Below are 50,486 nucleotides of genomic sequence, written 5' to 3'. Positions count from 1 at the left end.
TCCGTTCAATGGACACTCATTCTTCTTTCTACAGTTGCACAATTTTTTGTTTTCATTATTTGTATCTACTTGATGATTTAAAACTTTCTTATTGTGTGCTGATATAATTACTGAAACATTTGGAAGGCAGCTATAACTAACTTTCAGGTTGTTGCGATTAAAGATCTTGTGGAGACGGTGGTTCTTCGGGAAGTTTTTGTCTACAATACTCAGAAACCTTTTTGCTACATTTTTTACGTTGGTGCTGAACGGGGGGGTTGAACCATATAATTTTTCTGGGTCTGGTTTTCGTTCGTTTTGTGTTTGGTGTTTTGTAAGTTAATTTTTCTTTGTGGCCACTTAACTGAAAAACTGAAAAACTGAAAGAAAAAAAAGTCAGTTTTTTGGAAATAACTTTCGAACTAATTTTTCAAGTTTAATGTATGATAGCTCAAAATTTAAGTTAGAGCATCCTCTATACCAGGGGGGGTCTTGCAGTTACTCCTTGACACTATGTGGAGTAACTGCAATTTTGGACATTTTTTACAGACACCACCACCCTTGCAGTTATTCCATAGTGTACTAACTGATTTTACCCTCCAAATTGGTGTATACCACCCCGAAAAATGCCAAATTTGGCAATTTTTTCACTGAATTCCTCATTTTTGATACCATTTTACTGGGTACGTCTTATTAATGACCATTCAAGGGTCAAATATCTCAATCATTTTCCAAGTTTGTTAAAATATCTCTCATGCCTTGATTGAAGAAAAAATTTTGAGATTTTTGAATTTTTTTGCTTCCGGAATTTTTAAAAACCTAAAGTTTTTAGTGAAAAATTGAAAAATGTGCTCACTTAGTACACCATATCCCTGCATATCCTACCAAAATCGACAATTTTGGGCTTAGGCACCACCCATGTGGCAGTTAGTCCACTGGTGGAGTAACTGTTTTCCCAAATTTTGGTTTATATACCACCACGGTAGTAATTGTCATAGTATTTATGTAATAACTGCCCCCTCCTGTCTATACAATAAAAAAAGAATGAACAAAAAATATAAATCCTGAAGCTCACAATATCTCGACAAACCTGTATACTTTTTTATGGTGCACCTGGTATAAGTATTTACAAATTTTGTGTTCTGCTGTGCGAGTTTGGCTCAACGGATAGCGCACTGGGTTTCTGATCAGAGATTCTTTCATTTGGTGGGTTTGAATCCCGGTCAGGTCAATATTTGGAGAAAGTTTGAAATATCAAATTCATAGAAGAGTTAGTAGAAATCAGAAAACAAGTCTCAGAAGGTCAGAAAAAAGAAAAGTAGATCGAGAGATAGGAAGTGGAAAAACAGAAGGGGGATGTTCGATTGACGGTCAATTTCTATCACCCGCCCAAAATTTTAAGTAAAGCTCATACTCAAAAGCTTATGTTGACATCGTCAACCTTCTCTTATGAAGTCAAAATTGTTGTGTGTGTTGTGTCAAAAAAATCAATAAGCCTATTTCTATAAAATATAATTTCTTCTTTGTGCATACCAATTATAACGTCACATAATTTGTCTCTTGTGAATTGCGTGTTTCATAAAAGTGACAGTCATTAAAGCAATCACGCGACACTCCCCACTCCCCACCATGAAATAATCGTCATTCAAGGGCATGTCTGTCAAAGGTTTATCAAATGTATCATCGAACGTAGTATATAGTAAGTACCATGAAACAATCGTCATTCAAGGGCGTGTCTGTCAAAGGTTCATCAAATGTATCATCGAACGTAGTATATAGTACGTATCAGTTCATAATTTGTAAATCAACACTGAGGCGTTGAGCTCAGGTATCAGTTCATGTGCGTAATCAGTTTATCCTCATACTCAGCTCATAGTATGTAATCAAACACTCAACATAAGATTTAAGAAGGCACATTGCTACGGATTCACGTAACAACTCAATCACGTATTGTTGATCATCACGGATTGTTGGACATCACAAATTGTTGGAAATCACGAATTGTCGGACATCACGAATTGTTGGATATCACAAATTGTTTCTAGAGAGACTCATCTCAAACAAGTCATCATAAGTTCAAAATGATGGACAATGCTGGCTGATCACAGTCAACATTTGCTTGACATCATCAAGCTTGAATTGATTGGGAAACGCTGATTCCAAGTGTCAACGTCAATTGAAAGATTCAGGAACACGAAATTTGAAGAAGAAAATGAAAGAAAAGATCACCTGGAACTGCAGCATTGTCAATTGCTCAGGTGAATTGTTGAGTCTGTAAGCGAAGCCATTGTTCCGAGCGCTGTCAGGATGTCAACTTTCATTCCAAACCAGGATCAGAAAAGATGAACCCAACTAGTGAATATTAGCTGAAAATGATATGCTTTTTAGGGTATCTGAATTTCAGTCCCCAACTCCTTATTGGCTTAGATGCTCTTTAGAAATCTATAGGGGGGGGCTGAAACCATGTTTATAATTTTTTTTCTTTCTCCTTTTTGGGTTTTTGGCAACTTGAAGTTTGCATGTAATACTTGCTATGCTATGACATCTCAAACATTACTAACTATGGTAGCTGTCTGTATTCTCATTTTCTTGTGTTTTTTTTTAACTTGCTTATAAAATAAAAAGGAATGATTAAAGAATAACAAAATGATAGTTCAAGGAAAAATCTATGTAGCATTATTGGTGCTTTGTTGCTTTTGTGGAGCCGTTTCATCAAATGCCTGTTCACCAGGGTTTCAAAAAGATGCTTTAACAGAGAAATGTAGAGAATGTGTTGAAGGTACCTTCAGCATTGATGGAGGAGCTTGTCAGAAATGCTTACCAGGTGAAAAAGTTTGTTTATTTTTTAACTTATGCTAAGTTCAGATGGACTAGAATATACCCTTGCCAAACTTTATCATCACTGTAGATTGTAATTATCTGGTTGGAGATAAATGTTATTATTATCCGCAGAAAGTATTGACGTGTAATGTTGCATGGACAAGGAAATTCGTGATAAACCTGGGTAAACTCTACACCAGTCTTCTCACACTTTCTGAAAGGTTGATGTATGTGTGTGTATTATTTGTGGATAACGTTATTTTTTGTTTCTACAATTAATATTGATCTTTTTGATGGTTGTACATGTTTAAAAAAAAAAAAAATTAGACAAAAATTCATGTTTTATAATTCGATACGGTCACATATTTCTTTTAATAATTCATTTAAACATCTAGATATTTTTACTATACTATTTTTGTAGGTACTTTTGCAAATAAGACGGGGTCAATCAAATGCAAGCCATGTGCAAATGGAACGATATCTAGAACGGAAGCCAGCACGAGTTGTCAGAAATGTCAACAAATAGACTGGTTACCAAACAAAGACCAAACAGAATGCATCCAAAATGAATTTGTATACAAACTAAATGACGCTTTGGTATACGATTTTTCGAAATTAGCAGAAAAACAGGATCAGAGGTATACTATTAATGGTAAAACGTATCCAAACGAAGATCCCTCTAAAGATGATATAAATATGTTTATTAACATCAATATCTCGTTTTGTACGCCTCAGTTCCACCATCAGTGTAAAGATACAATGAATGTGAGTATAAAGACTTCATTTCACAAAATAAATGAACTAAATCAGCTTAACATCCGAGAATCTAATATTTTTGTTCGGTAACCTTAATTGATTTGACTATTTGTCAAAGCCTTCTTCAGTAGAAATCCGCTTTACTGAAATAGTGACTTAAAACTTGCGGATCTGAACCTTTATCCAACAGAATTGATAAACGGCTATTTATAGATAGTATTTCAAATGAAATTCTTCTTTTCAGGGACAATTTCAAATTGAAGTTACAAAGAATATTTCGGCTCTCTGGGCCGACATTCATACTCGAGCCAGCATGGGAAAGAAATTTACCGCCCGTCGTGGCGTAGACCCTCCAGCCAAAGGTTTTATCCTCGAATCAACAGATGGCACGTGCATTGATCGTTTTGGTAGACCATTAAATCGAACTCAACGAACGACCATTAATATGGAATGTAATATTCAAGCTCGATCAAAACCTGGCGAAGACAAAACATTAATTTTTGTGAATAATAGTAAGTCAACGAAATTTCTATTTCCCACTAGATATTTTTTGGGGTTCCCCTCGTGTCCAGCCTTTTCAGATAAATTTTTATAATATCCTAGTATTTGTATGAAATTGCGGTCTTTAAAATCGTAAAAACAATGGAGGAACCAAAAATTCAGCCATAATTTTCATTTAACTCTCAAATGTAACTTTCTCTCAATTTCGTCTCTCACTGTATAATCACCAACATTTGAAAGTGCTTTTTCTTAAGGTTAAGCATAGCTGAATGTACTGTTGTTCCGAGATAGATTGACCCTACCTTCAAAGTTTACTGTACAAAACTTCGACATGGAGTTGTATAAAGCTTTATTTCCTGTTCAAAGGTACCGACGAATGTTTATTGGATCTGACTTTACATACGCGTTACGCATGTCCAAGATGCACTTGTGACAATTATCTTGACTCAACAGAAGATAACAAATGTTGGACAGAACAAATTGGTTTTTGTAATTTCGATTACGTTGTTAACAAGAAGATGGAAAGAAAATGCTCGCACGTCAACCAGGTAACTCTCCCTCGCTATCTGGTTTAGGTTGCAACCAAAATAATGTCTCGTAGACTGGAATCGAAGTGTTTTAAATCCAATAAATTTCAAGCTGTAGAATCGATTCGATTCAGTTTCAGCTGAAATTTTGGCCGTCAGTCATATATATACGTCATAGGAATAGGAAAAATTTCTCCAAACGAAGACTTTCCCTTTAGGAAGAGTGATCATAAGTTCCAGTGTATTATGCCCTAAAGTGGACGGGATCAGTCTTTGTTATGAGTCAACTGGACCGGACTCATTCTTCTGATTCGAAGCTTCTTTGGAGGTTTTTTATGTTTTTTAAGTTCCATAACTTCCGCCTTTATTAAAGCAAACGTTCGATTTGTGTAAATGATCGCCTCTACAGATTCGAACGTTTTCTTCCATAATGGCGGGAAAACGTAACTTATCAAAACATGGAAAACCTCTATTGTAGTAGGGAGCCAGCCCCTTGGTGAGTGATACTATAATCGGATTGATTTTCGCGAAATTTACCTTAACGACAAACCAATGACAAAATAAATTTACTATCAATTTGTAAAGACGATCTTATGTTAAAAAAGTCAATGAATTTTCTGACCATTTTCAGATTTTCAGAGTCCATGATCCCATTCGATTTTTTTGAGATTTTTTCTTGCAAAAATGGCAAAAGTTCGAGAAAATGCAAAATTAAATCTCGCCTAAAATTCATCCGGTTAAAGTATACGTGGGACTTTATAAATATATCTCTTTAAAATTTTTAGTGTGACAAGTCAAACATTGTGGATTTTGACTTTCCACACAAAGAAAAGCACGGTACGCCAGCTTGGGTGTATGTAATCGGTGCTATCGTAGCATTTTTATTTATATGCGGTGGTATTTTTATGCTGATACGTTACTTGAAGCAACAACATTCACCTCAAAATGCTACTGCATGGACATCACTTCAAAATGAATTGTAATTTATACAATCCAGGTGAAGTCGTCATCGGGTTTTGCTGAAGTTATGCAATTAACCAAAAATACGACATTTATGGAATCGGATGTTCGAATTTGTAGAGTCGATTTCACTTCCATCAAGGCAGAAGCTATGTAACTTAGTCAAAACCAAGTGCAGTTATTGGATTAAATGAATTATTTATTTAGTAGAAAATTAGCGAGTATTAGGGTATTAGCGATGACTTTAAATCACAAGATAATGATCTGTTAATTTTTGTAACGTTTTTGCATACTGTACATACTGTATATGTAAACCAAAACTTTATTTTATTCTGTATTATATCGAAACCCGGACGTCTTTTATCCTCTTTTATCAATCTTTTACCTTCTATCATACATTTACTATTTATTTTACAATTTCTTTCATTTTGTTTAGACATGTCTCTTAACCTTTTAGTTTGATAGTTTTTATGCGAACTTAGAAGAGATGGTCGTCTTCTGTAACAGAAGTGACAATCATCATCAAACCAAAACTATTTTCATTTGACCACTACATTAGTTTTTATAAGTTAAAATAATGTAATATAATACAACCAGTAATCAGTAATAACGTTGTATGTAGAGTGAATTGTACATAACTTTTGATAACATACTATATAATAATTATATTAGAATATTTATACTATTTTACCTACTCTTGTGTACTTAAATGTTAAAATCTTTAAAAAAATCTTGATCTAATTGTTAAAATCTTAAAAAAAATTACCAAGCGTAGCATTTGAAGACACAGAGATTTTTGTCCAAATATTTCCAATGTTTTTTCTTAGCGCGAGTATTCTCCTTTCCTCATATTGTATTACACACACGAGAACATATATATTTATATTTAGTCTTGTATTAACTATTACACGGACAATGCATTTATAAATTGTACAAAATATCAAAGATCCTCTCGTTTTTCTCCATACAATTCTTCATCTTGAATACATGTTTCTTTTTACAGGGGCCGCGGCTCCACTTTAAAAGTGGTAGGGCCATGGTTTACCACCCATGGTTGGCGCCGACGGGAGAAATTTTTGAAAATTAGCCCTTCTACACTGCCTAAAACAGGTCTTTTTCAAGGTTTTTGGTCGGGCCAATGCCCGGGTGCCCCCCCTCGCTGCCGCGGCCCCTGTTTTATAAGCAAGTGTCTGCCTCTTGGTCAGGCTCAAGTATGCTTGAGCTTTCAAATCATCCAGGAATTGCATATTCTTACGAATTATTATGCTTTTAATTCGTCCAACCCAATTTTTTTATAAAATTTTGTTGACATTCGATCCAAAAAGCCTTTCGATTTTTGGAGCGGTGGAATGTGGCTAGTTATATGGAATGTCTTTTTTTTACTTGACCACTTCCAAACCTTTTCGAATCGAACAGATAAAAATGACCACATGAACAATATTTTAGGCTGGCATATACTTCTGCTATGTTATGCAAACCTGAGCCTTCATATGCTTATAAGCGTTATGGGATGCTTATAAAAAAAACAGCATGTATAATGCTTCCTCTAGGCTGCACGCATTCCCTCCGATATGTTTTGATATGCCTATCGTGTATAAAATTCCCGTCCGAGTGGGACAAGCTGGAGTTTTTACAAGCTCTTATTTGATTTGGTTGGTCGTTAAGATGTAATAAAAGAATCTTATTACTTTTTCTAAAGAACGCATCATCTCTATCACTTTAAATGACCAATCAGTGAAGTATCTTGTAAAAACTCCAAGGCATCTCGTCCGAGTGTTACCCTAAATTAGGGGTGGCCTGCTTCAACCACCTCGAGCCTTAGACGATCCTATCGTCTACACAAGATCACTAAAAAGGGAATAGTTTAGGAGAGACGTGATAAATTCGGGTGGAGTAAGCAGTGGCGGAGATGTTTACAGTGTTCCAAAACTCTACCGCCACTTTTTTCCCGTAAACCGCCCTGACGCCCTAACTCTTTCTCGCATTTACTTTAAACGGACGACAGCATCGTCTACTCGAGCCTTTCAAATTATCTAATAAACACTCGACAAAAGTACCTGCAACTCTTTTATCGAATCTCCTGGCGAGATTCCCGGTATAATTGAAATGAAAAAAGACAATGTTTAGTTAGTTGAAAATAAAGCCAGAAGAGGCAGAGGGGGGGGGGTACTTAGGCAAAATGGGTGCCGGGTATGTGCGAGCCATAAGGGTACCTTTTCTCATTCCTCAAAAGTCTCTCAAAGGGGTACAAATTCAAAAGTTAGTCACTGAAAGGGTCCCAAAATCACAAAAATCAAAAATTTCTCTCTCAAAGGGTCACGATTTCCAAGAATTTTTTGACTCAAATTTGGTGATCTGATAGATAATCAAACCAAAATTTGGAAAAAATAGACCAAAATTTATAGGAAAAAGTCTCTCAAAGGGTCCCAAAATCACCAAAACTTTGTCTCTCAAAGGGTCGATTTTCGATTTTCGGCTCGGACATACCCGTCTCGACCTTGCAAACCTAGTACCCCCCCCCCCGAGTGTTTTACCAACTCTTCGGTATTTCGAAATCCGGTTTGCCCATCCTCTGCTCCTGCTGCTCGAACCGCTGACCGCTAAGGTGGAGACAGGTCGACCGCTGACCAACTACAAGTTTGTTGAGTCACGTGATTTCAATGTTTTTATTTTGCAGACGCCATCTTTAATTTTAGCAAAACGACTTGAAAATTTTTTCCAGAGGCAAGCACAAAAAACAGAAACCTAAACCAACCAAAAAATATTTACGACCACCGATCAACCTTGAGTTTTTCATCTTGGTACGAGGCATTATGAGGTGGGAGTATAAAGAAGAACACGCCTTTGAAAGAAGAAGATCAGAGGGAGAGAAAATTAGAAGGAAGTATCCAGATAGAGTTCCAGTAAGTTTTATTACATTTATTTTGCTGTCTACATAGTGTGCAGAGGCAGAGGGGACTGAACCCCCCTCATTTTTATTTTATGCCCCCTATATGTGTATCCTCCTGTTTAAAAAAAATCGAACACAGGCTATTTAGCTACAGCATCAACAGTCCACCAGTCAATTCAAAACCAAAAGTATTGAAATTTGTATTAAAATATTATATGAAAAGAGATAAACATGGCGCCCATGCAGTGTAGACCTAAAGCTCCAAACCAGCATCTAATAACATGAAAACCAGAATATGATTCTTCAATGGGAATCAAAACTATAAAGTGCACTTACAAACATCAATTTGTCAGATCTAACAAAATTAATAACCGCACTGTCATCATTGACAATAAAACAAACGATTTTCTGTCAAGAGTCTTGTAAACATTCCAACAACTTCCATCGAAATTATCTATCACAGCTCAGTCTACCATTTTTAGCGCTGGCCGAGGATTGAACCGAGAACGCTCCGCGAACTCCTGCGCAGGTGAAAAACTTCAATCTGTCAATCATTTTCTCAAGCGAAGAGTACGCGAAGCAATTCTAGCTTTACGATAGTGCCGCGGGTCATCAATGGATAGTATTCGATTATCATTATCCCTTTATTTTCATTCCTAGAACTTTTGCAAAAAAAAGGAAAAATTGAAAAGTTGTATTTTCTACTGCTCTATTCACATAATGAATTTGAAAGATCTTCTATGTGGCGTATTTTTACAAACTTCAAAAAACTGAATTTTGTCCTGCCTTTGCGGGACTTTGGCTTAAGTGCTTGAGTGCAGCATAGGGTACAAAGTCCAAACATGCGTTTCCCGTAATTTTTGTGCGAAGAGTTAGGTCTACACTGCCATGTCCCACACCAAATACTGTCAACTGCTCTAGCTTGGGACGATTGGTCGAAACATGGGACTGTTTGATACCGTCAACTGCTCCAACTTGGGACTTATCTTACGCAACATGGGACGGCCACCAGTGTGGCGGAATCCATGCAAAAGCCACGCCAAAGATATTTTGAGGATCAAGAAGATTACACCCAATTGACAGTGAGGCTGGAACTTCGATTTTTGAGGATTACGATTTTACCAGCTTTTTAGCAATTTTTGCCTTGCTAACCCAAATCTCGCAACCTCTTTACCTTAAAGGAAGATCGAAGTTAGAGTTTTTCAGCGTTCCGAAAAAAACGCAAAGCAGAAATTTTTTCATCTTCACAGGATCGATTCTCAACAACAAAATACATTATTTGGTCTTTGGGTTTGTGTCTGACGTTTTTCCTTCAAAGAATAGCGATCACTTTCCTTTTCCCCTTGAGTGCGCCAGAAAAAAATGATTAGCTCGCATTCTCGATCGCGGGGGCGAATAAAGATGAGGCGGCAATCTTGCACTGAGGGTGCTACTTAGTTTCCGCCCTATTTTGCGCCAACAATAGAATGGTCCAAATAAGGGGGTATTCCCAGGTATTCCAAATGATAAACGATGTCGTTCTGTAAGTGTTTATTTTCTGAGAAATACAAATATATTTAATATTATTAACTTATTTATTTTTAAGTATTTTTGAGCCCGAATTTAAATATCTGGTTAAATAACAAACAAATGATAGCAGTTCTGTTGTTCCTCAAACCGCCGTGAAAAGTTTTTTTGCCGACTTAGCTATTTTACAAATTTCAGGAAAGAACTCCCATAGGAATTCCGATACATAACCCGATTGGTTCATTTCGAAACGGCTTCAAGAAAGTCATAATGGCAGATAATTTTAAAAGTTTCTGAGTAAATGTGTGTAATTTATTGATGTTGATGGTTTGTTGATTCTTTAAAGAAAAAAGATAACAGGTATAGCTTTTTCTAATCCTGGAATATCGAGGTTCCAGCTACACTGATTGAGGACATTCTCACGCCGAATATATTTGGCGTACTGTGCATGAATTCCAGACTGGGACGGCCATTCCACCACCATTTCACCGAACCTCCAAAGTCATTTGATTTGAGTTTAATGAACCGCGTATTAAAAAATACACAATTTCTCTTTCGCACCAAGTAGGCTTTTAAATCGAAATATGAAAAATATCCGTAATGGAACACACGTGAGTGTCCAGGAGTGTCTGTCAGTCAGGCACATCCTGGCAAATACCCCGTTCATTTGCCAGGATGTGCCTGACTGTCTGTGGTGCACTCTTAGAGGATAAAATATGATAGATATTTTGACCAAAAGTTGTTATTCCCCTATTTTTACTTATTGACCCCCCCTAAAATATCTAAAAGTCCAAAAAAGAGGGGAAATTGAGGCACTGCTTATATTGAAATCTTAAATGAAAAATCCACAAACATAATGATTGGGTGTATCTACAAAAAACATAATCATTGGGTGTGTTTACAAACACCCTCAATGAATATCAAAGAAACTATTCAATTTCATGTATGAAAATTTACTACAAAAAATCACAAAAGAACAAAAACAAGAATACCTACAAAATCCTAGCAGAAATTCTATCTAAATTTCCCCAACCACAGTGTAGACCTAAAGCTCTAAACCAGCATCTAATAACATGAAAACCAGAACATGATTCTTCAATGGGAATCAAAACTATAAAGTGCACTTACAAACATCAATTTGTCAGATCTAACAAAATTAATAACCGCACTGTCATCATTGACAATAAACAAACAATTTTCTGTCAAGAGCCTTGTTGTAAACATTCCAACAACTTCCATCGAAATGATCTATCATAGCTCAGTCTACCATTTTTAGCATGGTCCGAGGATTGAGCCGAGTACGCTCTGCGAACTCCTGCACGGGTGAGAAACTTCAATCTGTCAATCATTTTCTCAGGCGAAGAGTACGCGAAGCGATTCTAGCTTTACGATAGTGCCGTGGGTAGTATTCAATTATCATTATCCCTTTATTTTCATTCCTAGAACTTTTGCAAAAAAAAATGAAAAATAGAAAAGTTGTATTTTTTACTGCTCTATTCACATACTGAATTTGAAAGATCTTCTATGTGGCGTTTTTTTGCAAACTTCAAAAAACTGATCTTTGGCTTAAGTGCTTGAGTGCAGCATAGGGTACAAAGTCCAAACATGCGTTTCCCGTAATTTTTGTGTGAAGAGTTAAGTCTACACTAAACCACAACTGCTGAAGTTGGCAAAATTATAAAATCTTATACAAATCTAACCTTCAGTGAACTTTTTCAAAAATTATCAATGAATGCTTAGAATCAGGAGGATACCCAGATTGTATATATTTTTAAAGTCTGCATCAATCAAACCTTTGCATAAAAAAAATTCAAAATTTGATCCAGGACACTTATCAACCCATATCATTATATACTGTCAAACATCGGGAAATATTTGAAAATATTCTGCATGAAAGACTAACAAATTTTCTAGAAAATAACAAAATTTTCTTTTAAAAACCAATTGCAAAATGCATACTTTAGGCATACAAACTTTCCTGAGCAGAAACTTTTGCGATTTTCGTGATTTCTGGCCCTTTTCGCGAAAGTAAATGTTTTAAAAAATTCTAGGAATTGCCCTTTGCAAAAGTTTATGCTCGCAAAAAATTCTTGACAAAATAGAAAATATGTAACTGTAATCTGTAACTTCAAACTTTGAAAAAAATGTAACTTTTATGGCACTTTTTAGCCTGCTAAAAGACTAATAAGTCAAAGGGCAAATGTTTCAAGCCAATATATACCAGAAGTATTTGTCCCTCTAAGCCATTTTTTCATGTGAAAATACTCAATTTTACGTCTTGATTCACGAAAGTTAATGCTTGCAAAAAATATTTTTCCGTTAAATTTGCAAAAGGAAATGTTGTGAATTTCGAGATTTTTCGTCCTCGCGAAAGTTTCTGCTTGCGAAAGTTTGTGCGCCTAAAGTAACACAACCCATGCCATCATAGCCTTGACAGAACAAATCAGAAAATGTCTAGATAAAAATCATTCTGCTGTAGGAGTTTTTGTAAATTTACAGAAAGTGTTCAACACTGTCGACCACAACATCCTTTTAAATAAATTATTTCATTATGGTAGGAAATGAGCTACTGTTACAGTCAATGAAGTATAAGCCCAAAGGGCTAGAAATCAATCTCTTTAGTAGAACTTGAAGCCAACAAATCCTACCAAAGTTGCGCGGCCTTGAGCGGCTCGTCAGGTTTTTACACAAATGACACCGCTAAATTTCAAAAAAAAAAATCAATCGTAAACAAAGGAATTGCTAGATTCAATCTGTTTTCAAAAATACAGCGCATTTTTTAAGGCTTCACTTTTTCTTGCCTGAGAAAGGTTAGAGATTCTACTCTAGCCCTTCGGGCTTTAAACTCAATGGTTTCAGTCCTACCTAACCAACAAACAGAAGTCATCACGTTGGAAACGATGATAATTAAATCCCTCAAAGTAGAAATCAAACATGGGGTCCCCCAGGGATCTGTTCTGGGTCCTCTGCTATTTCTTATATACATAAATTATCTAAACAAGGCCATAAAACATTCTCATACTTTTCACTTTGCAGATGACACCAGCCTCTTTTGTCACGATACTCAACTCAAAAAATTTAACAAAAATGTCAATGAAAACCTTACTAATTTAGTACATTGACTCAGAGCCAATAGTTTAAAACTATTTTCAAAATTCATCAAGTTCTTTGCAATAGGTTTAATTTTTAGTCTCTGCCCAAAAGAAAAATACATCGATTTCCAAATGGATGATTTCAAAGTTTACTATGTATTTTATTTGAAAGTGAAAAATTTTGAAAAAAATCTCATTCACGTTTACGTAGATGGGTGAATTGCGCCAAATCTGTACCATGGTTTTGTAAACAAGGCAAACTGTATTTAAATTACCATAGAATGGGATGTGTTAGGTATTAGAGCTTAAGTTTTTGTGGGTTTGGTACTCTGGCAGAAAGTATCAGTCAGGACTAGTTAACTTTTTGATTTGTCTTTGAAATACTAGCAAAAATCTTCACGCATCATATGCCTGTCTTTCTACCACTCAATTTTAAATTTGGCTTTCTAAATTTTGTCAATTTTATGTAAATATGTTACTCCATAATGGAAGTATATGATTTGAAAATCACAAGCCATTTTCTTGAACCAAACTTGAGTTATAACTGAAAATGTGTGACGAACGGGACACAATTTTGTTGTTTTCAAAACAAATTTTGGTGTTCAAAGCTTCTTTGAGGAAAAAATTAATCAAAATCTTTTCAGTTTTCTGCACTATTTGGTCACATTTTGATAGTAGAATACTCAAAATACAAAAATGCATCCTCAGAACATACAGTTCTTGAATAAATAAGCATCTTGTGCTGAATTCACCTTTGAAAACAACAAAATTGTGTCCGTCTGTCACTGTCTTTCACACATTTTCAGTTATAACTCAAATTTGGTTCAAGAAAATAGCTTGAAATTTTCAAATCATATACTATGGAGTAATACTTTAGCATAAAATTGACAAGAATTTAGAAAGCCCAATTTAAAACCCAGTGGATAAAAGACAGGCATATGCTTGGCGTGACCATAGATTTTTGCTAATATTTCAAAGACGAAACAAAATTTTGTCTTGTTTACAAACCCATGGTACAGATTTGGTGCAATTCACCCTCAAATATCTTATTAACAGCACTGCTTCGGTTTACTAAAAGAGATTAAAATAATTGATGTTTATTGTAATGTTGTCGTCGGATAAGGAATTAAGAGGTGTGTAATGGACTAAATTTATAACAATAATAATAATAATAATAATAATAATAATCAATAGCTATTTAAAAATCTGTAATTACCATCAAACTGGTCGACACAAGGGTAAACCACTCTTAAAAAACTATTGATCAAAGTAAGAAAAACGAATTATTTTGATTTCTACAGCTAATTTCAGACTTCTTTGAGTTCGAGAGTTTTACCAAATACCTACTAATTAATAAAGAAAATTATACTGTTCCATAAGATGCTGACATAATAATGTTTTTGTGTTTTTTGCCTACAGGTAATCGTTGAAAAATCCCCAAAAGCAAAGATTGGCGATTTGGACAAAAAGAAGTACTTGGTACCATCTGATTTAACAGGTTTGAATTTTTGGACTGATATTTTCTAATAATTTCAGATGAAAGGTTTTTTTCAAAAGCCACAAAGTACTTTGAAAAATCATAAAAAGACACACATAAAAAGGAGGCTCGCAAAAATATTTCTAATTGTAAAGGTGCGCTTTTACTGCAAATATTGTAGAGTAGGTTGAAAACTTTTGTGCTATTAAAAGACTTTATATTTCTCTTTTCAGTCGGACAATTTTATTTTCTGATTCGCAAACGAATTCATCTAAGGGCCGAAGACGCTCTCTTTTTCTTCGTAAACAACACCATCCCTCCAACGTCTGCAACAATGGGTGCATTATACCAAGAACACCACGAAGAAGACTTTTTTCTTTACGTTGCCTATAGTGATGAAAGTGTTTACGGTGGCTCTCCTTCATTGGTGTAAATAATTTGTCTTTTTCATGCGTGGTTAACAAGTTTCTGGTCGAATATACAAGATTGGCCTGCAATTAAATGTGGCTTGGTCAAAGTGAAGTTTTTCATTCTCAACTATTTATAGAAAAAATGTATTTAGATTGATATTTTTATTATCTGAACTTCTTTGTTTTACAAAGAAGTAATGAAAGTTTTTACTTCAAATTTCCATATTTTTTTCTGCAATCTTTGGTTTTCTGTTTGGTAAAGATTGGAAGGCTTTTTTCTATTTTTTTTTTTGTTAGTTTTGTACCTATTTTTTGGGCCTGGGCTTCTTTGACATCACATTAACTCAATTAGTATGCTATGTAGTGCTATATTATTTAGTTTTAGATAATCAAAACTTGTTTATCTTTAAGAATTTAAAGTATAGAGAATAGTAGATTTTGCAGTTTTTTGTTCAATTGGGAAAGTTGTCAATAAGTTTTACTTTTAACTTTTTTTTGTGCATTTCAATTTGGTTTGATTTTTTTATTTAAGTTTCATTTATGCATTTCGAACTCATCACGCGGCATTAGTGGCATCTATTTTACAATAGCTATGATAACATACACCTGTACTTACTTGGACGTTTAAGGAACTTATACTCATTTAAATTTGTCGATTCGAATCTGTATATTTGCTTCAATTTTTATGTTTTTGTGTTGTTGTGTTTAATTTAAAAGAAATAATCACCTTGTTTGTTTTTATTTTTGCATCATTATATTATTACGTTTTAAGTTTGTTTGTATTTATGTAAACATTGAAAAGAAAAAATACTTTCTAGATTATCAATAAAATATCTCTTTTTATATCAGTAGTTAAGCAAATAGGAAAATATACATAAAAATTGTCATTATTTGTAAATTTGAAGCTACGTTATATAAAAAGAAATGAATAGGCATTATAACTGCTTACTACTTAAGTCATCGATGTTTTGCCTGATTTTTGCATAATTTTTTATAGATCAACATCATTAGCTTGAGAAAGAAAAACATTTGACTCGACTGACATAATATTTGGCCTGTATAAACTACGCTGAAGAACTATTCTTTCATGATTTCCTAACCTTGAAAGCCAATTTTTGCATCGCTTGTCTTATGATTTGGCAGAACTTTCATGAATTAATACTGTCGGGTGCCTAATAAACGGAGGGGGGGGGGTCGGATAACCGGTGGTGGGTTAAAAAATATTCAAACTTTAATAATAATGGGGAAGGGGTTCGGAAATTGTACCTCTAACTCTAAATACCTCCACAATAAGGCAATTGTAGACTAAAACTTTGACAATAGTTATAGAGCAAAAAAATTTCAAAAATTTATTAACATGGGTCCGGGGTGGAATAGAATGTGAAAGTTCTTATAATAAACTGAAAATTTTCTACGATTTAATTTTATACCTTATCAGTGTCCCAAATAATTAATGGGGTAAGAAGAAAAGCCTAAGAGAGTCAACAACACCAACGACCCCGTAAAAAAAAAAAAAAAAAAAAAAAAAATAACATAAAATCGAAAGTGAAAGTTTTTTCTCGTTCCGTTTTACTTCTGAGAATTTCTATTTTTAGAAAATTATCGGGGAAAATCCCGATTTTGCCTCGTTTCGGCGCTCTTTTAAATTTTCGAAAACAGAGTTGCCCAAGCGCGATTAGCATTGTGTTAAGGCCGGTCTCCACTTGCGCGCGCTTCGATCGCGTTTTTTCGAGTAAAGCTTCCACGCTATTGGTCAAAAGAAAAATGAAGCAACTCCATTGGCGCGAACTGACGTAACGGTTGAAAAAAGTTGAAATGTGTTCAACTTTTTTTTCAAGCGCGCGCTACATTTTTATGACGTAATCTTTTTTCCAAGCAAAAAGGATTGAAGCCCAAAAGTGCGATCGTAGCGCGCGCAAGTGGAAACCGGCCTTTACAGCTGCCAAAGTAAACATAGACATAGATGGCCAACGATGAAAAAAATCTACTTTCAGATTACTCTTTTGTTTGTCAACATACAACATTACTACGTTGTTGCATAGATGATCCTAGAGACAGGTATAGAGTTTGGCTCTAAAGCAAGGGATGATTGGGTTCACGGTTCCAGCAGGCAGTCAGATATAGATACCTTTTTAAATTGAATTCTCAATTTTATTATAAAATTTTCATAAATGCCAGGATATTAATGATGGTTCGGTTAGTCTGGTTCATTAAAAAAAAAGAATCTGGCTGGGGTAGTAGGGAATAAGGCTAGAATGGAATGGAGGACAGGTGAAGTCACAATGAACATTTTATAATATTTTTATCAAATTTTCATAAGCAGACTTTTTGTACCCACTGCCAATGCTGTGCTGAGCGCCCTAAAGCTAAGGTCCCACGTAGGCAGGACGTTCTGCGGGGTGTTTTTTTAATTATAACTCTGCTCTCAATTCTCAAACTGGGCTAAAATATGGTAGCATCAGATCATTGATGGAAGTTGTTTGAATGTTTTACAAGATTCTTGATAGCACTTTGTTGTAGTTTTGATTCCTACTACTAGCCATTCCTAACTCACCACAGAAAATAATGTTGTACTCTAATTTGGTCTTAGGCGGTCATCGAAAAATTGTTCTATTCGCTTCACCCGCCCGCATCAAATTTTCAGCTGATTTTCCGGTGCGGAGATATGTGGAAAAAAATCTGGGAAAAGCAATTTGTTCTTTTAAAGTATAGCTTTTTTCTCAATTGCTCTGACAACCATCGAAAAATTGTTTTGCTCGCGTTACCACCCGCCCCTGAGTTACTGGCATGATTAAAAAAAAATCGGGAATGTCTTTGACCGCCCGTCCGCACCACGCATGATGCATTTTTAACACCCGTTGCGACGCGAACAGAGCATTTTTTCGTTGACCGCCTTATGTTGAGGTCGTGGCTTCTTCATAAAGACGAAAGACAGATCTGGACTTATTTCGTACTTTCCAGTCTCTTGTTCGTAGTTTTTCTGACTTTCTGGTTCTTTGTGAGTTATTTTCTATGTTTTCTAACTTACTGATTGACTTACCGACAGATCGCCACCGGTGTGATTCGAACCCACTAAATACAAAGTTCCGATGTTTTGAAACCCAATGTGGCTTTCAGACTTGCACTCCATCGCAGAGGCTAATCAATTTTAATGACTTTTTTGACTAATGACCAAGTTAAAAATGTTTAATTTTTTTATATTTGAGTATTAAAAAGGCATGCATTCAAATAATAAAGGTTTAAAATTTTTCTCTGGGCTAGTTAGTAAAATATCTCAAATAGGCTCTGTGATGGAGTGCAAGGCTGAAAGCCACATGAATATGGTTCATCCTATAAAAGGAAGTTCATTCTATGGTGGCATCTTGAAGTGAAGGTGGTTGAACAAAATGTTTCTGGCATTTTGATGTAACTGCCAACCCTAACCCTAACTGATAATAACCCAATTCCTAGCCAATCTGATACGTAACCACACCCAAACCACACCCATGCCCAACCCTACCAGGTCGTCTGCAGGTCCTGACACTATTCCCGCATGCCGGATCCGAAAAATAGATACATGTCTTTCGTCTATGTCGACACCCTCCTCTAATTCCAACACCATTTTTATCAGCTGAAATTTATAGAAAGGTTGAAACTCTTTGCTTAGTGGTCAGAGAGGAATAATCCTTTTTCAATCAGTGATTTAAGCTTTCATATTATTCCTTTCTCAAAAGAAGGGTGTCGGAATTAGACGAGGGATGTCGATATTAGACCAAGTTACGGTACATTATTATGTAAGTTTTTGATGATTATAATATCCTACATTATCAAGCTCCAACCCTGACCCTAACTGATTAGATTGAAATAATCAAAAATCGAAAAAATCAGAAAGTTTAAAAAGGAAGAATCTAAAAAGTTGACAATTGGCCATCCATTACCCTGATCAAAAGTCACTATGCAACCCCTACTGATTCATTCTTCATTGTTTATTACGGAAATCAACTACATGAGGTTTAAAAGAACGACAAATTATGCATGCATGTTATTAATGCCGGAATCGTAAGACGCACCTAAAATTTATGTTTACTTCTCTTGTATATTTTAGTGGTATTTATCCAATGAAAAGGATATTGACAAAATATGCACGGCGCTGACAAAATATGCACGGCATTGATTATGACATCATTAAATATATGACTACAATGCTGGGTGCGTATTCCAGCCAAAAAATTGCAGTGGCTGACTAACCCATCAGCATTGTAGTAAGGGGGAAGGGGGGAGCTTGTTTCTCAGTGGTAATGATTCCAAAATTATCAATATATTATGCACGCTATTGTACTAATATATATAATGTAGGACATGATAAATATTGGAAACCTACATTATAATGTAATGTACAACATTATTTTCTTTGGTGAGTTTGCGTTGCACTAACAGTCCTTGTGAATTTAGTCCTTGTAATTTTTGAACTTCCAAATGACTGAAAATGGGCGAACTTCAGCCAATACAGGTGGAGGGTGCAAGAGAGTTCTGAAAATTTATTTATATATAATTGATTATATACTCTTTCAAATAAACTCCCCCCCCCCCCGAAACCTTATTATTAACTTTTAAGAATTTTTTTAGCTTTCAAAGAGAAGGTCTCTTATTCAGCACTAAATAGCCTGATTTTAGCCTACATTTACCTTATTTTTGGGTTTTGGAAATTAAAATTTCCAACCCCTCCCCCCACCACCCGGTAATTAGGTCCCCCGTTTATAAAAATTTTGAAAATTTTCCAAACCCCCCTGTTTATTTGAACCCCCCAAACCCCCCGTTTATTTGGAACCTAAGAGTAAACCATCTCAAATATGTTCTAATTAGATGTCTTCTCGAGAAAGTTGAAGATCAAAACTCATTGAACCTTCAATCTTCAATCTCAGACAAAAAAAAGGCCTGAAGACTTTGCAAAAATTCATTTCCTTCAATGTCAAGTAGATTTGGCTTCTTGGCTTGTCACCCAAACTCTCCAAATCCAATCAAATTAAAAACAACATTGGCTCTGGTAAAAATAGGTTTTCAGAGCTTGTTTAGGCTTGTTTTGAAATTTGTCATGCATTTTTGGAATATGGAAAAGTCTACAACCTTTTCTCTGTGATTGTAAGACCTTTTTGCATTTCCGCCATATTGGACTTTATGCAAAAATACAGGAACAAATAGCTGTGGTTAGATTTAGTTTGAAAATATGCAAATATCCAAGATTGAAAAGACAACAAAGCATCTTATAAAAAACATTATACTCATTAGAACAATTAAAGATGGAATTTCTCAATTCAAAAAGAAAAATTTACAAAAGAACAAAAGGTTTTAGAAATTTGTTCTTAAAACACGTAGCATATTCTATTTTTATGCCATTAAAAAAAATCCACAAAGACGGAGTAAACACACCAAACTTTTAAAACACACAAATTAAAAGCAATAATTATGATGTCACACACTCTTTCCTGTGCAAGAAAATATTAAAGCCCTGTTTTGACAAGGTCAAGCGCAACACGTCAGTAAAAGTGGCTGAAATTGGGGTTCAGATCAATTTTTTAATTTGATCATTTTGCAGTGCTATTCCAAGCGGAGTGAAAACAATTCAAGATGAGGGATGGAAAGGCAACAAGGTATATTGAATCAGTATGTCACAAACTTTGATATATTTAAAACGTTAACATTCCCACATAAGTTGTCCTTTTGATTTCTCAATTTCCTTTGACTTTCAAAAAAAGTATGAATTTATAAAACTTACAAAAAAGGAAAATTTGAGACCTAGGGCCGATAAGACAAATTTTTTGGCAATTTTTGATTGGTCTGTAAAATACGCACAATGCCAGCAGGTGGCAAAAAATTTGTGTATAGGGCTAGGGGGAAGCCCCCGAAAGCCCTGAGATTTTGATCTTCTCATGCCTAAAAATTGCTCAAAATTTGTAGAAAAAGAGCTTGAATTGCTGGTACTTCTAACAAACAAATGTATAAAGTTAAATGAATCATGACCATGAGCCATATTTTAGGAATTAATGGGATTAGGGATTAATGAATTAGCGCTTTATATTATATTTACACTCTACGTAGTTATATGACTGTCAAGGGAGAGTTAGGTGGATGCGTTTAAACCTAGCGTGGTGAAATCGGGCGTTAGAATGACGGCGCTCCTCTCGTCTTGAAAAGCTTTGACTTACATTATGCCAATATCTTACTTTATATCCACTCCTTACGCCAATACGCCAAAAGTAATTACTGCCTGTTCACTAATTCCAGCCTGGTGTTAGTGGATGATTTCATTTTTTCTTTGTTACAAATGGCAAATTGGAATAATAGAGTAGCTTTTAGACCTGTCGACCTAGAAGTATTTTCTGAATTGAAACCCAGAACTAATTTTGTCGTCAGCCACTTCTCCTAACTTTCAGCTCTAACTAGCGCTACTCTAACGCAAAATATTGCATTTTTTTCAAGTCATATGGCATTAAAATACATTAAGTTAAAAATGATATTAAGTATACTGTAAATATATACAATTCTAATGGATGTCGGTCAAAAAAATTTTTTAGCCTTTAAAATCGTACTAAATTAGGTTCAATTAGTGTGAAAGAATGTACTGCAAGAAGGAGCTTTGGGTACAGTTTTACTGTCATAAACACTTGAAACACTCGACTTTAATCTTTATTACCGGGATTAATGTCATTATTAAAGTCTGTCTCGAAATAATTTGCAGCTGGAGACAAAAATAGCTGTAACTTTTGATAGAATTCGAATCAAGATGCGATTTTGTGCTCGTTAAAAAGATATTCGTGAGTGGAATATTATCAAGTAAAAAAATTGAGAAAAAAAAGGAAAATGAAAATGAAAAATGAAGAAGAAAAAAATCAACTTCTTGTAGAAATGTGGTATAATTACCATTTTCACAGGAGTGACTCTTCAATCTTAGATCATCATCATTATCAAAAAATATTTCAAAAATATTCATTCAATCAAAAGATACCAAACAAAGTTTATTGCTGGTTGACTCTATAAACACTATAAAGTAGTAAAAAACGACAAAAAAACAGCCTTTTGTCGATCAACCAGCAATAAACTTTGTTCGATATCTTTTGATTGAATGAATATTTTTGAAATTTTTTTTGACACTGATGATGATCTAAGATTGAAGAGTCACTCCTGTGAAAATGGTAATTATACCACATTTCTACAAGAAGTTGATTTTTTTCTTCTTCATTTTTCATTTTCATTTTCCTTTTTTTTCTCAATTTTTTTACTTGATAATATTCCACTCACGAATATCTTTTTAACGAGCACAAAATCGCATCTTGATTCGAATTCTATCAAAAGTTACAGCCATTTTTGTCTCCAGCTGCAAATTATTTCGAGACAGACTTTAATATTGTGTTTAATGGGGTCTTTTGCACTTTTAATAAATCTTTCACTTAGTGTCATTACAGGTCATTTTTATTAATCATTAATCCTACCTTCATAGATCTCATCTTTTTAAAATCGATTACAAATGCTTTAAAAATATCAATCGTCTCTCAGATGATATTTTAAAAGGAAATCAATCCAATATGATAGAGAAGCAGTTTCTTTGTTTATTTTTCTTTATTTTTTCACTTAAATATATTCTTATTTAAATTTCACATGTTGACAAAATCTTCTTCGTAACCACAATATATGATAAAACATTGTTTTAGTACTTTTTGTCTAATTGAAACATTGTGAAGATAAAACATTTATGGAATATTTATACTTTTCTATCTGAAGAAAACTTGTTTTAATGCCTTCTCTTTATGATTATATTATTTCTATAATTTTAGAGAAACAACAAAATAAATAGTTTGTCTGGTGTTCTCTTGGTTGTGGAAAATGAGTCACGGTATTGGAGATGAAGAATTGAGAGATTTAGATGGCTCATTGAATGGAATGGATGATTTACAATCAGTTATTAAGGTTTGTTTTCTGCAACCAGAACGTTATTAACCAGACTGAAAGCTTTAATGCAACCTTCTTAGAACATAATCTAGTACTTTTAAATTCTTAAAATTTCGCATAGCAATTAGGGAATCAGTATAGTAAAGGATATAATTTTTGCATTATAACTTTTACATGTCATCTTTCATCAATATTTCTTTTATTTCAGAGACTTGAGGAAGTCCATTTGAACACTCCGCCTTCCCAATCTTACGGCTCTGAAGTCCCAGCACGTATTCGTGACATTGTTACGTCAACCCTGGATGAAGATAAAGATGAAGCTGCTATACTGATCGAAGAAAACCAACAATTGAAAGCTGAATTGTCCAAAGTTGAAGATCGTTTGACCTCCATTCGTGCTGATAGACAGACTTATTCATTAAATTCCTACCTCAAAAAAAATAAGGTATAGTGCACTAGCTTTTATGTTGACATAGACTTTTCAATTTGAAATTACTGAAGTTACTACACTGTATATAGTGTGGTGATCCAAATTTGTTGATTTATTTCGTCTGAGGTGTTTCACCTAGGTTTACAGGGTTTTTAATGTACTGAGAGCCAGTGATTTTTAAGACCATGAAGGTAAAAAAAGAAAAAGTAAAACAAAGAGATTGAACAGCATTAGATTTGATTTATAATTCCAAAGTGATTTTTCTTTCAACAAGGGAAATCAAATGAGCCAACTTATTATTCACACATAGATATTGGGTTCAGTGAAATATTGGTTGTTTTTCTTCTATATAAGTTTTCTTGGTTTTCACATCTTTATGCACACACCCCTTCTTTGCAAAAATATTTTTGACACTTCCAAGTGAAAGCATTGTTTTTTGCCCTCATAATAAATAAAAGGCCTTTTCAACCTTTTCAAAATACTCATTAGTGATTCTTCATTTTCCCCTTTCTTGCTTTCTTCATTGCAAAAAGTCCACAAAATCAAAAGGAATTTTTTATGATGGCTTGTTGTAAGCTCTTTCTTGTCGAAAAGTTAGATTTAGTTTGAAATTCTTTTTTATCAATGTGCTGTTCGTGTCAAAATGTCAAGGCCCATAAACTGATTTTATCAAGTTGTCAGTGAGCCTTTTGATGTGTCATATTGATTTATGATAGTGCATGGTGTTGAACATTTGAAAGTTGTGCTTATTCGGTAGTACAGTACGTTGTTTATCGAAAAAAAATACTACGTTGGTTTTGTTTGATTGGTTATAAAAATAGCACCATTCGCAATCAAAAGATGGCTTATTTCACCGAGGTTGGTAAAACTCTTACTTCTACAGAGACATCTACCTAATAGTAATAAAAGATAATTTTAGTTATCCGTTATTTTTTGTGGTAATCTTAATTTAAAGGGAAGACTTTTCATTTGACTCATGTACGGTCAAATTTAGTCCCATTCTTTGACAGAATTTCGTCTCTTTAAAAATCAAGGGCTGTGATTTCTCATACTTTTTCTTTCTTAATAAAATCTCTTTGTAACATGATCTTGTTATAAGTTGTCAGAAAGGGTGTTTATAAAATATTACGAAAGACGGTTATAAACCAAATGATGACAGAAAATTATTAATTCAAAAGATTTATTGATTTAAATCGATGCACGAGAATTAGTGGAGATTACTCTTTTTGTTTTTTAAGTCTTCGAGATTTTTGACCTTTTTAATCATAACTTTCTAAAATCCATTCATTACTCTTTAAATTATGCTTGCAAAGATCATTTCGTTTTCTGTGATTTGCTCCAACATCTTTATTACATACTCGCACATAATTTGAAGGAAGTGTTTCCAAATACATTTTTGGTAATTAAAGATAATTTGAATTGTACATTTAGAGACTAAGTGTAATAATTTGCATTGAATCCCATCGGAGGTGTATTTAATTACATTTAAACACCATAGTCTGGTGTGCAATTTCATGTTTGATCACAAAAAGGGTAATCAGAGCACCATCGAAATTATTTATTAAACGGATTAAATGTAAAAAGCACTTGAGCTCTCTTCTCTATGATTGTTGCACTAGCTGACAAGAGTTTTTGCAGCATTTTCTCGTCTTCGGGAGAAAAAGAATTCGCATTTTATTTGAGCAGTACTATTCACTGATTTCCGAGTGTAAGTTTTTTTTTTACTTCTTGTTGTTTATTTTAGGTTAATTTTTAGTCTTTTTTCTTTCCGACCTTTAGTGGCTTTCGTGTGCCGTAGTATTGTTTTTACGTTGTGTTTTTTACAAAGACTGGTGAATAGATGGACTTTTTTTTTAGTTCTGATTTCAATCACTTTTAATTATAAGTGGGAACACTGCTTTGCTGAACATGGCATTAAAATGAATACATAAGCTAATTCGATCATTATTGTCATATTTAAATACACGTTTTTTTATAAATACATCCAAATTTTTTGAAACCTTTAGATGTTCTTAAACATTTTCTTAATTTGCCCCATTTTGTGAGTATTTTGGTCCATTTTCCTAAGGAATTGGGTGCTTTAGAGTCCGCAAAGCCTTGAAATGTTCTTTTAACTTGTTCTTATTTAACACCAACGCCATCGAAACCTTAATTTCTTATATAGTTATTTGTTCTTATAAAAAAGCGTGTAAATAATGGTAGAATCACTACTTTCTGAGAATTTTTAGGGCTCTCGATTTTTATATTATATCATTAAGAAATATTTATCGATCCATAGATGAGCGAGACAGGAGGAGGAGGAGTAGCTATGACTTCATCATCATTCAGTATGGATGCTTCCACCACACTCAGTCACCAAGACAACCATTATCAACAACAAGTTGCCATGTTGAAACAAAAACTTGATGATGAACATTCGAACTACAAGAGGAAAGTTCAAGCTTATCAGGACAGTCAGACGAGACAAGCTACTCTCATCCAAAAACTACAAAATAAGGTATACACCATTTTACAAAATAAGGCATTAGAAATTAAAAATTGCTTTGAAAGATGGATGAAAGTAAATAGTTTTGTTCTTTGAACCTTGAAACTTAACAAAATGTTATTTATGATAATTATACACTTTTCTCATATTTTGGTATAAAGCTATCTAAGAAATTGCATATTATTGAGTTTTCATAGTCTACCCTGAAACAGCATAAACGATTTTTGTAAGAACATAAGGCCTCAATGACCAAAATATCCTGTTAGACGAAAACCGCTTTTTTATCGCGTAACAAAGAAAAAATTTGGTTTGTGGGATGATACTGGCTATGTCTACCCTACAGTTTTTCTTTTAAACTCGTGTATGTGTACTCTGTAATTCTTCTATATAGATTTTCAATGGGGAAAAGATCAATTTTGACGGATCTGTGCTGTACTATAATCCCATAATATAATTTTTGAAATCACGGTGAAAAGCTTAATTGAAACTTAATATGTCTATGTATTTTTCCACGTCCTCTGTGCCAATATTTGCCTAAATTAATGTCTTTGACTCCTATACTCCATTTTATTGTGTTTGGATTAGAAAAGAATTGAAATGAACGTAATAGAAATTGGATACATGTAGCCATATTTTCGCATGAAATCTGAGAATTCTGAGATTTTCCTCCTCTATTAATAGCGAATCTGAGCGAATCTGTATGAATTTTAAGAACTTCATAATAATAGTAGCGTTACTCCCTAGAATTCTTGAATTCTCTTCGTGGTTCCCTTTTGGCAAACACCAAAATTTTATAAACTTTAAGCCTAAGCCTAAAAATGTTTTTGTTAAGCCTGAAAATGTTCTTAAGTTAGCCATTTTGTAATCTTTTTTGTGCAATCTCCTTATAAATTGGACTTTTTATATTCCATAGCCTTAAAATGTCCATAAATTTTTCTTTACATTTTGGTCTTCGATGCCTTATGTTCCTACAAAAAATACTGTTTCAGTATAAGTCCTGAAGATTTTTGTTTTTTCATGGGGGTATTAGTTTAACTAGTCCTGACTTGTTTTCCAAAAAAATATTAAAATAAAAGATCGAGCCCAGAAAATGGTAAATCTAAATGAATTAATTCTCTCTCACAGGTGCTTCAATACAAACGGAAAAATGGCGAACAAGACACTGTGTTGAACGAACGAACTCTGGAATGCGATAAATTAAGGACTGAGGTATTTGTGATTCTAATAACTCCCGTCCTATCCTCCTTATTTTAGTTGTTAAGAAGAAGCATGTTTTACTATATGCATTTCTCCCATCTCTTCTTCGTTCTCGATTTCGAGGCATCATATTGGGAACGACTGTAGAGACACGTGTATGAGTTCGCTGTTGATTAAAGTTAAAAATTAAAATGGATGGACAACGGCTTTATTTTTTATCTTTTTCCTATGTTCGTATTACTCAGAGACGCTTAAGTAACCTTTCTTCTGAATTCTTTTAATAATCAGAATCAGAAACTGAACGACTCCAACAAAATTTACGAAGAGCGTTTAAAAGAAGATGAAAACAATGACCAAGATAACAATTTGGAAGACTCGCTTATTCAGTTGGAAGAACAAAAACAAAGGTATTTTGAAAGGGGCTTTTCTTAAAGTACTTGATTTCTTGTGCAGTAATTCAGATCAAAACACTAATCACCTCAAGTACAAAATGTGTTTAAAATCTAGGCAATAGGAATATTTTTTATTTCTTGGGCTCACGTTGTAATTCTTGCTATTTTACAGTATTTATCTTGTGCCAAATAATTTTAAGAGTTATTTTATTACTTAATATGTTGTAACAGTCACAGACAGAACATTAACAGAATTTTAGCACTTCATTTTGAATATTAAAGACTTTGTCCGGTTTTGTTGCGATAATATATTAAATCTTTTCATTGTAAGTTGAGCTGTAGAGAGAGCTGATGTGATCTTTTTATAAAAGTTGTGTTTGCAAGGTTTGACTGTTAACATTTTCGTTCGTCATCGCAATCTTTTTTGTAATCCAGGAATGCAAGCTTGCAACACGTGAATGATATGCTAAGAGATCAACTGGATCAAGCAACCACAGCAAACTCTCAACTGACAGTCGAAGCACAAAGACTGAACGCTGATTGGACGAAAGCATGTCAAGAGTTAGAAGCGAGAGAAGATGAAGAGGAAAGATATTTTACCGAAGAACATGAGAAAATTATTTCACTTTGGACGTCTATCACTTCCTTTCGTAAAAATTTCCAAGAACTGAAGCTTGAAACTCAAAAGTAAGTCGAGGGATCTTTTTTTATTTATTTGAAAATAATGCTCCTAAATATGCTGACAAAGCATATCTAACAAAGGAATTTCTCAAATTTTGTGCACGTCGTGCAGTGCAGGAGGGGGATGAAATATTTTTCCCTTTATTTAAAAATCCTATGAATATCTTTTTTGCTTGGGCTTAAATCTGCTAAAATCATCAAAAGTTCGATAGTATTCAAAATTTTGCTTAGGTGTAATGAGAAGGATATGCAATTTCAAGTTATACGATGTATCTTGCCACAATTTTCAATAATTATCACAGAATTTGTCAGCAACGCCCAATTTTTTGAGCGAAACAATCAAAAATAATTTAAAAACTTTAATAGGAGGTAATCTTCAGAATTGTGATGGGAGCCTCGACCTTATTAACTGTCAAATTATAAAAGCTTTGCCATTCAGTTGATCAAAACAGAGTATTGTTGCTGCGATTTCTCATTTCTTAATGCAATAATTGGCTTTGGTTGAATGCTTTTTCAATCAAATTGCTGTTAAATTTTCGCTCGTACTACGATTACTTACTACAAAGTACAGTATTTCACTTATACATAGCTCCATACTCCATTGGATTTTCGTGCTTAATTGTTTTGTTATTGATAATAGCTAGCATTATTTGAAATTATGGATATCTAGCTTTTTGTCTGTTCTATTTATTCTCATTCATCATTTGCGTTTATCTTGGAAATCTCCTGTTTGGACTTCATACAGCCTCATAACGCAATAAATTGTCTTGTTATGTGAGAATTAGCACTTTAATTTCTAAAACATCAATGATAGAATGATACTCTTGTAAAGCTAGATTTCATACACTCTTTTTCTACTCTTATAATGCATCCCTTATGGCAAGCTTCAAAAAATATCAGCTGATTTCTTTACCCGAGATTGATGTTTTCCGTCTCAAGGGTCCTTCACTTTTTATTAATGAAATTCTTGAGAGACCTTTCATTTTTGCCTTTTCTCGTGAGGCTCTTTGCAATAAGTTATATTCACTGTTTGTGTAGGCTGTTTGAGCGTAGACTTGTCTAAGGATTTTACTTTCATGAGCATCCCTTGCAAATCTGTATGTATTTGTTTTGTAGTTGATGTTTTGTCGAATCAGCAAAAAATATCCTGGGTTACCAAAGAAGTTACTTGGTTGATTCGATCTCAAATTTCAAATTTTCTTTTTCCTTTAAACAGAGATATATCATACATAAAAGCTGAAGTGAACAAATCATCACGAAGCATTCAGACGGCAACCATGTCCGTTGAAAAATCACAACAATCCTCACATTTGAACTATACCCTCTTGGAAGATGAACAGAGCAAGCGAGAAAAGGTACGTTCTTTACAGAATGATCCGAATGATTCTCTCTAGGGTTCTAGAATTAAGGTGGGTATGTTTTGGGGGAAATGACCTGTTTGATTACAAAAATTATCCTTCAAAGAGTTTATCACCTCCGATGGTATTTCAAATTTGGGCTAACAAAATAGGTCGTCAGTTTGGTTTATTAAAAGTTGTGTACAGCTCTATATCACATAATTTGTATTTTGAGATAGAACTTTATATGCGAGCTCCTCATCTTAAATACTTTCATATCATAATAAACACTTTGGATAAAGCACTTCTTCAAGAAGCATGTTTATATTTGTTATTCAACCTCTTCAAACGATGTTATATTTTGTAGGCTGAAGCTTTACTACGTGAAAAGATCCAAGAAAACATGGAACTACGATCACAAAATGACAAGCTGAAAGACCAACTTGATACAATGTAAGAAAGACGAAGCATTATTAAAACTCATTATTAACTGTTTGGTCATATTTACGCTTTAAATGAATCACTCAATAAATTTATTTTGTGACAAAAGTTTGACTCGTGAGGTCATTTGTTGGGGTTATGTAAAGCAGATAAAATTAGCTAACTAACTGATTTCAAACCCCAATATTTTGTGACTTAGCATGCTAATTCGACTGTACTAGCTTGACTTGGTGTGTTAACTTTACTTGGTGGGCTTACTCGACTTACTAGACTTTGTGCGCTAACTCGATTTACTAGACTTAGTGCGCTAAGCCACTGTATACTTTTACAGTATCTTTCACAGTTTCTAACTTACTTCTTTCGCCACATGGATGAATCTCCAGTCTCTAGTTTAACTTTTATGCTCCCTCCTCCTTAATATGATGCATTCTGATGTCTATCTCTAGGTCTGGTGGACACAACGAAAACATCGTGAAATTGCAAGCAACCATCGATTCACAAAACCAAGAAATTGAAGCCTACAAGAAACGTCTCCATAAAATGGTAAGAAAGCGCTTTTTAAAATATGCAACGTAACACTTATAAATTCATGAAATCACGGACTGACTGTCAACCTTTTTCTCTGCCCATTTTCTCATACAAGTCAAGGATTTATCACTGATTACTGATTATTACTGATTTTTTTATTTTTGAATATTATTTCATTCCTTTATTTACATTTTCTTAATTAAATAGGGCGTCGAATTCGCTGAACAAGCTGAACGTTACGAAGAAGACAGTGAAGCTGGGTTGAATTCAATACGCGAAGAAATGGAGATCTTGCAAAACACTTTGCGTGAGATGGCTAATACGGTTTTGGAAGACACAGACAACACGGCTACCATTTTGGGAATGTCCGAACCTTCGTCTGCCGTAAGAAGTCCAAGCAAATTAGACCTCAGTTCAATGGATTATGACCCTGACACTCTTGATGATGACGATGAGATTTCTTTCAATTCAACTTCGGGATCCTTTGGCGGCCGCGTGAAAGGCAGCAGGCGTTCAACTTCACCCTCTCGTATGGCACGCATGCGCTCTATGTCACCTGTTCGCGCTCGATCACCTGCCGTCGCCGATTCGACTGTCTCGATGGCCCAATCTGCCCTCAAGAAAAGACAATTGCAAATACAGGTAGGTTTAATCCAAGTCTGCCTGCTTTATCCCTATGCATCTTATATAAAAAAACTAACAGTTGAGTTTTTTTTCAGGGAAGCGTGGGGGTTTATATCTTACAACATTATCGAAAACAAAAAAATGAAGCGACTGCTTAAGTTGAAATTTTCGTCATCTTTCGTGACTTCATCAGCATATCTACAACATTATCCATATGGAGTACTTAGTTATTTTAATTCAAAGTTAAAGTCAAATAATTTTCTGATTGGTTTGGTAGAAGAATAACACCAATATCGGTAGAACATTTCTGTATTGACTGAGCAAGAAAAAAATGATTTTTCTTTAACAATTTTCATCATTTTTGTAGGAGTTCAAAAACAGATACGATGTTAAAATGGAGGAGATGCGAGGCATGCGAAAACAGTTGAACGAAACTCGTAACAATGTCAAAAGTTTGGAAGAAGAAATTGAAAGATTAAAGGATGACCACGATTCTTCGTAAGTCTTTAGAATGCTTTCAATCCACAGCTTTTACAAGAAATTTTTGGTGGAAAGGACTTTCAAAAGCCGTATTCTCCACTACAATGCAAACAAATTGTTATCGACTAATAAATCGGGACAGAATTGCTCTCGGTTCTATTCAAGGATTTTTTTATACTTTCCACTATGAAATTCTTCTCTTAGTATTTCACGATAATATATAATGAAATTCTTCACTTTAGGAAATCGAAACTTCACGGTACCGACCAAGAGCGTATGAAGTTCAAACAACAGTTGGAAACGGTTGGAAGTGAAAAACAAGTGGTTGAAAAAGAACGTCAAACGTTGTTGAAAGACAAAGATGATCAACAAAAGCAAATTGAAAAGTTGAAAACTAACGTGGCAGAGATTAAACGAAAGGCCGAAGATGATGAAGATGAACGGGTAAGGGTTTTTAATTTCACTATTCATTTTCCTTCGTTTTTAAATTAAATTAAGCAAAATGAATTCTTGAACTCGTCAATCATACCGGTGGTTTTAAACCCGATGATACATGGACTTGAGTCAAACTCAAGATTTGCAGATTCGATTTAGGACAATACGGATAGAAATAACTGTTTTTGAGTGGCATCCTCCCCTACCTTCGAAAAGATAACTATCGAAAGAGGAGCCTGCGGGTCGCCTCCATCTGTGATCGCAGGCTTACTTCTTTAGCTATCAATATCCCGTAATTCTTCGGCTGTTTGGCGATAGGGAGTTCTCAAATTGTCATGGTTTCCTTTCGATTTTAAAATTCTCATTTAAACTTCTTTCGACACTAGGACAACTTGATTCGCGAAAAAGACAGAACATCAAAAGAACTTCAACGTTGTCAAGCACAGATCCGTCAACATGAGGAAAAACAATCGAATCTCCGCGAAGAGAACGCCGGATTGAAGGAGGAATTGAGTCGCGCACAACTCGCTAACGATGTCGTTGAACAAGAAAAAACTCACTTGACGGAACTTTATCACAAAACTGAAGAACAAAAAGAAGTGCTAGAAACTGAATGTAAGAATGAATAAAGATCTATTCTGTTCCGTATTCAGCTGGAATTATGTTTAACAGGTTTCTCTCAAATTAAGAGCATCCATCTCTGTCTTGTTTGAATGAACCATGTTTTTCACGATGCCCACTTTTTGAAAAACTCATCATTCATTCATTCATTCATTCACTCATTCCATAGTGGTTCGCTTACGAAATGGCGAAGTGCAATTGAAGGATGCTTTAGTCAAATTGCAATCTTTGAACGAAGCCCTTGGTCAAGACAAGGTCGATCTGAACAAAATCATCCGACAGAACGAGGTGGAGCGAGATCACTTCATTAGCGAAAAACAAGAACTCGAAATGGAAAAATCTGCCATCAAAGAGGTACAATTCTAGAATATTTAATTTAGCATTTTGGAATATTTGATAATATGCTTGTAGTATCCAGTTTCCTCTTAAAATCACAGTCTACATAATTCATTCTGGTTCTAATATTACTGGGACATAAATATCTTCTCTTCACAGGAGCTTCTTCGAACCGAACGTGACAGAATCGAAATTGAAGCCGAGCGTACCGGGTTAGATCAAAGCTTACAAGAAACCGAATCGCACAAAGAGAAACTGAAAGAGCAGGCACAAGAGCTCACTCGCGTTAAGAACGAGTTGAGTGAAGCTTTGAACGCTAGCGGTCGCGAGAAAGATTCGATCAGCGGTGAAATGCATCAAGTCAAGAAAGAAAATGAGCGACACTCCAATAACCTGAATCGCTTATCAAAAGAAAAGGAAGAAATGACCCGAGACAACGCTCACCTTACCGTCCAACTCAAGGCAAGTGAACGCGACAACCGTACACTCTCCGAAACGAACGCTTCACTCAAAGCAGATAAAGATTCACTGGAATCCTCTCTATTTGAGATGCAACAACTGGTCACTAAGCTAGAAACACGTAAAGAACAACTGGAAAGCGAAAACCATGAATTGAATCTCAACAAAGAGGCTTTGACTGTGGATTTGAATCGCTTGAAGAAAGAGAAGGAGATTGAACTGATGAAGGTGATCAAACAATTGGAATTGCTTCAACAACAATATGAACAAGAGAAGAGAGAACATGGCGTGTTGGTGAACAGAATCAAACAAGAACATGAAGATGAACGAGTTGGAATTATAAAGGTAAATTAAAGTACCATCACTTTTTCAATTCTTTTCCCCCGTGGCTTTGGAAATCATCCAACTTAAACCTTTTTCACCATATGGCTTTTAGAATCATCCAAGACGTATTTTTTGCCTTACTATCCTGTCATTTCATTTATGGTCTACTATTCATATTGTATTTAAGCTTTTATTATACTGTTTTCGGTTCAATTTCTTGTTGCAAAATAATTTTTTACATATGATTTCTTTCAGCATATACCTCCCGTTCTCCTCGCATATGAAATTTATTTTCTGCCTACTTGCAAAATCATCACTTCTTTTTTGTTATTATCACAGGAGAAAGACAAGACCGCTTTGAGCAAAGAACAAGAACTTTCAACAGCACTTTCTACCCTTCAAGAAGAAATGGACAAAACACAAGCCAAAGCAGAAAAAGAACGAAACCAATTATTCAACGAGGTTGCTTCAGTTCAAAAGGTTAGTGGTTTACCGAACTCTAAGCTCTTTTGAATAATTTTTTTTGCGTAACTTGTATAATTAATTTTGTGTACTAATCGCAGCTGCTTTATCATTTCCGTAGAGAAAATCCAATTCCTGGCTGCATTTTAATTCGCCTACTTTGTGAGATTACAAAAATAGAAAAAATGTTTCGATAAATATAGGACTACCACTGGAGCATCAGACTGCTAAAGTCGCCAAATTCTGATAATTGTCTTGGAAAGCAAGTGTTCCGGAATTTTCGATATTAATGCATACAAAAGTAGCCCAAAATGAATTCTTTACCAGTTTGAAATAAGCATCTACACTAGGCTGGTTGAGAACTTCAGCGGTGATTTAGACAATAATGCAATAATGAATCTTGCAAAAGTATTTCTTCAATTGCTTGAAAATTTTGATTACCGATTTTTTGTTACAGGAACGAGACGATTGTTTGATGCAAGCTGAACGTGAAAAGCAAGAAGAGATGAGACAGATGGAGAAAGAGAAAGCCATGCTCGTTGATATGATCAAAGAAAAAGACGAAGAAATTGAAGACTTGTCCATCGCTCTCGAAAAATTGAAGAAAGATTCTTCCAGCAAAATTGCTCAAGATAAGGTAGATAATATATTCATTCAAGGTAGATAATATATTCAAGGTTGTGGATCACATTGGTTTAATGGTTAAGTTTTAAAGATGAATGATAAATAAATGGAGAAAAAAAACTTGGTGATTTTAAAAAAAAAAAGAAAAAAAAAAGAAAAGATAAATGATTGCAATTTAAAGATGCGTTAGAATTCGCAGATTGATATCATCATGCATTTCTTATAGTTTCAATAATATTCCATTGTTTTCACTTCCAGGCTGTGTTGAACGAATCGATGCAAGAAATGCGGACCATGAAGGACGAATATGAAGACATTTTGACGGAAGCTAAAAGAAAAATTGCGTCTTGTGAAGAAAACATTGCAGACCTCAGCAGGTAACTGTCAGCTTTCTGTTGTATTATGTAGTTCATCTCGCTATTATTTATATCTTATCAATACCTCCATTTTCCCTTCACTGTGTTTATGGTATTGTCCATATCGTTTTTTCTGACCTGCTTTTGGGACTAACAGCATCTGAATTGGCTTAGACTTTTAGCAGGAAAGAAAAAGGCATTGTTTAAAAAAATACTTTACCTTAAAAGTCGTTCGTGAGTGGAACTGAAATAAGATACAAGTTTTTATGTTTATCTTTAAGAAATAAAGAGAGCTTGATTGGCGAGAATTCCGACTTGAAACACCAACTCAAGAAATTAGAAGAAACACATGGTGATCTATCACGTGATCATAAACAATTGAAACGTCAGACAAACGAGACCGGGGAAGAGTTGGATTCTGCGCAGAAAGAAGTTGGCGAATTCAAACGTTTATTGAAGGACGTTGAGCTCGAGAAAGAAATTGCTAGAAACAGTGCAAATGATTTGAAAGATCTTGTCAAGAATGCTGAAGGTACGTATGCATTATCATTTTCCGTTACCATATCTGCGGGGTTTTGAATATTAAAACACATTGTATAATACCAAAAATCTATTACTTTTGCCCCATACAACAACCACTTCTTGCTGAACCCAAGGCTACTCAGTCATGATTTTTTTACCCGAACAGCAATAAACCCATAAACTCATTTCTACGTTATTATAAAACTCATTTCTGATTTTTTAGCTGAGAAGGCCGGTTTGAAACGCAATTTGGACGAAGCTAACAAAATGATGGCCCAACTGGAAGAGTCGAACCTTTCTCAAATGAGAGAAGCAGACGAACTGAGATCCAACATCAGAGAATTGGAGACCGCGCGACAAGAATCGAGGAGAGAAATTCAACAGCTTCACAATCAGGTATAAGATTCGTTATTCTCGGTCTCATAAGCATTTCTAGAATCCAGCTCTTTTAGAAGCCCGGCTCCATAAATTAAGGATATTGTAAGAACCAGTCCAATAATCAGCAATAATATTTCGTTTTCTGCGAAGATTTTCTTTCTTGTTGTTAAATTGCTACTGTACTGATTGATATTGAAAATCATACATCTTTTTTAAGGTGAGAACACTAGATAATGATTTGTTGAAAGCCAAGAAGGAAATGAACACGTTGAAGGATCAATTGGCAAAGAATGAACGTCTGTTGGACGAGGGAAGACAAGATGTCTTGAACACCAAACAAAAACTGACCGGTAAAATTTTTTAGCTATTTTGAGAATTTTTCCTGAGTTCATTAAAACCAAGCCCTAAACACTTAGCTTAATTCCCTTGATATTTTAAAGTGTCCTTTTCATTGTCATCTTTCTAAACGTGATTTTCCTTTCTCGCATCCAATTTAGGCTACAAATCCTATCTTAATTTGAATATCAAATCCAAGTTAGGCCATAACCGGCCAACATAGCCTAATTTGCAGTTGTTCATGATTTTATCATGTCATTTTTACCTATATTTCTCTCTTTCTAAACATTTTTCGAAACAAGATTACAATTGAACCAGATTGAACGTACAAAACTGTCCAGCGTAACCCTATTTTTGCTTCTTCTTTTCCAGATTCTGAATCAACAAGAGAAACGGCGAAACGTGAAGTACAATCACTGACCAGCAAATTACAAGACACCAATGAAGAATTACGCATGCGCGAAAAAGAATTGAATGCCACAAGTGAAGATGCCAAACGAAATGATTCCAAAGCTATCGAAAAATTGAAGAATTTGGAAAACCTTTTGGATAATGCCAATCAAGTAAGCATCTATGGCGTCTTTGACATCTTTACACCTATGAAGCATTTCTTCTTGATTCTATATTTGAACTAATTCTTATCAATGATCAAGATTACTTATGACGGACTTTTTTGCGACCTTTACAAAGTATTTTTAAGCTTAGTTAAATTTTAAGTTATGATACCTAATTTTCAATGTTTAAAGTAAAGTTTCTTCTTGTTGCATTTTAAAGGAAAAATCGGACCTCAAGCTCCGTCTTTCAAGTGCAGAAGGCAAGAATGCTGGCCTTGAAAACCAACTAAACAAGATTGAAAATGGCAAAAACCAAATCGAATTCAAACTAAACAATCTATATTCCACCCTTCGTCGCACCCTCGGAATACGCCATCAACCGCCTCAAACACCAACGTCTCCCGCCCAACCACAATTCCAGTAAGTCGAATCACCTTGTTTTATGTAACTTTCCTCACCATTTTTGGCTTGGATTGTCCTGGTCAATTTTTAGAATTTAATATACAAGAGATTTCTCTTTTAAAGCGGCTTTTAGAATAAAATAGAAAGTAGAAGAAAATAGAATCCTTATCTAGGAATTGATTGATGCGGTAAAAACTGAATTTTGATAATTTAAAAAACTTTTATGGCCTATATGCGAGTTTATCTATTTTTCGTATTCTCGTCATATTATTAAAACACGTGCACAAAACAAATCTATTCAATGGTAAATACGCTAAAATGAAAACGAGATGGAATTGAATACAAACAGTCTAGTTGAAAACATGTTTAAAATGTTTGCTATCTTTTTCGAGAAAAAAAACATTAACTTTTAAAATTATGCTGAAGTTTCTTTTGCACTGTGCGAAGTCGAAAAGTAAAGTTTATTTGTGAACTCTAAAACGAAAGATTAAAATGAAAATATCATCCTAGATATTTAGAACATGAAGATTTTAAAATTATTGTAAACATTCGATGTAAAGGAATGTTTTTATCTGTGAATACCGGAGAGTTTAACCTTCTATGCAAAGAACTGGCTTGTTAGATTGAAATGTGTAATTCACAAACTTGTGAAGACTTTTTGAATCGGCTAGATGCTATGGATGGCAGACTGAATGATGCAGAACACAAATTTCAGCATTCTTTTGATGTTGTGAAAGATACTTTTCTCATTGTTTACAATAACATGTAATTTGTCTGTTTTGTTTCTCGTATCGAATTTTTCTAAGAGGAACTTTATCCTCTCTTGTAGTAGTTTTCAACTCGGGTAACCAATTCTAAACAGTAGATTATAGATCGAGGGAACGGTTTGAAGCAAGGTGTTTCTTTCTATGGCTGAACTTTAACTTCCAACTACATTCAGCTTTAATACTAAGAATTCCGTCTGATATTTCTAATTCACTTTTGTTTCTCTCTACAGAACACCATCCCCAAGCCGTTCCAGTCCGCCAAAACGAAGGACGCCTTTCGGCCGCCACAAGATGACGTCATCGATGCAAGAAAACGATTCAGAGAGTGAAACACAACTCTCGACCACTTCTCATCCTGATAGCTCTGGTAAGTACTGAGTACGACATTTGTTTTAGCATTTTTCTAGCTGCAAAGTTTCCCATGTTTACAAGGAAGAGGGTAGAATATTTATGGTTGGTGCTCGGTGCGTTTGACCAGTTCAACTACTTTTTAACCTTTTCTGTCGTTCATCTGTTATGATTTTTTCTCTGTGCAAAAATGTTTTTTTCTCGAAATATTATATCTTTATTTTCTTACTACAGGTGAGAGCAGTAAGTTTGACATGACCAGTGAGATTGATCCTGAAACCATCCGAAGTGGATTACGTGATTTCGCACAAAAGTTGAAAGACTTGGAACGCGAACGGGACGAGGCGCACGCGAAGATTGGCGTCATGCAAAGACAGATCGCAACCCTAGAGAAAGATCGTAATGAATGCGAGGAAAGAGTTCAAGCTCTTCAAAAGAATTTGGAAGATACTGAGGAGGGTATGTCTAGCGAGTTCGTTTTCAAACAGAGATGAATGATTGAATTAAAGATTCGACAAGATAAAAAATACAGTGCTCTTCCGAATTTTCCTTTTAATTAAGATTCCGTGTTTGTCTCATCGCGGCGTTAATTAAAAACAACCAGGTGCGTTCGAAATAAGAAGTATGGATGCTAGTTACTGTCAACAACATATCATTAAACCAAATTCTCAATGATTTTATTCTTTGCAGGCAAACGTGGTGCTGACGGTCGTTTGAGCAGCGCACAGACAGCCTTGATGCTACAAGAGGAAACCATTCGACGTCTCGAACGCGAACGAAAAGTATTGAACGACAAACTCCTCACACTCGAATCAAGCATCGCGCAAGCTGAAGCCGACAAACGTGTTTTCCGTGAAAAACTCGGTAAAAGTCAGAAAGCAGAGTCGCGCTCTGAGAAAGAGAGAGATGCCATGCGCCAACAGATTGATAATGCTGAATCACGTGTTACTAGGATGGAGTTAAAGAAAAAATCTCTCGAAGGTAAAAACGGACTTGAAACTTAATGTACTGTATTACACTACTGAAAAACTTACCAGTAGACTAGCCTTAATGCGTAACCTCTTTCCCGTTAATTTGAACTTGAAATTCGAACAAACTTTTGATCTAATATAACTGAGAATCAAATAATGGTGGCAGTATCTGTGACGAACAGCCATCAAATGATAATGATAAGGATATCTCTTCCTTCCATTCATTTCCATTCCCACTCACTTACTCACTTCACTTTCATACTTAAAAATTTTCAGGTGATTTAGATCGTGTCCGTCAGCAATTAGCAGATTCGGAGACTGAGAAACAAGGCATGCGACATCGAATCGAACAATTGCAACGCACGCAACAAGATCTCGAACAAAAAGTCACCACTACTCAAATCACCGTATGTATAGTAGACAACAATTTCTCAAAACTCTATAATGTCGATAGTATGCTTTCTTGTCCCTTTAGCTCACAAACCCTTGTACTGTAAAAAGTCTGATACTCGAACTCTCGACAACTTGAGGAAATATGCCTCTTTATGGGAAGGTATTTTCAGGTGAGACGGAGTATCTTTCAGAGTCGATTTCTTTGGTTCCACTTTGTTGTACTTGCTGGCCAGACTCGAAAAGTAACAATATTCGTTTTACGATCTTCAAATTAGGATTTTCTTTTCCTTCCTGTAGATTGACCGTTTGAACACATCATTGACGAAGACATCAGACCAAGAGAAGATGTTCAAAGAGAAAGTGAACGAACTCTCCATCAACTTAAGTGAAACAAACTCCACCACTCAATCTCTCCATGAGAAGCTTCAACAAACGCAACGTGCTCTCCTCAACACTGAACAAGAAAACCAAGCACTTCAAGAGAAAATAGAAACGTTGAAATCGAAACAATACGAAAGCAAACGAAATCTTGAGTCTTGTAGTGAAACTATTTCAGCATTGAAATCAAATGTTTCGGATGTTGAGGTATGTACATACAACGTATCATTTGCTAGTCTGCTGGCATCCACTAAAATATTCTTATAGACTCCCTTAGGTTATGTAGAGCTTTGTTACTAATGAGACTAATTCCCCGGTGCTTTTAGATTTGCCATCTCGAATTTTCTAGCTCACATTCTAATTGTTCTTGAAGTTTATTTATATACTCTCAAATTACTAGGCTGCATCTCTTTTCGTAGTATAATCAAACCTGATGCTATTGAATCAGCAGATGCTTTAAGTGACGTTTAATTGGAGTTCTGTGCCAAGCTATCTTCTTTTTTTTTAATAACAGGCCAAACGTTTGGAACTGGAAAATGAGTTACGTTTATCAGCACAAAACATCCAAAAGAAATCGAATTCAGAATCTGAACTGACCGATAGGATCACTCGCGCTCAGGTAAATATCAATACCTTTCTTCCGATGGCACACTTTTTTATATCAAGCGATCCTCTGATTGCAAATGTGTAAACGTCACCAAAAGTTGCTTTGTTCTGTATATGAAGCAGTTATAATTCACAAATTCTTTAATTGTGTTTTAGGAGGAGAAACGTAACCTACAAGACCGCTTAGCACAACAACAACGTTTGTTGTCACAGACCGAGCAAGAAAAACGAGAAATTGAACGAAATGTTTTAAAAGCTGACAAAGAAAAGAAATTACTTAAAGCCAACATTGAGAGGGTGAGGAATTTTACTGGTCAACATTTTTCGATTTTCAACCCTAGGTTCGGGAAAAATGACGACTAATTTTGAAGACTTCAAAAGTCCAATTTCAAAAAAAATGTTTCCTTATTCAACTCAGAAGCTTGGGTTGACCTCTTGATGTTTCAAAATATTTTCCAATCAATTTTCTTTCCGCAATTCTTACAGGTTGAACGAGATAAGCAATTTATTGAAGATGAATTGAACCGATCACGCACCAACAAGACGGAAATCGAAAGAACTATCCAATCCAATGAACAAAATGCAAACGAGTTGCGATTGCAAGTCAACCAACTCCAACAAATCTTAGATGAAAAAGAACAAAATCAGTCACAAAAGTACGTTTATACAACTCTATTTCAGACTTTGACCTCGTTTTGTATTCATAGCTCAATAGCTCAATAGAAATAGAGACAACATAGCGAACTCAAATATTTGTGTGAAATCAAGTGCGTATTACTTATAGGTAATGAATCAACGGATCTTGCACTAATGTACTTCCCAGTTTTTCTCAAAGGTAGCGAATCGAGTGGGAATTGAACCCACGACCTCTCGCTTGCCGGGCGATTGCTCTCCCGACTGCGCTATCGGTTCGTTGCTATTACACTAGTTCGTAGTAGACGAGGGGAGCGACGTGCTCAATGTTCACCATCCGGTACCTGAATTCTACGAATCAATGTAATTGCCACGAACTGAGACACAGCTAGTGTCCAATCTCCAAATCCCAAATGTTTGTAATCATGTATTCTTCTAGTGACGGATTTGATCTTATATACGGCAGTCAGCAGCTTTGAATCAAGTCCCCTTCTTCACGCACTGCTTTTCACACCCCTTGACTTTCAAATAAAACCTTTTCATTAACTTTCAGATTGATGGAAATCACATCTCGCCATCGTGACGAACTCGAGCGCGAAGCTGAACGCAACAAAAACGCACAAGTACATCTTGAACGCACTCACGCTGCACGTGAACGCGCACACAAACAACGCACGCGTGGTCTGGAAGAACAAGTCAACACGTTGAAAGATCAGTTATCAAAAGAAATGCAACAAAAGCAATCTTTCATCAACCGAACGAGTCAAAAGAATGGAGAAATGAGGGATATTCGTTCGAAACTTTCTACCTCGCTCAATGAAGTTTCGAGTGGAGCTGATTTGCGCGTTCTCGAACGAGAATCACAAAAGTTGGACGAAACAGTCGATTCCTTCGAAAAATCGGGTTTCATAAGCTCAACGCCGTTTCCAAGGAGAGCGAAATCTGTTTCACCAATCACAAGAAGTTTATCTTCGGAAAAATACCTGAATGGTAACACAATATCACCGTCACACGATTCGACTGTCACGCGTTTCGCAACTCCGCTAACGGATACACGCAAAGGACCGTCTGCTAGCTATGTTTCTCCTATACGCAAAAGTCGAAAATATTAAAACCATCAAATAGGTTTTACTAAATTTTAGCAAAGTGTACATATTATGAATAGAAAGTTTTACGTGTAAAATCTGATTTTTATATACTAATAGAATAATTTAAATGGTTTGTCAAATATACATACATTACATGATTTTATTTTTATCAATAAGGATAAAACAAAATATTTCAGTGGGTTTTTAATTTAGAATTTTTTTATGAAATAAAAATTTAATACATGCTTATAAATTTGAGAGAAGGGTACAATAACTTGAAGAAATCGATTGCAAGAATACGTAAAACGAACGGTATCAAATTTTAGTGTTATTTTTACGATTCGTGACTAGGTTATTTTTATTATTATATACACGATGCTAAACTATTATTTCAAATTGTATATTAGGTAGATCGATTTCTTATTCTTTTTATTTTTATTATTTACTTCGTGTGTGAAGAAATAAGTGCTGATACAAAATCAACTAAATTTATACTCCAATCATTTCCAAAGGACTACAACTCAAGCACACAAAAAGATATAAATATTAACACTTAACAAAGAATTGACTTTATAAATTGCTTTTTATAGTCAAATCCCTCGAAAGTAATTAAGAATTTAATTGCAAAAATGACGTTATGAACTTTAAAAAGACGTTAATATTATGTTGCATCACCTTCTTTTATTTAACCTAAGTTTTAATGGGTAATTAACCTTTTTGTTTCGAAGTTTTTTCAAACTGTCGGCAAAGAATTGAACTGTTTTAGATTTTTCGGAAAAACTTTCTAAATTCATGCATCAAAAGTTATGGCTGTTTTTCTATGAAAAATTTGGATGGAAAACTTGTCAAAAAGCACTATTTTTAAGAATTTGAAGCAAATAAGCTTTCAGAAAAATTGTCCGAAAATTAATTTTAGTTCGATAAAACATACACCATCTACCGCAAAAAATTTTTCAAAATGTTTTTCTTGATAAATTTTTTTTCATTGTGATTTCTTAAATTTTCAGAATAACGGATAATTGGCCTAACAGAATATGTATAACATGCCACAGTTTTGTGGGCTACATCAAGTAGAACTTTGCATTTTGTAAGTAGTAAATATAAAAAATTCACTATCATCAGAGCCCTTAATACAGGCCTAAAAACACCGCAACATCACTCATTTTGCTATGCGACTACCACGTTTAGCGTACCAAGCCAAACGATGTGACTCAAATTCTTTTTATCAGGCATTTTAACTCCTAATACAAGCCTAAGAAAATTGCCCAATAGCGTTTTGCAACGTGATTACCGCGTTTATCCTGCAAGGCAAAACACAGTGACTCAAACTAGTTTCTCTCTCCTATAACAGTCCTAAGAACACAGATAAATCGCTCATTTTGTATGCAACCATCGCATTTAACTACAACGCCAAACGCAGTGACTCAAATTCGTTTATCAATCTGAGCTTGATGACATACAAGTGTCCATATTGGTTGCGTCTAGCCGATATGACAATTTAAGTTTAACTTTTCCTAATCATTGTTTGCTTGCTTTTTTCAAGTCGTCAACTTTTATGTGTTTGAAAAGGTTTGGTAGAGGTCAAGTAAAAAAAAAAAAGACATTCCACGGGTAGCTACATTCAACTGCTCCCAAAATCTGAACATATTTTTACAAAATTTCTGAAATTTCACTAAATAAAAACTTGGCTCACTAGCCTGACAAAGGAGCATACTCTTTCTTATAAAAAACATGTACTTTTATACGCATTCACGCAATGTTTTTTCGAAACTTATGCAATTTTTGTTCACTCAAACCTTTCCAATTCACGCATTCACGTATTTTTTTTTTTAGATTTTCACGCATTCACGCAATTAAAAATTGACATTGCCTCACAAATGATATTATAGACTGACTGTAAAATTTTATAGGAAAGCTTAATTGAATATTGAGTGTGAAAAACTACGTAAGTATCCAAATTATTTGAAACGGTAGGAGGAATGCCCTGCCAAATATTATTAAAACCACGAAGTGCTTTATAATTATAATCTTTTTGGGTGGGAAATGTAAGTGTTTTATGAAACTTTGTACTGTGAGTATTACATCTCAAAAGTCAGGGCTGAAGAATTTCATGACTAGTCACGCACACGGCTGCTTTCTTTAAGTCGAGGCATGGCGTTCTAAATTCAAATAGATTTAGAACGCCATGAGTCGAGGCTTTCTTGCTTGTCCAAAATAGTAAAAATCGGAAGAAAAAAATAGACATACATGTGTAGCAATATCAAGACTTTGAGCGGGAATTTATTGGCGCGCAATAATGGCAACGCTAGTTATGGGATAAATTTCCAGGTTGTTGTTACGTTGTTACCTATACGAACAAGATCGAAGATTCTGTGTCTTGATGGTCCTGGTGGTACGTGTGTAGCTGATCTGAACGCAGAGAAGGGAAAGTTAAGGACAACCAATTGGAATATCAAGTCTATATGAAGAGTCTCTACCTCAGAGTTTACAGTAGGTATATTTTTCAATACTTTTCAATCTTCAATCTTCAATCAATCTTTTGGTATAAAGCTTCTAATGGTTCTAACTGCGCCTAAGTGCTGAGGTCCCCAATTTTTTGGGATATTTTAAGTGTTGCTGTTGAAGATAAAATGTAAACTACACGTAAGATACACGTTTTCTTCAGCCCCCCCCCCCCCCGCCAGGCACTTTTTTGCAAAGCAAAAAATAAATTTTCTTTTCACCTAACTATTTTTTTCTTTTCTGTGTGCTTGCCAATAAAATAAACCTTTCTAAAAGGGGATAGATGGACACTTAAATAAGTCTAATAGCCAAGAAGTGTGACATAATTATTTTGGAAAATTTGTTAGAGAAGATTTTCAATAAAATAAAAAATTTAAAAATTTTCATGTTTTATTAAAAAAATACTTATTATCTTTTGAAAAATCAAACAGAATGAAGTTGTTTTAGCCAAATAAGAGGCAGGTCAAAATCGAAAATTTTCTGATCTGCTGTTGTCGCAAACCATGGTTGCGCCTCCTTAGTCACTATAATTTTTATTGGCCCCCTCACTTTCAAAATCGTAGCGCTGGACTTGTTATACGAACATCCAAAATTTTTGAAGCCTTTGGATGTTCTTTTCTTAAACTGTTTGAAATTTGAAAGTCTAAAAATTTCTTAATGTTCTTGTTTTTCACTATTTTGTGAGTATTTTTGTCCTCATATAAAGGAAATTGGGTCTTTTAGGGTCAGCAAAGCCTTAAAATATTCCGTAAGTTGGTCTTATGTCGACATCTAATTTTGACACCCTCCTTTAGAGATAGGAATAATTGTAAGGTCAGAATTGCTGATGGATGCTATTTTTCTTTGCTTAGCAATCAGAGAGGAAAAAATCTTTGGCTATAATTGATCTAGACCTTCCTATTATTCCTATCTCTAAAGAAGGGTATTAGGACTAGAAGAGGGATGTCAACATTAAACCTACCTACGGTTCTTAACTTTTTCCTAATATTTTGGCCATGGAAGCCTTATGATTTAGGTTGCTTTTTTAAGTAAGGTGCCATATGTGCTTCCTTATGGAAGCAAGCGTTCAAATCCGTAGTGGTATGCAGTTAGCCACACTAGGAAATCAAACTCTCATATAAAAAAACATCAGTCATCTACAGGATGTATTTGCATCAACAAGGATAAGAGTTATATACCTGAATAAAGTTCCCAAGACAATTACCTAACTATTACAAAAATATATCAAAAATTACAAAATGACTGATTGCCAACGTACAGCAGCCAGCTAATAAACCAACCAAAATTTGTTATTTAATAGATAGCATTTTGATTTGTTAGGCCTTGATTACATGCTAAAGTAAAAATAATTCAACACACATGGGTCAGTGTTTGAGGTCCGACAGAATTTCTGGGAAATACCCTACCTGGTGATGCATGGATCTAGGTCTTTTCCCTTTTTTTTTTGAGGTTGTTCTTCAAATTAGTTTTTGAGGTTGGCTCGGGTCAATTTTTTTCATCTATGGCTTAAATTTTTGGTAATTTCTCATAGTTATGAAAATGTTAATTTCATTAAAAAGCGCCAGTTTATTTGTTCATGAATTTCTTTTAAATTTTAGAAGTTTTGTGGAGCATTTTTTTCTTATATAGCACTTTCGCAGAATAACTCATCTTTATACACATTTTTTTAGGGGGACTCTAGTATGACTATCATACTAGAGTCCCCCCAAAAAAACATCAAAAAGACATAGGAAAATTTAAATATAATTATAAATGCTTCTGCTTGATTTGATAGGTCGATTTTCAACGTTTTCAAGCACTTTCTGAAAGCAACTTCTTTGTTCAATTGAGCATATCTTTTAATATGATGAACCGATTTCAATAAATGACCCATCAAAATCTAAGTTTATCTTTCTTCTTTCCACACAGGAGGGGGGGGGGGGGGTACCAAGTCAGTGTACTGGACCATAGGGTACTAACTTGATTTTTGGATTTTTAGTACACGTACTAGCTGTTTTTTCGATCAGATAAGTTTAGAAACCACCCCTTATAGTGCACTGTTCTAATTTCTTCTTAGCCAGATAAGTTTAATTGCCACCATATACACGCTTTTTCTTTTATAAGAATAGTGTACTTTGGTTGAGGGTGAGCATTATTCTTATTTTTCTATTGTTCTAAACAATAGGCCTATTGTTTTAAACCAGAAATCTCACCTGACATTCTTATAGAAGTTATTCTCATAAAAGAAAAAGCGTGTACACCACTTACCCCAGGTAAGTGACCTACTGGACGTGCGGCCCTTAAGGGTAGGTTTTTTGGACTTTGGAAAGTGTACTGTAAGTGGGAAAAAGTGCACTGTAAGGGTGTAAAATTTTATAAAATACCAAATTTTGAGGTAAAATTTGAGAAATTTCAAAAAATTTTGCCCTGAAAAGGGCAAAAAATTTCGAAAAATTACACTATTAAGGGTTGATCTTCAGCCAAATCTTTCCTGCACTGTAAGGGACCGATTTTAGAGACCTGATTTTTGGCCGAACGTACGGTCGTTTTCACCCCCTCCTCCCAGTGATTTCACTTATATATAGATTTTTTTTCAATTAACATCAATCCAACAAGGTTACTAAAAAACATAAAACAATAGAGCGGATTTGTTTTTATAAAACTTGAAAGCTTCGATTCGAACGTTTACACATTCAAGTTCTTGTTGTTGCCATAATGTAGATAGGGCCTTAAAGAAAACGTAAACAAGATTGGAATTAGGCCGGTCTCCACTTGCGCATGCTGCGACTCTGAAACAAATCCAATCAAGTAAACAGAAAACATCGGGAGAAAATCAGTGTACCAATTTGTATAACCAGCCTTGACTTGAAGGTCTCGGACCAGCTTGGACCTGGCAAATTAGGCCAAATATACATGGGAATTCACTGGGTTTGTGTGTTTTTACCACTGAAATTAGTACAATGTACTAACTTCTCAGTGTGTATCAATTCAGAACACCACCCTTTTTAGTACAGTGTACTAACTTTTTCATTGTATTTTTCTCAGAGGACCACCCTTTTAGTACACTGTACTAACTTTTTCATTGTATTTTTCTCAGATGACCACCCTTTTAGTACACTGTACTAACTTTTTCATTGTATTTTTCTTAGAGGACCACCCTTTTAGTACACTGTACTAACTCAATTTAATCTAAAAAATACACCACCCCACCAGCTATGGGCCAGTACACTGACTCGATACCCCCCCCTGTCCCCCCCCTGTCCCCCCCCCCTGTTCCACACCTGGTACTACTGTAGGCCTTAACATTGACTAGTTTTCCTGGTTTTGAAGGTTTGTAAAATTTTTCTTCCTAACAATAACATTAATTTTTGTAAAATGACCACATCATGGTATTGCTTGAATGTCTTGTCAAATTAGTTTTATCCTTGTTTCTGGAATTAAATCATTCCTCAAAGATTTTTCTAGTTTTTTTGAAGCTAATTTCTTTGAATGATTTTTAAAAACAAAAGTGATGAAAATATCTTATAGTTTGCAATATTGTACTGGGAAATATTTCTATTTTTAGTTTAGAAATTAAATCAATTTGATTAATAACCAATCATAAATTCATTATATCTTAATTGATATTTTATTAACACTAACATTCTAAAGAACCCTTTATTACACACAAAATTGCTCATTAAACAAAGCATAATACCATTATCGAAAATTTCTTTTTAATAGGACTCGGATTGGAATTTCATAAATGTGCAACTTTCTTTCAATTGGCCACTTTTTGGCTGGCCGCATTAATTTCAAAAATTCACTTCACGTTTTTCTATAATTGAATATTATATAAGAAAGAAATTGTGAAATTTAATTGGACTCAAAATACTAAGTGTACCAGACAAAGCAATGGATAAAAATAGCTGGATTAAAGCTCTCTCTTTGCTCACAAGAGAGCATCCATCACTTGCCAAAATATTTTACCGATTCTTGTATCAGATTAGAGGCTAGTATTTTTATATTCACAATGTACCAGGTGGCACAAAATGACCAGGAAAATTGAGTGTGAGTGTGTCAGAAATAAGTACCCTCGATTTCTCTATGTTCTATGTTCTAAATTTTGTGAATTTTCTATCAACTTTCCAGATAGTTGTGAAATTTTTCACAATTGATTTTTTACCTAATTTTGTAGTACCCATGTTCTGGAATAAGGTTAAAACAATGAAAAGATGACAACTTCAAAAAGACTTTCAAAATTGAAATTTTGTTATGATTAATCATTAAAAATTCAGATTTTCGAAATTTTACACACTGAAAGTGCAATTTTTCTTATCTTTGCTGATTTCGACCCTTACAGCGCACTTTGGGAAGCTTGGAAAGTATACCCTTAAGGGCCGCACGTATGGTAGGCCATTTACCTTACCGTTTATCCTTCACCGGGGAACAATTGTCAAAACCTGAATATTCCAGATGTGTATTCCATTTTGCAGACGGCAATGATCATGTAGATGCTGTCAATCTTAATATTAATTAAGGCTAATTTGCGAACCCTTGTTACATTAATAAACGTAAAAGAAAAGTTGACAAGTCTAAGGAAATAGAGCTTGACAGTCTTAACTCTATTTAATATAAGAGAGGAAATACCTAGGAAAGGTATTTTATATGATTCAATGCATATATAAGTATTGATGGAGGTCTATATTGCTGGAATTGGAAGGCTGGATTCTATGCTAGAGAAGATTTTTTCAGTCTTTTTCCAGGGAATCCTTTTAGAAAATACACGATTTTTTAATAAGAATAAAATATATAAGAACATAAGGCTTCGCTGGCCGAAATATAAGAACAAGTTAGGAACATTTTAAGGCTTAGTGGACGCTAAAACACCTAATTTCTTAGGAAATTGGACAAAAATAACTCAAAAAAAGCCGAAAATAAGAAAATTTCAAGAACATTTTTAGGCTTAAAACTCAAAAAGTTAAGAACATCCGAAGGCTTCAAAAATTTTGCATGTTCTTATAAAAAAAACGTGTATTATAAAAACATTCATGTCCTTTTTTATTATAATGGTGGATATATCGAGTGATTTGATTTGGAAAGGCAATTTTCACAACAGTTACAATTTTTTCTTACTACAATCAGTAATCATATGTTGAGGTTCAGCTGTTCCTTGGTATTTGAGCCTCAAATGGTTTTGATCCTTTTGGAGGGTAAAATTAAGGCTTTTTACCCAAATTTCAATGCCTTCATCACGTGCTTGAAAATAAGCCATTCCAGGCTTAGCATTGCGTTCTTATGAAAAAAATCTTATTACAAATTTTCAATCTGACCTTTTTCATTTTGCTTCGATTGTCTAAAGAATAATAAAAATAGACGTCTCTAGGGTTTTGTAAAGTTTAACCAAGATAGGTAGCCTCAAAAACTTTATTTAGTCTTTCACACCCCCTTCTCATAGACCCACTGGGACCCCTTACCACTGACAAATTTGGCCAAAATATCTTCTACGGTGGGAAATTATCCTCAAATTTTTGTCCCGCCACTGGAGACAATCAAATAAACCAAACCTCACTGCAAAATATTAGGCTTTTTTTCCC

General features: G+C 34.7%; 3 protein-coding genes and 1 non-coding gene across 6 annotated transcripts; 3 read left to right on the top strand and 1 right to left on the bottom strand.

Moving 5' to 3' along the window:
- The first annotated feature begins 2,596 nt into the window (after positions 1-2,596).
- LOC136822041 (uncharacterized) lies at positions 2,597-5,648 on the top strand. Its single transcript, XM_067078261.1, has 5 exons — positions 2,597-2,803; positions 3,221-3,564; positions 3,800-4,067; positions 4,423-4,604; positions 5,369-5,648. Exons 1-5 carry the CDS (start codon positions 2,626-2,628, stop codon positions 5,564-5,566), a joined length of 1,170 nt encoding a protein of 389 aa, XP_066934362.1. The 5' UTR covers positions 2,597-2,625; the 3' UTR covers positions 5,567-5,648.
- A 2,625-nt stretch (positions 5,649-8,273) lies between these two features.
- On the top strand, positions 8,274-15,874 carry LOC136822042 (gamma-aminobutyric acid receptor-associated protein). Its single transcript, XM_067078262.1, has 3 exons — positions 8,274-8,446; positions 14,451-14,529; positions 14,742-15,874. Exons 1-3 carry the CDS (start codon positions 8,357-8,359, stop codon positions 14,939-14,941), a joined length of 369 nt encoding a protein of 122 aa, XP_066934363.1. The 5' UTR covers positions 8,274-8,356; the 3' UTR covers positions 14,942-15,874.
- A 6,852-nt stretch (positions 15,875-22,726) lies between these two features.
- Positions 22,727-42,984, top strand: LOC136822065 (rootletin-like). Of its 3 annotated transcripts, XM_067078274.1 has the most exons (32): positions 22,727-22,859; positions 23,050-23,286; positions 25,550-25,768; positions 26,882-26,965; positions 27,242-27,360; positions 27,781-28,032; positions 29,243-29,381; positions 29,731-29,816; positions 30,251-30,347; positions 30,540-30,974; positions 31,324-31,454; positions 31,679-31,880; positions 32,258-32,486; positions 32,662-32,846; positions 32,988-33,632; positions 33,951-34,091; positions 34,531-34,710; positions 34,956-35,074; positions 35,335-35,585; positions 35,799-35,971; positions 36,171-36,303; positions 36,662-36,852; positions 37,064-37,263; positions 38,243-38,379; positions 38,595-38,819; positions 39,051-39,341; positions 39,608-39,738; positions 40,022-40,309; positions 40,617-40,721; positions 40,865-41,005; positions 41,195-41,364; positions 41,895-42,984. In XM_067078274.1, exons 1-32 carry the CDS (start codon positions 22,776-22,778, stop codon positions 42,451-42,453), a joined length of 6,579 nt encoding a protein of 2,192 aa, XP_066934375.1. In that variant the 5' UTR covers positions 22,727-22,775; the 3' UTR covers positions 42,454-42,984. The 3 variants fall into 3 exon arrangements, with proteins under 3 accessions (XP_066934375.1, XP_066934376.1, XP_066934377.1); XM_067078275.1 differs by lacking the exons at positions 22,727-22,859; positions 23,050-23,286 and adding an exon at positions 23,868-24,129; XM_067078276.1 differs by lacking the exons at positions 22,727-22,859; positions 23,050-23,286 and adding an exon at positions 24,887-24,979.
- On the bottom strand, positions 41,548-41,620 carry Trnaa-ggc (transfer RNA alanine (anticodon GGC)). Its single transcript has one exon. It is a non-coding gene; the product is annotated as a tRNA-Ala (tRNA).
- Positions 42,985-50,486: the final 7,502 nt, after the last annotated feature.

The sequence above is a fragment of the Clytia hemisphaerica genome, unplaced genomic scaffold (assembly GCF_902728285.1).
Source record: "Clytia hemisphaerica strain Z4C2 unplaced genomic scaffold, Clytia hemisphaerica genome assembly, whole genome shotgun sequence".
NCBI lineage: Eukaryota > Metazoa > Cnidaria > Hydrozoa > Leptothecata > Clytiidae > Clytia > Clytia hemisphaerica.
This window is presented reverse-complemented; position numbering and strand designations above follow the sequence as displayed.

Coding starts and splice junctions, on each gene's coding strand:
- LOC136822041 (XM_067078261.1), top strand. CDS start 2,626: ATGATAGTTCAAGGAAAAATCTATGTAGCATTATTGGTGCTTTGTTGC. Junction 2,804..3,220: donor TTGTCAGAAATGCTTACCAG/GTGAAAAAGTTT, acceptor CTATTTTTGTAG/GTACTTTTGCAAATAAGACG. Junction 4,068..4,422: donor ATTAATTTTTGTGAATAATA/GTAAGTCAACGA, acceptor TCCTGTTCAAAG/GTACCGACGAATGTTTATTG.
- LOC136822042 (XM_067078262.1), top strand. CDS start 8,357: ATGAGGTGGGAGTATAAAGAAGAACACGCCTTTGAAAGAAGAAGATCA. Junction 8,447..14,450: donor AGTATCCAGATAGAGTTCCA/GTAAGTTTTATT, acceptor TTTTGCCTACAG/GTAATCGTTGAAAAATCCCC. Junction 14,530..14,741: donor GGTACCATCTGATTTAACAG/GTTTGAATTTTT, acceptor TTCTCTTTTCAG/TCGGACAATTTTATTTTCTG.
- LOC136822065 (XM_067078274.1), top strand. CDS start 22,776: ATGAGTCACGGTATTGGAGATGAAGAATTGAGAGATTTAGATGGCTCA. Junction 31,881..32,257: donor AAGATGATGAAGATGAACGG/GTAAGGGTTTTT, acceptor TTTCGACACTAG/GACAACTTGATTCGCGAAAA. Junction 32,847..32,987: donor AAAAATCTGCCATCAAAGAG/GTACAATTCTAG, acceptor TTCTCTTCACAG/GAGCTTCTTCGAACCGAACG.